Raw genomic sequence first — 71827 nt, forward strand, 5'->3', positions numbered from 1 at the left:
AAAAAAACTGCACAAGTTTACAGGAAACACATAAGGTAGGGCGTATGTACTTGTGTGTTTTTTTTAAATTACACGGTACAACATAATCGCTTATAATACGCACGCATATTCACCCCTATGAACACACGTATGCAAACTCTAACCCTATGAACACCTCCGAAAGATCGATCTCGAGATTCACAAAGTCACCACTGGCGCCTCGCTGTGGACAGAGACATCACCTACCACTGAAAGTATAACACCGTTAAATCCTGGAATAAATCTATGAAAATGCGAGCACCCGTGCTAAGTCGAGAACTTAAATTCAAGTGGATAGATTTCACCATAAGGAACCCAACCAACTGATCTATATTCCATTCGTATTTCGTATGTACTTGTGATTTTTTTTTGAGCCTAGGAGAACGGGTCAAGTTTCAACGATTGCACTAGTCCTGTAGTGCATGTAAGTGCTCATTGGGAAAAGTGGAATATGCAAACCAGTGTTCATAGCTAAAATAGTTTTCTAGGTAGAATCGTAGCCTTGGCTTATTACTACCTTGTTTTCTTGGCTTACGGCCTGTTTAGGACCACATTTGCTTCGACTATAAACAAGATATCAAGATAATCCTGCTATCATCGCCTAGGCCAAAAAGATCGAAGTTTACACTACGAGCGCAGAATCAGAAAAACACGACACGAGAGCCGCGGTCTCCTCTCTCTCTCTCTCTCTCTCTCTCTCTCTCTCTCTCTCTCTCTCTCTCTCTCTCTCTCTCTCTCTCTCTCTCTCTCTCTCTCTCTCACACACACACACACATATATATATATATATATATATACACACACACATTGATTCTTACAAAGAACCCAACCAAACACCGCCTTAGCTGGGCCCGGCCAGTCGCGAGCCCACAAAGTCTCTTCTTCCCTTTTATCCTCGACCTGCTTGACCCCTTTATAGGACCATAGCCACTAATTTATCTGATTCCATGGAGTTTCGATGCTCTTCCATACCTCGGCACCTCTACTTCTAGTGAAAACAAAACAAGACTCGGTGCTTTCCCATCTTGCAGCCTAATAAGATCCTCGTGGAAAGAATGGTGTTCATTAGCATAAATTTATGTTCATAAGCACATATTATACTGGTAACTTATCTTGAATTATCCGGTCCCCTTTGAATCTGACACGACAAAATTAAGATGTTGTTTGGTTCGGCAAAAGTCACGGGAACAAAAATGGAACCAGTAATTCGTTTGGTTCAGCAAAATGGATATACGGCCGCGCACAGTAATCAATAACACCGAGGGAGGAGAGGTAATGCACTTAGAGCAAGTATAATAACAGGCCGCAAGTTGACTAAATGCTGACGTAGAGAAGAGAGAAGAATCGAGTTGTAAGCCGACTTAGGTATAAGAACCAAGAATTTTTGTAAGAGGGACATATGGGTCAAATATTAATAGTGACTAGGTAGCGTGCCCGTGCGTTGCTATAGGATAACTAAATTTTTGTATTAAAAACACACGGATCGCATGATAAGATAACAATACTGTAAGACATTAAACTGACATTTAATCCAAAAAGCAAAGTTTATGAAATTAACAGTCACTAAGAGTGCGACACCGCAGGCTCACAAACTCTACTGTATAGATATTTCCATGATACGGCTAAAATAATGTTTTATATCGGTAAGAAGTCTCCGATATTACAAACTAAATGAAACAATCAAATATGTCAGCCAAACATTGCTCAATCCACATATTTTGAACTTGTTTGACCAATGAAAATGCACAAAATGACTATTATATTAAACTAAATTTATGTCCATCATCTATTCAAAGTGCGTGTCACGAGCGTGTAAATAATTTTAATATTATTTAGTTCTCTAAATCTATGAGACGCGACACAGTGTCCTTAGCAAATTCTTGAACTCGGCGACATCTGGCTTCATCAATAAGCAGACGATTGCGTAGCCCTATAAACAAATTAGTATAGTTCCCATGCTAACACCATGATTTTATTTCAGGGATGCACATAAAAATAACCAAACAACGATATTTTTTCATATAGTTTAAGTTGCACGCAATTGTATATGATCATGTATGGAAAACACTCATACAAAGGTACTCGCCACCCAACTTTTGAAAACTACATCATACAAAAGTACTATTTGTTGCTAATTGAGTCATTCATGCAACTATACTAATTGACTACAGTCTTGACCTCCTTGATTCTTACTTTCAATTTCTTCAATTTGAAGAAATAGCCCTTGAAACCACCAGGAAAATATTTAAGTAGCTTCTTACGTTCAAGTTCCCCATTGCTGACAAGCCATTATTTGTATTCTCCTCCACTTATTTTTTTCTCACTATATTCAGTAGCATCTTGAAGTTAATGTGAACATATTCAAAGATATTTGAAAGAGAAATTTACCATAGAACAGAAATTACAAATCATGAATGCTTCAAGACAATTACCTCAAAATTGTTTAAGCTAAGTGTCGGGTTCATAAACCCGGGGTCCCTCGCGGATCGGTTTCCTCGCAAAGGCTCGGCCCAAGCAGACAACACGCAACTCATGGGCCGGCCCAAGTATCAAAACAGTAGGCCAGAAAGACGATCCAATCACCGACCGGAAGGTCTGGCCGAGGAGGAGCAACGCCCGTTTTTCGACTCCGGCCCACCTCTCCGACCGGAGCGCTCACTTCGGTCTCCAGCGCCTCTAGATGGCCTCTCCGATCGGAAGGCCTGGCCGAAGCACCACTTCTAACTCCGACCCCACGTCTCCGACCGGGGTACGCAAAAAACCCGCTCACTGTTCTTCTCCGACTGGCGCAATCAGAGCCGACTGGGACCAACCGACCGGGGATGCCTACTCGAAAAGGACCAGGGAACGAACGGTGAAAGCAAGGCAGGGCGCACAAGTCCAACCACGATACCAGGGACCGTACCCTGTACGCCTGCAGAAATAGTACTATGCAACCTCCTTAACACACAATGTTGTAGGCGCCGACATTTTCCCTAGAGTATTGTGGGCGCCATTAAACTCCCATACGGAAAGGCTCCCCCCACATGCCTCTGGGCATCAACAATGTTGTGGGCGCCAGAATTTACCGTACCGAGTGAACATGGTGAAACTCCTCGCATGCCTCTAGGCATCAACAGTATTGTAGGTACCGACATCTACCATATCCGAACAAAACGATGGAACCTCCCACATGCAACCGACATCCAACAATGTTGTGGGCGCCTACCATCAACCAGTACCCGCCGGCGTGGGCAACAAGACTTAGAAGAATACATACTCTCTCCCTCTCACTTGTAAGGCCATCCCTTCATCTATAAAAGGGGATGTGCTCTCTCCCAACATTGAAGTCATTCCATTTTCACTAGATCGATCCAGTTCCCTTGTACACAACCATAGAACCGCCAGGTTCGATCCTCAATCACACGCTTGAACACTTAGCTCATAGCGAAGCTTCTGCCGCTCTCGGCCCTTCCGACCGGAGCCCGGTCGGACCTCTTGTACCCCCCATCTTTCTCCTTCCCGTTTGTAACCCCACTGCAAACTTCGAGCACCTGGGCTCAGGAATAAAGTCACCGACCGACTCAAACTAGACGTAGAGCACATTGCCTAAACCAGTATAAACCCTATGTCATTGAGTGCTAGGCCACCTCCGATCACAACATACGACAAAACTACAAATATTTACTTGTTGGTCACTTTCTGCACCGATAGTTGGCACCGTCCGTGTGGAAGACGTTGTACGTTCAATACTTTTTGGTCATCGGATGGCCCACTTTTTCGCCACCTTCGCCATGGCGGGCTCAGGCGATACGACTCGCTTCGGCTTGCTGGAGTTTCCCGCACTCCCACCGGTTGGGATACGGGTTCCACCAGTTTTTGAGCCATCCTAGGCCATCCTCTTTGGAAGCCTGAACTTCGTCGCCGACCGACTCAGCGTACTACACCTCCGCGAGGAGGCACTCGTTCCGGCACCTGTTAGAGGGGCGCCCCCATCGACTCCGGGACGCATGACTTCGACAACGCGGCATCCGCGCTTTATTCTGAGCAAACTCTCTGCTCAAACCCCGCTGTAAGTAACATACATGTTGTTATTTACCTGGTATTCTCTATCTTCCGCCAATCACCTGGAGGGACCCCGTTGTCCCTGCCGCGACCGTTGTACGACCAGTTCTCCTATGGTCTCGCGTCTCCCACGGACGCGGCTCCAAAGGATGCCGGCGCCGCCCCCTCTCATGTCTGAATTCGTGGGGATGGTGAGCTACTCTCCCACCTGTTTCCTCGACATCATGGATGACGATGTTGAGAGTGACGGCTCTAGCAGCGGCGATGTGGCGCCTAGCCAACGTCCATCCCAAGAGTGCGCTATGGCGGACGCTCTAGGATAGCCATCGGTGGTAACGAAGTCCTTACGGACTCACACCCCTCCGCACCCCCGTACAGAGACCACTGAGCTCACATGAGAGCATGGCGAGGAACTATGACAATAGTGGCTACACCGGCCACCGACTGCGCCAGCGCGCTCGGCGCACCACACTGCACCCCGTGTGCATAGACCAGCGAGCGGCGCCTGGGGTCGCGCCCGTCGGGTCCAGCGCAACACTATGGACAGGAGGAACGATCCCCCACACTTCGCTCAGGCCAATCAGAACATCGCCGTTGCATTAATGCTTCTGCTCGATCTGCCCGAGCCGAACGATCCTCAGGGATAGGCGACCCACCGCAACCTCCGGGCACTAGTGGAGACCGCCGCCATTCAACAAGTGGAGAGCTCCATATCATGACATCGAGTCACGGCCTCACTCCCCACTAGGGGAATGAGGACGCAGTAGACGAGTCGCTCCACCCGCTCATCGCTACAACCGCCGAGCGTGGCACAAGAGGCCGCATCGGCACCTTGTCTCGACTTGACGACCGCTCTGCACCGACCGTCCATATACACGCAGCTTGGGCCAAACCAAGACACACGTAGCGGTGACCAAAGTCCCAGCCCTGATGGTCCGGGACCACAGAACTTTGTTCAACGCCTCCAGCGAGCGCCGCTCGCGCTGCGCTCCAATGGAGACTGAGGCAAAGGCAAGGCCAAGGGCCAGGATCAGGACAAGGGCCCCTCCACATAGAAGGGGAAAAAGAACAGAAGAGATCGCCTTTGATCGGCCAACTCTGCGTTGGTCGCCACGGCTGATCACACGGGCAAGCAGCCCTAGCAGGACCCTTTAGGCCACTTCCACGAGCTCATGGATAGCCCGTACACCAACCACGCCTACCCCGTCAAACACCTCTACAAGGCCTGCGAGCTCCTCAAGCGCCTTCTACGACAGGCCGGTAGGCCAAAGAAAGAAAAAGGCGCAGAAGCAGCGACCAAGAAAGGGGGTGAAGCGGATAGGGATCTAGACGACAGAAGGTTGAAGTAATCCGACCGGATGACTACCGACTGGAGGACGACAACGATGACATTCTCACCAAACACTTGGAACAGCTATGTCGTTCTTTCTTCCCCTAAATTTCAGTCTTACCATTGTTTACTTAGCGTTTGCTCCTATAAAGAGCACCCCGACCCGAACACTTTTTGGCCTGGGTCGCTCGGGGGCTCCACGAGGATACACTATTACCTCTCTTTTTTGTTTACTGTCATATGGTGAAACTCCTTCTTACCCAAATAAAATGGTAGTTCGTTCCTTTAATTTGCCTTACGTAGCTTTGCTTCAAAACATTCCGACCGATCGCACCCCGCCTTTTCCTACGGTTACGAGCAGCTGAGCCTCACGGGCCACGCCCCGGGCTTCCAAGGTTGTAGCCTACGGGACGAACAGGCAAGTATGAGAAAGAAAGAATAAAAAACAAAATTATGCTAAGGGAAAAACTAAGGAACGAAAGGGACAAGCTTCCCCGAATGGAGTGACTCCATCACAAAAAATGTAACCAACTGTAGTCATTAAGTACATAAGAACCTTTACACGGGGGCTCCCCCACGAACTTAATCTTTTTACATCTACTAAACTTCTTATACTTCACAAACTATTGGGGTGGCTCGGCGGCATCTGCTGTCAGTACGATCGGCGAAGGCGCAGGCTGCTCACTGTTTGGTGGAACAACATTTGGCTCAGTCGAAACCGGGGCGATGTCCACCTTTGGTCTAGGCTCTATACCATCTACAGGCTGGGCAACGTCCTCCCGACGCACGCTTCTGGCCATGTCTTCATAGTGGACGTCCATCTCCCACTGCATAGAGACTTGCTCTGCCACCAACCTTGTGTGCGGCACCAAGCTCTCCCCGAGCGTTTGGATGTCCTCCGTGCTCAAGCCGTCAGCGTACCCACTGTAGATAGTGGCGAAGTCCAGGTTCGGGTGGTACGTCGCCACCGAGGTCAACACCCCCGACGCTCCGTAGAACAACCCACTTGTGATAAGATCCTGGACCGCATTCGGGACCTCCGCTAGCTGGACGGCGGGCGCGCTAGTGCTTGACACCAACCCGAAGACCTCCGAGATGACCAGCTGGGCAACGTTGTGGATCTGGTCAAGTTCCCCCTCAAGAGCACGTCACTCTTCATGGGACTTAGCCAGCTCCTCTGCATTTCGGCTGAAAGTCGCCTTGACCGTCTCCGTTTCCGCTCCAGTGACTTCACCTTTCCACTCAGTTCTGAAAGAAGGGCGACAAGATCAGAAATAGGCTGAAGGAAGAAACCAACATGATGAAAAGTAGAAAAGGTATGTACCGACATAGAAGTTCTCAAGGGTGGAGAATTCCTCCGCTTGCCGGGCCAGCTGCTCGTGCAGCCAGGCGCTCGCCTCCTCTGTCCTCATCACCTGGCCTCGAAGCACGAGCACTTCCTGGTCTTCCTCTGACCGGGCCTTCCGCTCTGACTCCAGGGCCTTCCGCGCCAACTCCAGGGCATTCCGCTCCAACACCAAGGCGCTCCACTCTGACTCAAGGGCCACCAAGGATTCTTGGAGCACCGCCTCGTTGACAGCCCGGAATGTCCGCAACCCCGCCTCGGTCTCCGTCTGGTGGGCCATCACCACCTGAAGCCCTCGCTCGGTGGTAGTCGCCCATTCTGTTGCACGTTGCCCCTCCACCCACGCCGTGGTCACCTTGGCCTCTCGGTCCTAGGACTCGCGGCGAGTGGCCTCTAGCTAACGTTCAAGCTCAGCCACCCGGGCATGCTCCATCCGGAGAAAGCGGGACTTGCGAGATGATATCTCCTTCAGACCCTATGAAAAACAAGCAAGATAAGGCAACCAACAAGAGATTGAGAGGCCAAGGACAAATACAGGAAACTCACCTCCGCGGTGAGCTGTAGGTCGACCTCGACTAACTGCTGGGCAGACTTAACCCGCTCCTAGGCGTCCCCAAGCTTCGCGGACAAGTTGGTGAGTTTGGACACCGTGGCGAGTCCTTTCCCCCCAAGGATATCCCAGAGCTGACATTCCTGGGAATCTTGAAGGATGAACCATGCCTTTGCTAGGTCCTAGGGTAGGGCCACTCTAGGTCACCCTTTGGTAGCCCACCGAAGGGCCCAGCCTCTGACTAAACCACCGGCAGCTCCCGTGATGACACCGACACCTCCACCATATCATCAGCCTTGTCGTCGGATGGGATATCCACCACCTTGGTTGCGCTTGCCGCCGCTAGGCGTTCTGACTCTATCCCGGTGTCATCTCCCCCAACACCTTCGACTCCGACCGCGAGGGTGAGCCGTGCAGCCCTCCACCCGGTGAGACAGGGATCTCGGTCTCCCTCTCCTCTTCCATCGCAATAGGTGGAGGAGGGGCCACGAGAGTTACCTCCGATGTGACCATTGTCGCCAGCACCGGGATCGCCGCCAATGCCGCTGCCACTGCTGCCACCGTACCAGCAACAGACCCTGGGGCACCACCCCTAGAAGGGAAGGGCTCGCCACCGCCACCCTATTCCCTCCGCCGCTCACCGCGACACGCTGCAGGATGGGCCTCCAAGTCTCCTTCATGGGAGTTGGGGTGATGCTCAACCCCATCATCACTCGGCCACTGACAAAAAGTGTAGGTAAGTCACTCCAAAAAGACTCGACAGCAAAAGATCGAAAAGAAATAGAAAAAAACATACCGGCAGGTAAGCGGCATGACCCTGAAGTCAAGACCCGACATCGATGGGCCTGCAGGGCGAGGACCGCTCCCAGGCTATGACCCGTGCCCCCTCACTTCAGCCGGGGGCGGAATCGCCCCAGCCGGCTCTTGCCCCGCCTATGCATCGCCACGACCCTCAGCTTGGGACTCCCTGACTGGAGCAGCTGGCGGGGCATCCTCCGGCTACGAGTCGCATGCTGGCGCCGGTCCCAGCGACGTGCGGGTGCCAGTCCGCTCCTCAGACCTCTTGGCTTGCTCAGCCACGTCCGTGGCAGGCGGGGACGAGACCAACGACGCCATCGAGGGGCGCGGTGAGCGTGTCCTCTTCGCCTCCCGTTCGCCGACGGCGTCCGCGCTCACCACACGCTTCCTCGGCATGGGAACAACCACGCACCTCTCTGCCTCCTGCTCATCACCAGCGGACATCGTCGTAGGGTCGCGACGCTCCATTGAGGTCACAACGACCTCCTGACTTTCCCCCTCCTCAGAGAAAACCATGTCATCCACATCCGTGGGATCCTCTGATGCAAGCTCCGACTCAACATCGCTCCTACGTTCCCCGACCTTCACATGCTGGGCGATCTCCTGCTCCTTCTGCTGCTTCCACCGAACCTCCTTGGTTCTCTTCTTCTTCCTGGCATCCGCTGCCTCCTTCTAGGCGACCTGCTGGGCCACGGCCTTCGGTCCCTTGGGAAGGTGTGGCCAGGACTTGTAAACTCCAAGCCTCTATGGAACGAGTGGATCGAAATAAAAAAAATAGGAAAGCAGAGGAAGAAGCACGGGCTAAATAGAAGGGAGCATACCAGTCTAGACATGATTGTAGAGTTGAAAGGTACGAGCTTCCCATTGACCTCTTTGGGCTTCAGCTACAGCACCCAGCAAAGGCGACTCCAGACCTCATCGTCTAGCAGCTCCTCCGGCGACGCACGGTCTGGGTCCGTCGGGCTACTGTACTTCCACATCGGCTATGACCTCTCCGCCAATGGTGCAACCCGGCGGCGGTAGAGGGTGTGGAACACCGGCACCCCATCAAGGCCACACCGCATGAGCTTTCGGAGCTCCTCCTCGATGACCCCCACCTTATGCTTCTCCTTACTAGCACAACCCCACGACCAACTATCTGCTTCTCCGGCCTCCCATCAGTGAATGCCTGGAACGGCGCCTCCATCGGATTTCTGATATAAAACCACTCCCCATGCCACCCCTGGTTGGAGTCGTAGGAGATGTACGCGGGATACGAGCCTCCCATGCTCGGTTTCCTCTGCAGGGCGAAATCCCCCACCAGCGTGACCTCGGGTGGATTCCCCGCCTTCAAAGCTCTCCCAGAGAACAGCCACCAGAAGAAGTCCACATGCAGCTCCATCTTGAGGAAAGCCTCGCTAACGGTGATGAAGCCGGCGATGTGCAGCACCCCTGTCGGATTAAGGTGCTGTAGCTCCAGACCCGACTCATTGAGGATCCCGCGTAGGAACCAGTGCGTGGGGTATCCTAACCCGCGCTCATGGAAGGTGAGAAAGGAAACCACCTCATCAGGCTGAGGTTGTGGGAACTCCTCCATCTCGGGAGCCCTCCAGCGCGCCACCTCCTTCGGCGGCAGGATTGCAAAAGGATTGCAAAACACCTAGGTCTGCGACCCTGAACCCGCCCCATCCGGCTACGCTTCGACTGCACTCCAAAATGCCTAGGTCTGCGACCCCAAACTCACCCCATCAGGATCCACGACTCCAACTCGCCCGATCCCACAGCGTGCACCGATGCTAGGTTCAGCGAGCTCCGTCTTAACCAATCCCTAAACTAACTAACTAACCACCTCGGCTGCATAGGCAGCGCCAAGGCCAGGATCCATGACACTGACTCGCTCGATCCCATGGCGGGCACCGATGCCAGGACCCACGAGCTCTGTCTCGTCTAATCCCTTGACTAACTGCCTCGCCCGATTCCATGGCATGCATTGACGCCAGGATCTACGAGCTCCGCCTCACCCGATCCCAGAAAGCTAACCGCCTCAGTTGCACAACGACGCCTTGGTTAACGACTTCATCTCGACTAAAAAATATGCACTCACACCCACTGGCAAACACCCCAGATGATTCTGCTCGAATCACTCGGGGGCTCAGGGGCTACACCCGTGGGTGCGCTCGCGCGCACCCGCTGACAAAACAAAAACCTCCCTCACTGACAACGCAAAAACCCCCAGATGGTTCTGCCCGAACCGCCCGAGGGCTCAGGGGCTCCTGTCGGGTTCATAAACCCAGGGTCCCTCATGGACCGGTTTCCTTGCAAAGGCTCGGCCCAAGCAGAAAGCACGCAACTCATGGGCCAGCCCAAGTATCAAAACAGCAGGCAAGAAAGGTGATCCAATCACCGACCAGAAGGTCTGGCCGTGGAGGAGCAACGTCCGTTTTCTGATTCCGGCCCACCTCTCCGATCGGAGCACTCACTTCAATCTCCGTACCGAGTGAACATGGTGAAACTCCTCGCATGCCTCTGGGCATCAACAGTATTGCAGGTACCGACATCTGCCATACCCGAACAAAATGACAGAACCTCCCACATGCAACCGACATCCAATAGTGTTGTGGGTACCTACCATCATCCTGTACCTGCCGGCGTGGGCAACAAAACTTAGAAGCATACATACTCTCTCCCTCTCACTTATAAGGCCATCCCCTTCATCTATAAAAAGGGATGTGCTCTCTCCCAACATTGAAGTCATTCCATTTTCACTAGATCGATCAAGTTCCCTAGTACACAACCACAGAACCGCCAGGTTCGATCCTCAGGCACACGCTTGAACACTTAGCTCATAGCGGAGCTTCTGCCACTCTCGGCCCTTCCAACCGGAGCCCGGCCGGATCTCTTGTACCCTCATCTTTCTCCTTCCCGTTTGTAACCCCACTGCAAACTTTGAGCACCTGGGCTCAGGAATAAAGTCACCGACCGACTCAAACTGGATGTAGGGCACGTTGCCTGAACTAGTATAAACCATGTGTCATTGAGTGCTAGGCCACCTCCGATCACAATGTACGGCAAAACTACAAATATTTACTTGTTGGTCACTTTCTGCACCGACACTAAGTGACACATCATAATATTAGTCCTTAAGGCTGATCCTAAGTTCTTGGAAGTCCTGGAAAGGAAATATTTATAAGAAAGAACTACATCCTGATATGAACAACAGAAGCTTTTAGAATGCAGGGGTGATCCTTACTGAGAATACAGAGGTCATAGTTTTAAGCTACACCAAAAATGCCAAACACCATATAAAGTAAAATATAAAGAGGCACACCTACAAATTTGTGAAGCTATTTGCAACTGAAGTACTTGAGATTCAGGGGAAAAAGGAGGCACACCTTCAGATTTGTGCAAACTGAATACAAGGATTCATCTGTGATAAATGTTCCACTAATGTTCACGTGCTGCAGGAATTAGCCCTTGAAACCTACAGGGAGGTTTGAGAAAACCACAATTTTTATGATGGAAACTAGCACCTTGGAAGTAGTAATTTGGATAGAATTGCCAGGCAACTTTTGTCTTGCACACGACAAAGGAAAAAGTTAAGAAAGTTATAATGGCAACTAACGCCTCAAAAGGACACGCCTGAACGCAATTGGCAAACTTGCATCGTTCTGAATATTTTGTCGTTCTGAAAGCAACAACCTAAAAGTCTATCTTATATAAATCATATATTCATAAAACATTTATAACGCCTTAGCCCAAATGCTAAAGTGATCTGCAAAGAAATAATGAGTTTGGAAATCTAACAACAGATGGAAACCACAACTAAATCAGTTTATTAAATGGAGCATGGCATTCCAGTACACAAGCATCGACCACCTATAGCAAAAGCACTCAGCACCAGTGTAACACCCCAGGTGTTTGCCACCAGTTAAGCAATGGGTTTGAGCTAAAACATGGTATATTAAGTGATGATGAAGATGTCAAGGTCGAACCTATAGAAACGAGCCCCAACCTAAACTTGGAGATTGCACCTTTGCTCGCCTATAGACCCCTTTTCAAGACATATGCTTGGGTGGTGTTATTGGAATATATTCGTATGTCTCACATCAATAACCACCTATATTGATCCATGGAAAAGTTTCGTGAAGTTTGGAATCAAGAAGTCACATGAAATGACGAGTTATGTCGTTGCTTGAATTATTTTATAAAGTGAAGGGAATTCTCGATCATCAACCAAATTTTGCAACCATGCCCAAATGACTCTAGATGAACTCTACAACAAAAGTCATGAAAGGTTCATGTTGGGCAAATGCCAAGAAAACGCTCCAATGGAGCAAAAAGGATAATTTAAGCTTCATAGTGATCCTACTTTGGTCAAACTAGAACAGTAGGTTCTATACTAGTTTTGAGGTTGGACCTTAAATGAAAGTTGTAGTCCATATCATGTAGAACAAACTTTGTTTTTGGACTAAGAGCTAGATCAGCTTGGAAGTAAGTCAAATCGAGGCTCGAACTTTGAATTGACAGCTGTTTTCAGTACTTAGAAAAATTTCTAAGTCTGGAATCCATTGTCATCACTGTTGGCATTCCGCGTTCTCCAAATTTTGCTAAGCAACTTTAGTTGATCCAAATGTAAAAGTTGGAGCTTACATGATGGGAAGAACATACAAGAAGATGGCACCAGTTGCATTTCATTTCGACCATCAATTTTGGATGTTTGCTTGTCGCTGTCAAATCACTGACACTATCAAGTTTAGTACTAATTATCTGCTAATCCAACAGCCTAATGGCCGAGCACCCTGAATCAAGTTTGTAGAGCATCAGAAGGAGAATAATTTTGCTTCAAGGCCCATAGCCCAATTCGGAGCAGAGATGGCCCAAAAACGGACCCCAAGTCGGGCACAGAGACGCACGCCACGTGTTCGTTGTTTTGTCTCCATGGCAGCCATGCAGCAGAGCGCGCACTCCATTGCCGCCGCGCGTCCCGCCTCCGCACCACGCGCTGCCCTGCCCCTGCGCCTCCAAATGCGAACGCCCAAGCTGCCCGAGCACTCACTCGCCTCCCCACTCTCCTTCCCTCGCTCTCTGGTGCTGCGCGCGCTCCGGAACGCGGCCGCCATGGTTGCCGCCGCGAGCTCGAGATTTGGCCGCCGTTGTTCCTTCGTCTCCAGCCTCCCTCCACCCAAATTGACTGCACCACCACCTCCCTCACCTCGCGCCGCAACTCCCGCACCCCTCGCCTGAAGCCACTCGTCGCCGTCGTGCCCCACAGCGCCGCCGCCGTCAGTCCATGCGCAGCCGAGCCGCATGCACACGTGGCCAGCCGTCCACGCTCCACCTCGGGCTGAGCCGAGGCCACCGGCATGTGCGCGCAGGCCCAGGTACCCTCCCCGCCACTTCGCCGCCGCCGGCGACGACCATGGCCACCGGAGCCACGAGCCGGCCGGCCACTCCCTGCTGCCGTCCTGAGGAAGAAGAAAGAGGACCCCGCGCATGAATAGGAGCTTTTCCAGGGGGTTAAGTGAACAGACAGTGACTCTGATGAATAGTGTAGTAAAGGATCCGTTCGTTCGGGTTTTGTTTGTGGAAACTTCAGGGTCCTCGATGCAAGATTTAGATTCCTTTTCTTTCTGATTTTTGCAGATTTGAATGCTCCACTTTGATAATTCATAGTAATTCGTACAAAAATCATAAAATAGAAAATGAGGACTTTTTGGAATCCTTGTGAAATTCTCTATGTACTAGATCAATAATATTACATGCTTTAGTTTAAAGGTTTAGCTGTAAAAATAGATTTAAGCAGTTAGGTTCTCAATGCTAGTCATGTCTTGTTCTTTTTATAACTGCAGTTATTTTACTCAAATAAATGTGAAATTTTTATGGATTGTTACTGATGTGATTAGTGATGTCTGGTAAAAATTTCAGTATTTTAGGCTTGATAGTTTAAGATCTATAAAAATAACAAATTGCCTGTATTGCCTTACCCTTATTCTGAATAGGCCTGCAAGATTAAATTAATTGGCCTAGTTAGGTTATGAATCATGACTTTGTGTTAATACATGAGTTGTAGTACTTTTATTAATCTTTTCAAAAAGCTAAATATCATGATTTTTGGTTAAGTAGATCTTGAGTTATACTTGCTTAAATATCAGTGGTTGTTTCTGCCCAAACTCTGACAGGGTTACCTTGTTGGTATTGTGGGGCCTTCTTAATAGTAGAATTTGCTTTAGGTGTTTACAACAAAGTTGTTTAGAATTTGATAAGATTTCTAAAAAGTCTAGAACCACATTTATTGGATATGTATAACTCCATTTATAGCTGTTTAAAGTGGCATGTCAGTTTCTGTCTATGTTTTGGACAGAGATGCAATTATTGGATTAATTGACCCTTCTAACTGTAGAATCATCTTAAGATGATAATAATAAAGTTGTAGATAACTCACCTAACTAGCTTGTGTTAAATTTTCATGGCATGTGGACAAGTAGTTTGTGAGTTATGACTGTTCTAAGTTGGTCTTCAGAAATTGTAGCTTTCTGGAATTGCTGGACCAGCTTTGATAAATGTGCCTGTTTAACCTGGTTAACTTTGGAATCATGCTGATAGGTTTAAATATGAATTGTAGACAATTTCATAAGATTTCCATAATGTCTTCTTTCAAGTCATTTGGATTTGTGTAACTCCAGTTATAGCTAAATCTTGTAGCTGCTGTTTGCATGTCCAGAAATTGGCAGATTCCAATTATAGTGTTTGCTTGTATATTGTTAAGTGTGACTTATGCCTTGAGTGATGACTGAGTTAGAGCACATGAGATCTTGGGAAAACTTGTGTCATGCTTGGTGTTGTCGTCTTCTTTGCCATCTTAGCATGATAGATTGTGTGATGGTTAAGTTAAGCATCACAAAGTACTTAAGTGTGAGTGTAAACTATGCTTGTCCTTGCTTGCTATTTTGTGATGCATCTCATGGTACTATTCTTCATATTCATACACTTGCATATTGCATCTCATCTAGGTGCGCTAGATGAACCACGTGAAGAATATGATGTTGGAGCCAAACCCGAAGACGGTGTATGGAGGATCTATCCCGAAGATGGAAGGACTAAGCAAGTGTTAGGACCTGTGATGTCACCAGGACGGTGCAAGCTAACTGAACTGACTTGTGGCGGATCCTAGGCAAGCCCCGGAGCATTATAAGTCTCCTAATTTATAAAAGCAATTCTTTCTATATATGAGTTATATATTGTTGCATTAAGTTGTAGGAGTTGATTGAAACCGTTGATGCATTTATTACTATCCTTGCCTACCTTATTACCTTTTTACCCTGTTAGGTCAGGATCGAATAACTGCTTAGCCTTGCTTAGACCGGTAGCGATTGGTGATATCCGGTCACCTACATTATAGGTGGTTACTGGAAGAATTTAGCTATGGAAAGAATGATATCCTAGAATTAACCATGTGTGATGGATAATTGGAGACCGGACGGAAAAAGTTGGAGGCAACCAGACAGGGTTCTGGGGTGCTGTTAGTTTCCGTCTGTGTCGATTAAGGACCGACCGTTGTTGGGCCTCGAGTCATGTTGAACGCATGCCTTACATTTAGCTGGCCGGATAAAGTACCTTCCGACCGCGAAGCTGGGAGATTTTTCGGGCCGAGTAGATTGCCCGCAACGCACTGTGCCGGAGCAGGTGTGGTAGGACACGGGGGCGGGATGATAAGGCCAAAGTGCAGTCGGTCGGCCCCCGGGTACATGTGGTTCCTGGCAAACTCGAGATACCTGGAAAGTTGACTCGGTGATCAATATCTCACTTTAGCGGGTGAGTGAGGTTTGTGTAAGGAATAAATCACCAGCTGGTTAGGAATCGATTTGAATCGCCATCGCTCCTGGATAGTGAGCACTTGACTCGAGTTACTGCATCGTAGTAATTATTATGGAACAATGATGGTTATCTGGATGGTATGGGATATGCTAAATCTAAATTGGTAACTGGATGTTATTGGTTAATCAAGTGATTGCTATAGTACAGGTGCTTACCTAGATGGATAGGCCATAATAAAGATGATGCAAAGTACTTAAAATGGTTTCTTCATGATAGCTTATGCTTTTCGCAAACAAGTCAGCTAGCCCAGTAAAGAAAGCCTTGCATGATCCTTGGTGTCATTTGTTTTGGTTTCCGACGGGTAAGTCTGGCTGAGTACATTCGAGTACTCAGGGTTTATCCCACCTTGTTGCAGGTGATGTTCTCGACCTGTTGATGATGGTGGCTAACCACCGGTGGGCTCGGTGATTCCATACTTACTTCTCATCTATATGCTTTTGTCGGATGATGTCACTATGCTAGCAATATATTTGGAACTTATATTAATGTAATCATTTGAAAGCTATGTTGTTTTCACTAAGCGGTTTTGAAACTCAAACTTGTACTATTATTGTTAAACCCTTTGTTAATATTATTTCCGCTGCAACCCGAGGTATGTGATGTGTATTTGCTTAATCACGTGATCTTGGTTGTGATGTTGATTTACCGAGGTCTTTCGGGACACTCGGCGGACTACCGGGTTTATATGAGTGAAAGTATGGGTGTGTCAACGTGTTAGCGGGGACAACCGTACTTGATCTTGTATAAATTGGGCGGTTCTGTCACAGCTGGTATCAGAGCGAGATTAAGCATAATACTGTCAGGTACATAGTTTTAAAAGCTAAGTTTTGGTTTTAAAAGGTCTATTTTAACTAAAACTTCAGCTACAAGCAAATTTGTCAAAACTTATTCGCAAAACTATGCTAGCGACATCTTCCTTTATGTCCAGTTAAGGACTATTAGGTGGCTATCTAAGTACTAACTTTGGGGGAATGTACTTTATTGAAAATTTTACTTTCGTCGTCCATACGGCGTGCTATTGTATGGATGCCATTCGTTTGAATGGTAATGTATGGATCAATTGCCTCTACGCCCAGGTAAGTGTGAGTTGTGAGAGTATGACCGTCCAACTGTCGGTCTAGGGGAGAGTTAGCTGTGGTTACTGGAATATTTACATGTTACACACATGTATATATGAAGGTACTTAATTGTGGGTATATCTGTTGGGTAGCTATGGATATCGCAGTATATACATCTGGGGATGTATATATGGAGAGTATCTTAGTTTACTGTTTGCATTGTGCGCTTATTTATCTCTTGTGGGGATGGGCTGCAATGAATTTGCCTGCAGGTACGCTAACCACGAATGCGTAGATTGAATGTAGCTGACGACTAGCTATATATCGAGAGAGTACGTGTTATGCCACCGACATAGAACGTGATTGCCACCTTAGGCTGGCAATTTCGTGAGGACGAATAGGACGAGCATGCATCATGATTGTGCTTGTGCATAAATATGCTTTCCTTCCTTTGTTCTAAGTAACTTGTGATCGATGTATTGCACTATCTTCCTTGTGTGGAGTTAAACAAGAATGCCTTGTTCCATGTTGCTTGAATAGGAAGTGCTTGAGAAAAGTGTGTGCTTAGCCTTGCTAGAAATAATTGTGGTTACATGCTTAACCTATAATGTCCTCTAGTTTAGCCAAGTGGTGGGTATGTATGCTTGTTATCTAATTAGTGCCATAGTTATCACCCCTTTTGTCCTCGGTAAGCATACAAGTGTTGAAGAGCGCTATCCTAGAACCACGTCCAAGTTTTGGTAATCACTTGGTGGACACAAGACGTATATGGAAATTTGGCAAGAAGTCCCCTGCTCAGTTGTCTTTGGCAATTAAGCTATGCTCTCTTGCGTTGTGTTTTGATTTTCGGATCCCCTGCTTGTTGACTCCTAACCTTGTGACTACCTTTGTTTGCTATCCCTCCTTCGCATAGTGCTTGCTCCTATGCAACCCAATTTGTGCCATGTGAGATTTCTTGTAGGTTATATGTTCAGTAATGGTGCCACGATTAGCGATCCATGGTGCCACGACGAAACCGAGAGCCTCCTGTGGGCGCGCACACAAGGTTGTGCTGCTCGGCACGCGCTGGTATCGAGGTTCCTAGTCATGATCCATTGCCGAACTGCACCTATATGTTATTCTCACTTGAGCTCTTCCTTGGTTATCTCTCCTCATCATGTCCAGAGATCTATATGTCGAACTAGATGTAATAGGACTCCCTTTTTAAGTCATCCAACGGTTAACCTTTGAAGAACAGGTCACTAACAGGAACATAAACAGACTGCAAGAGGTGGTAGATAAGTGACTCTACTCGACGTGACTGTCCCTGTAATGACATCGATCATCTAGTGAGCAACTTATGTCATTTTCATTGGATCAAAAAGGTGCACCACACTTAAGGTTGAACAAGTTATCAGTCGGATAATGAATGGACCAGGAGATTATGTGCTGTAATAGATCACCTGGTATATATGAGATTCCTGTCCAAATTCTCAATCTTTAGGTGCATAAGGATGATGTAGATGAATCGACCTTCTTGGTGTGACCCCTTTTCTGCTGACTTCAATGGCGACCATCTGTAGGCTTCGACCAAAATTTTTATTATCAAGAGTGAAGATTTAGAACCTTTTTAGTGTTGAGGGACAACTGATTTGTTACCAGTAGGAAAGTTAGTCTTCCGATAGGTAACAACTATTTGGTAACTATGAAGGCTAGATCTCACAGAACAATGTTGATCAAGGAAACAGCAAACCTGGCCCCGCAATGCAAGTGCTACTTCTTCTCTAAATGTGCTATCCAGTCAATTCCATCTTGGACGATCACGTAGATAGTACAAGACGTGGTATCGGCTAGGTAGGAGCTAGTGAAAGCACGTCCCTGATTTTAGTTAGCATCTTTATGCCCTAAGGTGCCAATTACACATGTGTCCGGACTCTATTGGATGAAGTGCCGAAGGATATATAGGAATGGTTCCTTGTCAATGTAGAAATGCCTTACTTGTGGAATAATGTTTTGTGCCATGAGAAAACAGCCACAAGTCTAATGCTTGTGCATCGTCAAGTTGGTATCTAGATCAACGGCGGAAATTGTTCCCAGAGAAGCATGTAGGGAAAACTCTCGCCTCCATCCTTAGCTAGGGAAAAGCTGTCGCTGCTATCCAAAGAGATCGAGAGTATAGAACACACACCACAACGTATGAAGCAAAGAAAGAGAAGAACGAGAAATCTGTCTACATTTTAAGGTACAGAACCGAACATCTTCAAGCCGGCGGTTAGTGACTCAAACGAAGTTGGATTGACCCCAAACTTGGTGATCTCATTCCTTGCTTAGGACCCTCCAATGTCTTAAGTTGGTTTGAGTATTGGTTGAGTAAAACATCGGATTTAAGAGATATCTTGTCGACTCGGTTTGCTGCCATGTCAGAACACGATAGTTTTGGTAGATGAATTGTTTGGATGGTCAAACTATGTCCGTTTGAGTTGAATTTTGGTGAGTATTTAGAAGACTCATGGATCTGTATGCCTACCAAAATTTAGGCATAATGGAGCTGTAGATTGTGAGTTATGAACAACAAACAAAAAGGTATAGAACCTGCAATTTCGCTGTGACTGCGATCATCATTTGCATTAGACGGTGGTGTTTGTAATTCATGCCAAGGAATTACAACTTGTAGGTATATTGCTGATTAGACAACCCTCCATACCCTAGAGAAGACTCCTTGCACCCATGTTTGTGCCGTACCTTTATCCTCTCGTATCGATAATAGTTGAGCAGTCAAGATATTCTACAAGTCAAATTGTGCCCTTGCAATTCGAAGGCAACTGGAAAGGTGTCAAACCGCAGAATTTCAGATTATGGTTTTTGAGATATTGATTGGCCTTAGAATGAAAGTCTCGACGACAAATGTAGTATGAAAGTTGGTTCTGCTACGAGGCAAGTCAACCCAACTTGCTGTGCAACTGCACCACGAAGGCAAATTGTGCTCAACCTGCTTGGTAGTGAACTAGTCCCTAGTTTTGTGATTACTTGCAACTTGTGTTGTCCTCCAAGCCTCGCTAACATCCTTCTACGTCAATGGTTCTCTAATGCTGACATGCCTTTGGTACCTTATGTGTGTTTTTACCCAAGAGGTTGCATCAGATTCAACCTAGATCACTGTTGCAACTTGGATACGAAGGCTCCCTAAGGAATGATCATCGAGAACGTTGAGCCGACAGAGTCAGCTACTATGTTTACCACTCACTCAGCAGACTCAGACCATACAATATTGTTATTAAAGAAAGAGCACTGCGCACATGGAACATTATGTAGCTTTTCATCAGTTGACATCTGAGTGATTGCACCGCTACAACCAGTTTGGATATTGGTTAACTAGCTTCTCATACCCTCAAAGGATGTTTACCCCATCTATGATCACATCCTTTATGAGAAGTTGTGCTCAAGCCACTTTAATAGAGAACTGCTTTTCAAACCTTGGGAACAAATATAGCATCGTTACAAGGAATATCCATCAACCGACTACGGTCTAGTGCAAAGTCCATAAGGTCTGTGCTATATCCACTTGGGAAGTAGATGCTGCAAGTATTTAGTCTACGTTTGTATAGCTCTTCGTACATCAAGGACGAAGTACGTAGGACATTGCTATCTTGGATTCCTCCCAAAGTAACAATATTTCATGAAGGCCAACGAAGGAAATTCTTCAGACAAAACTTACTACAAAGGACAAGTATCAGAAAGTGTCTTGACCAAATTAGCCTCTCTTATGCTTGAAGCTATGTAGCCTAAAGCTCTGGCTGATATTGGAAACTGGTAGCCTGTCTCTCTTCCACAAAAGTCTTTCGTCCTGAATCTCGGGACGCGATTCTTTTAAGGAGGGAGGGCTGTAACACCCCAGGTGTTTGCCACCAGTTAAGCAATGGGTTTGAGCTAAAACATGGTATATTAAGTGATGATGAAGATGTCAAGGTCGAACCTATAGAAACGAGCCCCAACCTAAACTTGGAGATTGCACCTTTGCTCGCCTATAGACCCCTTTTCAAGACATATGCTTGGGTGGTGTTATTGGAATATCTTCGTATGTCTCACATCAATAACCACCTATATTGATCCATGGAAAAGTTTCGTGAAGTTTGGAATCAAGAAGTCACATGAAATGACGAGTTATGTCGTTGCTTGAATTATTTTATAAAGTGAAGGGAATTCTCGATCATCAACCAAATTTTGCAACCATGCCCAAATGACTCTAGATGAACTCTACAACAAAAGTCATGAAAGGTTCATGTTGGGCAAATGCCAAGAAAACGCTCCAATGGAGCAAAAAGGATAATTTAAGCTTCATAGTGATCCTACTTTGGTCAAACTAGAACAGTAGGTTCTATACTAGTTTTGAGGTTGGACCTTAAATGAAAGTTGTAGTCCATATCATGTAGAACAAACTTTGTTTTTGGACTAAGAGCTAGATCAGCTTGGAAGTAAGTCAAATCGAGGCTCGAACTTTGAATTGACAGCTGTTTTCAGTACTTAGAAAAATTTCTAAGTCTGGAATCCATTGTCGTCACTGTTGGCATTCCGCGTTCTCCAAATTTTGCTAAGCAACTTCAGTTGATCCAAATGTAAAAGTTGGAGCTTACATGATGGGGAAGAACATACAAGAAGATGGCACCAGTTGCATTTCATTTCGACCATCAATTTTGGATGTTTGCTTGTCGCTGTCAAATCACTGACACTATCAAGTTTAGTACTAATTATCTGCTAATCCAACAGCCTAATGGCCGAGCACCCTGAATCAAGTTTGTAGAGCATCAGAAGGAGAATAATTTTGCTTCAAGGCCCATAGCCCAATTCGGAGCAGAGATGGCCCAAAAACGGACCCCAAGTCGGGCACAGAGACGCACGCCACGTGTTCGTTGTTTTGTCTCCATGGCAGCCATGCAGCAGAGCGCGCACTCCATTGCCGCCGCGCGTCCCGCCTCCGCGCCACGCGCTGCCCTGCCCCTGCGCCTCCAAATGCGAACGCCCAAGCTGCCCGAGCACTCACTCGCCTCCCCACTCTCCTTTCCTCGCTCTCTGGTGCTGCGCGCGCTCCGGAACGCGGCCGCCATGGTTGCCGCCGCGAGCTCGAGATTTGGCCACCGTTGTTCCTTCGTCTCCAGCCTCCCTCCACCCAAATTGACTGCACCACCACCTCCCTCACCTCGCGCCGCAACTCCCGCACCCCTCGCCTGAAGCCACTCGTCGCCGTCGTGCCCCACAGCGCCGCCGCCGTCAGTCCATGCGCAGCCGAGCCGCATGCACACGTGGCCAGCTGTCCACGCTCCACCTCGGGCTGAGCCGAGGCCACCGGCGTGTGCGCGTAGGCCCAGGTACCCTCCCCGCCACTTCGCCGCCGCCGGCGACGACCATGGCCACCGGAGCCACGAGCCGGCCGGCCACTCCCAGCTGCCGTCCTGAGGAAGAAGAAAGAGGACCCCGCGCATGAATAGGAGCTTTTCCAGGGGGTTAAGTGAACAGACAGTGACTCTGATGAATAGTGTAGTAAAGGATCCGTTCGTTCGGGTTTTGTTTGTGGAAACTTCAGGGTCCTCGATGCAAGATTTAGATTCCTTTTCTTTCTGATTTTTGCAGATTTGAGTGCTCCACTTTGATAATTCATAGTAATTCGTACAAAAATCATAAAATAGAAAATGAGGACTTTTTGGAATCCTTGTGAAATTCTCTATGTACTAGATCAATAATATTACATGCTTTAGTTTAAAGGTTTAGCTGTAAAAATAGATTTAAGCAGTTAGGTTCTCAATGCTAGTCATGTCTTGTTCTTTTTATAACTGCAGTTATTTTACTCAAATAAATGTGAAATGTTTATGGAGTGTTACTGATGTGATTAGTGATGTCTGGTAAAAATTTCAGTATTTTAGGCTTGATAGTTTAAGATCTATAAAAATAACAAATTGCCTGTATTGCCTTACCCTTATTCTGAATAGGCCTGCAAGATTAAATTAATTGGCCTAGTTAGGTTATGAATCATGACTTTGTGTTAATACATGAGTTGTAGTACTTTTATTAAGCTTTTCAAAAATCTAAATATCATGATTTTTGGTTAAGTAGATCTTGAGTTATACTTGCTTAAATATCAGTGGTTGTTTCTGCCCAAACTCTGACAGGGTTACCTTGTTGGTATTGTGGGGCCTTCTTAATAGTAGAATTTGCTTTAGGTGTTTACAACAAAGTTGTTTAGAATTTGATAAGCTTTCTAAAAAGTCAAGAACCACATTTATTGGATATGTATAACTTCATTTATAGCTGTTTAAAGTGGCATGTCAGTTTCTGTCTATGTTTTGGACAGAGATGCAATTATTGGATTAATTGACCCTTCTAACTGTAGAATCATCTTAAGATGATAATAAGAAAGTTGTAGATAACTCACCTAAATAGCTTGTGTTAAATTTTCATGGCATGTGGACAAGTAGTTTGTGAGTTATGACTGTTCTAAGTTGGTCTTCAGAAATTGTAGCTTTCTGGAATTGCTGGACCAGCTTTGATAAATGTGCCTGTTTAACCTGGTTAACTTTGGAATCATGCTGATAGGTTTAAATATGAATTGTAGACAATTTCATAAGATTTCCATAATGTCTTCTTTCAAGTCATTTGGATTTGTGTAACTCCAGTTATAGCTAAATCTTGTAGCTGCTGTTTGCATGTCCAGAAATTGGCAGATTCCAATTATAGTGTTTGCTTGTATATTGTTAAGTGTGACTTATGCCTTGAGTGATGACTGAGTTAGAGCACATGAGATCTTGGGAAAACTTGTGTCATGCTTGGTGTTATCGTCTTCTTTGCCATCTTAGCATGATAGATTGTGTGATGGTTAAGTTAAGCATCGCAAAGTACTTAAGTGTGAGTGTAAACTATGCTTGTCCTTGCTTGCTATTTTGTGATGCATCTCATGGTACTATTCTTCATATTCATACACTTGCATATTGCATCTCATCTAGGTGCGCTAGATGAACCACGTGAAGAATATGATGTTGGAGCCAAACCCGAAGACGGTGTATGGAGGATCTATCCCGAAGATGGAAGGACTAAGCAAGTGTTAGGAGCTGTGATGTCACCAGGACGGTGCAAGCTAACTGAACTGACTTGTGGCGGATCCCAGGCAAGCCCCGGAGCATTATAAGTCTCCTAATTTATAAAAGCAATTCTTTCTATATATGAGTTATATATTGTTGCATTAAGTTGTAGGAGTTGATTGAAACCGTTGATGCATTTATTACTATCCTTGCCTACCTTATTACCTTTTTACCCTGTTAGGTCAGGATCGAATAACTGCTTAGCCTTGCTTAGACCGGTAGCGATCGGTGATATCCGGTCACCTACATTATAGGTGGTTACTGGAAGAATTTAGCTATGGAAAGAATGATATCCTGGAATTAACCATGTGTGATGGATAATTGGAGACCGGACGGAAAAAGTTGGAGGCAACCAAACAGGGTTCTGGGGTGCTGTTAGTTTCCGTCTGTGTCGATTAAGGACCGACCGTTGTTGGGCCTCGAGTCATGTTGAACGCATGCCTTACATTTAGCTGGCCGGATAAAGTACCTTCCGACCGCGAAGCTGGGAGATTTTTCGGGCCGAGTAGATTACCCGCAACGCACTGTGCCGGAGCAGGTGTGGTAGGACACGGGGGCGGGATGATAAGGCCAAAGTGCAGTCGGTCGGCCCCCGGGTACATGTGGTTCCTGGCAAACTCGAGATACCTGGAAAGTTGACTCGGTGATCAATATCTCACTTTAGCGAGTGAGTGAGGTTTGTGTAAGGAATAAATCACCAGCTGGTTAGGAATCGATTCGAATCGCCATCGCTCCTGGATAGTGAGCACTTGACTCGAGTTACTGCATCGTAGTAATTATTATGGAACAATGATGGTTATCTGGATGGTATGGGATATGCTAAATCTAAATTGGTAACTGGATGTTATTGGTTAATCAAGTGATTGCTATAGTACAGGTGCTTACCTAGATGGATAGGCCATAATAAAGATGATGCAAAGTACTTAAAATGGTTTCTTCATGATAGCTTATGCTTTTCGCAAACAAGTCAGCTAGCCCACTAAAGAAAGCCTTGCATGATCCTTGGTGTCATTTGTTTTGGTTTCCGACGGGTAAGTCTGGCTGAGTACATTCGAGTACTCAGGGTTTATCCCACCTTGTTGCAGGTGATGTTCTCGACCTGTTGATGATGGTGGCTAACCACCGGTGGGCTCGGTGATTCCATACTTACTTCTCATCTATATGCTTTTGTCGGATGATGTCACTATGCTAGCAATATATTTGGAACTTATATTAATGTAATCATTTGAAAGCTATGTTGTTTTCACTAAGCGGTTTTGAAACTCAAACTTGTACTATTATTGTTAAACCCTTTGTTAATATTATTTCCGCTGCAACCCGAGGTATGTGATGTGTATTTGCTTAATCACGCGATCTTGGTTGTGATGTTGATTTACCGAGGTCTTTCGGGACACTCGGCGGACTACCGGGTTTATATGAGTGAAAGTATGGGTGTGTCAACGTGTTAGCGGGGACAACCGTACTTGATCTTGTATAAATTGGGCGGTTCTGTCACAACCAGGTAGCTGACATTAATCCTAAATTTCCAGTCACCAATCCATCAAAAACAGACAATTGAACAGATGACAAGCAAATGAAAAATGGCATGCTTACCTCATTGATGACATTATTTACAGAAATTTGAATAGCTCCACTAGTTGCTGCAGCAACACATTGCAACTCTTATTGACATGACCGGCGCAAAAAAATAGGCGTTTTAAAAAGTGCATATTCAAAAATCATCTCAGGCAGGCACTGGAAGTAAATGAACTGCTGCTACTGCTACTACTGTTTCATTATAGTTTCATAGATCAATGAATGATTCAAAGACCAAATAAGTAAATGGGAATGCAGGGAAGGTAATAGGCGACTAACCTAGAACCAAGTAAACCACTGAATCAGGTTGCTTGCGCTCACTTTTATTTAAGAGTATTCAAATGAGAGGTCATAATAAATATGAGATTAAAAGCATCTTTACAGATCATTGGCATTAAGATCCAATTTAGTATTGTTGATCACTCATCACTTGCTCTATATCATTTACAAATACAAATGAAAGCCGCTTGTTGACCAATGAACAGCAAGGCACTATTCTACCTATAGCAAAGTAAAAGACCATAAAGTCAATGAAACGATGAACTGTGAACTTAGTTTTAATTTGATAACAAAATACTAACAATGCCCATAATTTTTTGTAAGTACCATTGGTCATGTCCTCTCTATCCTATAGCATATGCATTATGTCCTATTTGCGCAATCGTTGACCCAAAAACACAAATAAAATGAGCATAAGTATTCATTATGTCCTATTTGAGCAATCTGTTGACCCAAAAACACAAATGAAACAAGCATAAGTATGTGTGTTTTTAGAATAAAGGGTGGCTCTGTCCTCACTAACCTCATTAGCTTTTGGTTGATTTAGGAGTCTATATTCTCTCATATGCCCTCTGCCAGTCCTCTTGACCCTTCTTCAGTGGATGTGTTTCGTTATCCTGAAAAGCCAAATGTGGTCTGCACCCTAATCATTAAGAACACATACAGAGTAGTGAATACAGTATACAACAATTTTGTAAAGTTTATACAGATGAAAAGAAAATATAAATTAGGACTCTAGTAAACTGAATTAGAAACATTCTTATTTCCCATGAGTTTCACATTATTGAGGGGATGATGGGTGAGGAGAAGGGGGTGGCGTGCAGTATAGGTACTATAGGAACCGGTGGAAACTCTTTCCTGCTGTTGTGGATCACAATCTCATTTGGGTATCTGCAACGATAAATCAATTTTAAATATGAATGAGTTCGAAGCAATAGGAGGAGGGCAGAATCATTTAAGGGAACCATCACACTTGAGTAAACGTGTGCCAGATGCAGGAACATGTTGTAAGAAAATTTATCCATGATGCGGCAAGAAACGGAACTCCGCCATTGTTCGCAACCAATTAGACCCGATTAGAAATCAAGAACTAATTGAAAATAAAAAGGGATGAGTGCGTACAGGGTTGGATCGGAGGAAGGGAGCAGTGCGTACAGGCAGGAGCAGAGCTGGATGATGCACGTGTGGTGGCTGCGTCACCGCTCCCATGGCGCTAGGGCTCCCCGTCTCGCTCGGTCGACGCCTGACTCCACCGGCTGCCGAACACGTGCATCCTGCCCCCATCGCTCTGCTCCTCCTCGTCCTCCTCCGGATCCACTGAGGGCCATGCGCCCATGCCGAGCTCCTGCTCCCCGCCCAGGCCATCACCTCACCCGGTCGTTGTGGGATAAGGGGCACGAATGGGGCGGCGTTGGAGGAGGGGCGTGAGCGGGTTGCGTCACGGCGAGTTGCGGGCAGGTGCGGTGGCGCCGCGGCCAGCTGCGGGTGGGCGATGATGGGGAGGCGGGCAGAGGAATCACGAGATCGAGGCTGAATCACAGGAGTGGTTTCCTTTTGTGCGGCGTGGACATGGTCGCGCGGTAGGGGATCGTAGGGGAAGGCAGACCGAGGGAGCGACGGGCGCGGAATTGCAGGCGTGGGCAGACAGATGAACCAAAATAAATGTCGCATCAAAAAATGTCCACGCTTTATTCTTTTTATAGCTGGTCCCCCGCGCTTCGCCGCGGGATGGATTTTGTCTGGCTGGCACAAACAAGGATCCTTCTTAAGAGTACAGAGTAGGTTGGCATGTAACACATAGGTATGGTCATAAAAAAAATAAGAACACATACATATAGCCAAGGACGTTGTGATGAAAGACAGAAACAGCTGCATTCTTCAAGCACGACACCTCTATAATTAGAAGACCTTCGAAATCATTGGGCCAAACCACAGTAGGCTGCGTCTCTGTTGACATAAATGGACATCATTAGTAATCCTAACCGGAAAACTCTGTGGCATACTGTACTGTACATGATCATGGATACTGAAAGCATGTCATTAGTGGCATACACTGAACAGCTTCATGATCATTTTTGAAATTTGGGTAAGAAAATTCATTACTTGATCTCAGAGAGGAAGATGGTATGGGCACCTGAAACGTACAATGTTGACCATGCCTGCATTCCTTTGACTAATTAGATGCTGTATCACTGTAAATTACGAAAGAAGATAAAATTATAATCGAGGAGCATAATGACATTAACTGAGGTATGCACTACAGGCCTAAAGGTAGGTTCAATTGATGATCAAAGTCCCTACCTCCTCCTTGTCGATCTTGAAGTATCAAACAAATTTATACAGCGTCTGGTCTTCCTTTTATTTATTGAACTGCATCCGAAACACCATCAGCATCTTGCGTCATTCCTTCAGTTGTTCCTGAAATTAAGCATTCAAAATATATATATAAGAACCTAATCTAAGCATATCAACAGAAACAGGCACTATGAGGCAAAAAAAGCCTAACAATAACTGAGGTATTTTTTTGCATCTTTTCATCTCAGGTCTGGTTGTGAATGGCTAATTGGAAAAGAAAAACACAAAAATTCCCAAGTGCACTGAATTGCTGGTTGCAGATATGATGAATCTTCACAACACCCAAACTGGAGAATGCATGGATAGTCATGATAGCATATACTAAACCTGACAGTGCAGCTATCTAAAATTGATATGAATCGTCGCAGCAACCAAACTAGAGAATCGATGAATACCCATGATGGCATACACCAAACCTGACAATGCAGCTATATAAAATGATAACGTTGTAGCTATACATTTAATTGGAAAAAAGAAAGAAAGAGGTTTGAGCTGCAAGAACAAAGCATGATATTGAAAGTTACTGCTTACACAATCATGAAGCTAGTGAACTCTCTTTGAAGATGATGCAAAGCTAGTAAGAAAAAATAGGAGCTTATACCGTGGCTGGTCTGTAGATGGTTGTAAAAGTGTATGGAGTAACTTACCTTCTTGGTTCCTACGACATAGCAAATGCAGTAGTCATATGTTTTCACTAATGCCTAATAATCGAAGTTCTCACTGTAGTTCCGACTGAAATGAAAGGAAACAGTTAGATCCATTTCAAATAAACTAAAAAATCCTCGGATTCACTAATGCCTAATAATCGAAGCTATCACTGTAGTTCCTACAGATCGATTTTTATTCACTAAATCAAACCAAAAGCTTTACACCTACTAATTTCCGCCCCTACAAATCCTGAGAGAGCAGCATTACACCTACTAATTTCCACCACTACTATCCAGATCTGAGATTGAGAGAGAGCAGCAGTACCTCGCGTCCATAGGAAGGGCTCCAACAACGTGCGGCCATGAAACCCAAGATGCGCCAGCGTCGTGGAGGTAGCTTCGCCCTGCTTGCTGAGTGGATGTTGCAAGCTACCGGCGTCGTGGACTCGCAGAGAAGGTGGCCAGCGACGTGGACTCGCGTAGAGGCGGCTGGCGGCGCGGACGCGCGGGAGGCGGCCGGCAGCGCGGAGACGTAGGTGGCGGCGGCAGGGCGGGCGGCCTGGTGGCGGGGCGGACGTCCGGGCCCGAGCAGCCGGCGGAGACGAGGCACGGCGACGGGCGCGGCAACGGGTGTTCGGCGGTGTTTGAGCAAGGGCAGGGCAAGGTGCCGGTGCAGGCGCAAGGGTGCAGCGGCCGCAGGAAGGCAGGCGCGGGTGAAGATTATTGTGCATCGTGGGCGAGCGGTAGGCTGCGGTAATTCCTTTTCATCCGGGACTACGGTGATTGCGCGGTGATTGAAGGAAAGTTTCACGGTCCCACTTGGCGGCGCGGAAAGTTTCACGGGATAGCGTCAGGATCGCAAGGGAGGCAGACGGACGAACCAACCAATATCGCACCAAAAGATGTCCACGTTTTGTTTTTTAGTTGTAGGAGAAGATCTAACTATTATATGGGTCGGTTGAGAGAAGTCTGCAAAAAAACTTACAACAGGCTGCTGGCTATATTATTAGCCTTGCTCTTAGGCCAAATCCGTTAACGTGACAACCAATTCTGGCTCAGCTCAACCAAATTAAATGCAACGCTATCTGGTAGCAGCGTAAACGGATAACGGGGCAAAACACACCAACCCAATAGCACATAAATGGATTTGGATACGGAGAAGACATTATCCGCTCTGATCTTACTCTCTGCTGAAAAGGTGACATGGTATTGGCTATAGAGAGTTGAGATGCACTGTGATTATTATTTTACAACACAATTTTCAACTGCCAAATTTAATTATCAGTTTGTGGACTATCAACAATGTATACATGCTCGGAATGAAAGCGTTCTTCCCTTTGACGTTTAACCCGAACTATTTTCTGTTGGACCAATCTTGAACAGTCTGCCATGCACATCTTTTATACGAATGAAAGAAAGTCAAAATTGACAATTAGTGGCAAACTCAACTTAAAGAACTGGTATAGACCTATTTGTCAGCTAACCCCAATTATGATATGCCGGTCAACGAAAAAACAAAGGCGCATAAAATCTGTTCCTCCTGGTCCTAAAGCATAAGGCATTTTTCTTTGTGCCCGACTGCCCGTCCATGTGATTGTCAACCTGTTTCAATCAGAATGAGCATAGCCAAGCTGCCCTGTTGACAATAAAGAATGAATAGGCCCTTTGGTATTCTTACATACAGTTATTTATATGATAACATATCTAAAGAAATCCGTACACTAATCATTTATCATCCGATCCAACAAGTCTTTGCTGACAAATCCCCAAATCAGACACATATTTTTTTGTCTTATATAATTAAGGGCCTGTTTGGTTCTTTAGTCTATGGACTAAAGTTTTAGTCCACCTTTAGTCCATGTACTAAAGTACTGTTTGGTTACTTGAACTAATATGGACTAAAAGTAATAAATGCTGTGATAGGATGACTCATTTACCCCTACATTGCTGTCCCAGGCGATCTGAAGGTCCCGGCGCCAAGACCACGCTACTGGCGCCAAAACAGTGGAGAAAAGCTTACTGGTGCCAAAACAATGGAGAAAAGCAAAAACATGGAGTCACGGATGCGCCAAGACCCTGGTGTCCCAGGCGATCTGTCCTGGCGCCAAGACCACACTTCTGTTTTCATACACATCTTCATACGCATTGGAAAATATGTTCATACAAAATTTCATACACATTCAAACACTCATACAAACGGAGAAAATTGTCCATACAACAGTAGCACACAACAAATATAACATCACCATTAAATAGTAGACATCTATGATCTATTGAACAACCCATCGGCTATCCAATCGCGGAATTTATTCATGGTTTGATCTTCATCTCCATGACGTGTATTAGATACTTGAGAAGACGATGCTTCCGATAGTGGAACAAAGTTCTCATCACTATCAACCAAATCAAAGTCCGCATCCCCCAAATAACTATCTCTAATGAAATTGTGTAGTGCCATGCACGCAATAATTATTTGACTTTGCTTTGGCATAGGATAACTAGGTAGGTCAAGCAATATCCTCCACTTCATCTTTAAAAGTCCAAATGACCGCTCAATGACATTACGAAGTGAAGAATGTGCATAATTAAATCATTCTTTTTTACCTCTTGGCATTGGTCCTTGTCTAAACTCCGGGATATGGTACTTAGTTCCCTTGTACGGTGCAAGATAACCCAGTCGGTTTGGGTAACCCGAGTCAACAAGGTAGAATTTTCCTACACATTAAAGTCAGATGGTTTAAGCAAGTCACATGCCAAGTATTGCAATAATGAGACAACATAGAAAAGAAAAAGTCAATACCTTCAGGTGGATGCGGAAATTTGTCTCCAAACTTGTCAATGGCATCTTTGAATACCCTCAGATCATGTACTAATCCAGGTCATCCCGCCACGACAAAAGTAAACCTCATATCAAAGTCGCATAAAGCCATCACATTTTGACTTGTATATCCATGCCGTCCCGTATGTTGTACTACCTTGCTAGTTGGTACTACAACAGGGATATGTGTCCCGTCTATTGCTCCAATGCAACTGTCAAAGAACGGTGTGAAGCGAGGGGATTGCAATCTAGGATGGACTGTTCTAAACTGTGGGTCCTTTGGCTTAATGATATCAACTGCTAGCTTGGTCACACTATGTAGAACTTTATCAAACTTCCTACACACTGTCTCCAGTGACCTTGTGAAATGATCTTCAGCTTGTCGAACGGACTGGGGGCACCACTTATCCATAAAAACAGCCCTAAAGCCTCCATAGATGACATTCTCCTAGTGGACTTCAATCCATATGACCCAACTAGCAAACTATGGAGCCCCATAAAAATACCTTGACTCATCCTAAACATATTGAAGCAAGTTGTCCTATTTCCTAGTGTCTTCATAACCCAATCAAAACCACTCTCTGTAGCTACTCTATAAGCCGCTTTGTTCATGTAAGTGTCAAAATGGTACATACCCATCACGGCAGCAGCTATGGTTACGATTTTCCTCCTCTTCTTCCGAGACTCCAATATGTATGCTTGTACTCTTCGATCATAATCATCTCTATCATCTTCTTCCCATTGATCATCATCAGACTCATCTTCTTCTTCCTACAAGATGGAATAGGAACATGTCAGTGTTCTCTTGCGGCTAGAACCACAAAGCAAGAATAGTACCATTTCGGCTAGACCACATATCACCATAGAACAGTACCATTACGGCTAGAACCACATATCACCATAAAAAAGAAGCATAACCATTTCAAACAGTACCACAAAGCAGCATTTAACCAGTAACAAGTCTTAACACAGTAACATCACCATCAAACAAGTCTTAGCATTAAAGGTCTTAAAACATGTTCTGAATAATAAGGTCTTAAAACTAGTCCTAAGCGTGACAAAAATACTCAGCATCACATTTATCTTGCATACAAAAGTTGTGGCTAGCATTCACAAAAATACTCAAAATAGCTAGCATTCAGAAGCATGACAAAAATACTCAGCATTAACATTCATCTACAGGGAACAGGTCGAAGTTGTGGCTTACCCCCTGGGAGTCTTCATCTTCATCCTCACCGGTGCCAATTTCCTGTGGATGGTCGAAGTTGTGGCCGCCACCGCATCCATCAACTCTACCTCCCCCACGGGTCCCCCTCTACCTCTGTGGCTACCAACAGCTCCACCGCGTCCTTGTACTCTGCCTCCGCGCGGATCCGGCGGACCTCGCCCGACAATCTCCACGAGCTCCGCCATGACCAAGCCCTCTGCCTGCTGGGGCATGAGGAGGAAGGGGATAGTTCACTCCATCATCCCCGGCCTGGAGGAACTCCTGGTATGAGTCCAGGTTGGGGAATGCGTCGGCCTACGAGTTCAAGTCGAGGTTTTCCATGTGCCGGCGGGGAACGAAGAGGCTGTGAGCTAGCTGCGAGGTGAAGGGCCCAAATCATATTCATCGTCGGCGTCCTGGGAGGGGAGGAAGCTTCGGGTACCTTGCGATGAAGAACCTTGAGAGAAAAATTCACGGTAGTTGTCCATGGTGTTGGGGAGGGCCGGGATGAGGTCGATCCGGCGTGGGGAGGTAAGAAGGCCGTGGATCCGGCGTTGGGAGGGGCTTGGGCGGCGGATCAGGCAGGGGGAAGAAGGATGCGGTGGGGGGCGGCCGGACCTAGATCCTGTACTTGCGTCGGGAGCAGGGGTAGGGAGGAGCGGCGAGAAAAGCGGGGAAACGGGAGGGGGAGCGGCCGGCGAGAGCGGGGAAGGTACCGGCGGGCGAGAGCTGCCGCCGGCGACGAGGGGACGGACGGGCGCGGTGGGAAAAGCACCGCTGCGGAAGGTGGCGGCGCAGGGACCAGAGATGGGGAGGAGCGGCGAGGAAAAGGGTGGGGTAGGGGAGTTGGCGCGGGGTTGGGGGTGGGGAACGAGCGCAGTAATGACAGGGGCAGGGGAGTGAAAGAGATTTTTAGTCCACTTTTAGTTCAGTTTTTTGAACTAAAGGACTAAAGTACTTTAGTCCACTTTTAGTCCAAGTATTTGGCTGTTTAGTCCGACTAAAGTACAGATTTTAGTCCAAAATGTTTTAGTCCATAGGAGCCAAACACCCCATAACTATACTTTTGGCACAAACACAAGAAACGATGGAGACAACGGCTTTCAAAAATCAAATTTGATTTTTGGAGGTTGGTAACCTTTTGTTTAGTATAAATGTCCACGCCACAAACTGGACGTTGAATTATTCGTTTGGCTTAGCAAATTTATAACCTGGTTCCAATCCATCACAATCTCGAGCCGCCTTTTATTATTCAAAACTTGTAGTCACTTTTAGAAACTTGAGCTGCCTTTCGAAATTTTAGAAGCTATATACTCCGAAAGATTAGACGGAAGACCTAACTTGTGATTACAATGTATATAGCTCTGATGAGCACTTCGTCTGTTGCTAAAGAATACTTGTATTAGCCGTACATACAAACACATGTGCAGAAGCTTGAACCCGATCTCGAGGTTATTTATTTATTTTTTATTTCGATTAACTTGTGAACCATTGTGCAAATAACATGGCTACAATAAGCGAAAAGTGACAATTCACGTACACTGGTTAGCTAACTTGTGTACGGTTACATTTCTCTCGTTATGTCATTTTAGCTCATTTATCTCTGTTTGTACTATGGATGGATGCTTTTGTTCTCACTTTTCTCTTAGAAAGAAAGAACACAACGGCCCTTTATTTGATCGATAATGAATTCACATGGGCGTCCATGTGGACGGACGTGTCTCCCCCACTCGCTATCGAGTCTTCGCTTCCTCTCGTCCGCAACCTGCCGAAAAAATAAAATTCTCCACACCGCTGCCCGGTCGCGCGCCCCCCTCCACCGCATTGCCTGCTCACGTGTGGCCGTGCTCGCCGCGGCCACACTCAACTGCGTGGCCTGCTCACCGTGGCCGCCTCCACCGATCTGGCTAGTCGCGTCTGCCTCCACCGAGCCGGTGAGGGGGGTGAGCTTCGTGTGAAGTCACCCCGTTGGCGAGTTGCCCTTGCCGCTGCCGCACGACGAGCTCCATGCGTCGCCATCGACCTCCGCACCGTCGTCGAGCTCCACAACAACAAGTCTCCATTCGTCCAAGCAATAAGATGACATTGTGTTGAAATCCCATTGAAGGGGACCGTGACGCCTAAGAGGGGGGAGGGGTGAATTAGGCAACTTAAAAATCTAACTCTAAACTATGGCCTCTTTTTCTAACCCTAGCAAAACCTATGCAAAAGATAAACTATCTAAATGTGCAAACTATGGTTTTGCTAGTGTGTTGTTATCTCTACCGTAAAAGGAGTAATACAATCAGTATAAACGCGGAAGCTAAAGAGCAAGGTAGAGATATGCAAACTTCCGTCGACGACTCCGGTATTTTTACCAAGGTATCGAGAAGCGCGCAAGCTTCTCCTCTAGTCCTTGTTGGAGCCCCTCGCAAGGAATCCCTCGCAAGGACCAAGCTCCCGGTCGGGTAACTCCGTGGATAGCCTCGGGCCTTCCCCACGCCAAGTGGGTCTCCGACGTGCCTTCCGGCAAGCCTCCCCCGGATGCTCCCCGCCGTCTTCACTATCAAGCTTCCGGCCGAAACGCCGCGGGCCTTGTTCCCTCCGATACATAGTGGCGGCCACACCACAAACTCGGTTTGTGTGATCTCGCAAGACTACAAGCTCCTCCGATGTACAACAATGGCGCGCGCAAGCACCGAGTGGCAAGAGGTATGCAAACCCCACTAAACACTAGGCCTAAACCTAGAGCAAGCGCATAAGCTGGTCTAAACAACCTAAGCACTTTGCAAAGCACCTACGCTAATCACCTAATAAAACACTAAGCACTATGCAAGTGGAGATCACTAAAATGGTGTATCAACACCCTTGATATGTTTCCTTAGCTCCACCCTACTCAAATGGCCGATTGGGGTTGTATTTATAAGCCCCATTGAGAAAGTAGCCGTTGGGGACGAAGTCCCGCTTTTCTGCTACTGACCGGACGCTGGAGTCGTCCTGATCGGACGCATCCGGTCGTCCCGACCGTTGGAGCCATGAACAACTGATCGAACGCTGCCAGCGTCCGGTCACTTGCCACCGGACGCGTCCGGTCGCAAGTTCGCTGCTCTAGAACCTCTTTGTACTCAATCGGACGCTGCTGTTCTGCGTTCGGTCGGTTTGCCGCCAGCGTTCGGTCACTTGCTGAGTGTGTTGTCGGACTGATGAACAGTGCCATCGGTGCGTCTGGTCGATTCACTTGTTCAGCGTCCGGTCGCTGCTGCTGACGCCTGCTGTTGTCGAGCCACTGATCGGAGCGTCCGGTCACTTTCTTCCAGCGTCTGGTCCAGCGTCTGGTCACTTCTATGAGCTCGTTTCTTCGCGATCTTGCGTGCGGCTTGGTTCATTTCTTTATGCTTGGACTTTGCTTGATATCTTGGGTCTTCTCTTGTGCTCCTAAGGTCTTGCCTGATGTGTTGATCATCGGATCATCACGTCGCCTCCGTCTAAGTCACGTCTTGCACCCTATTGAACTACAAAACAAACACTTGCAAATTCATTAGTCCAATTTGATTGTGTTGGTCATCAAACATCAAAATCTAAAGTAAATGGGCTTAGGGTCCATTTTCCTTACACCCATGTTGCAAGCGTATGCTTTAAGTGTTTCATATGTTTCATTCGGATGTTGCAAGTGTTTCATCTTGATGTTACAAAAGTAGATCGAGATGTTACACATATTGCAGTGGTTATACACGTATGTTTCAAGTGTATGTTCCGAATGTTTCATCTGTTTTTCCAGACATATGTTTGCAAGTGTTTCATTTAGACGTTGCATATGTTTTTGCAAGTGTTTCAGACGCATATTCCAAGTGTTTCATCTATTTTCGTACGTATGTTGTAAATGTTTCATCTGGATGTTTCAAAAGTAGATCTGGTGTTGCAGCAAGTGTTTCGTATGCATGTTTCAAGTGTTCCATATGCCTTCAGATGTATATTGCAAGTGTTGCATCTGGATGTTTCAAAATAGATTGGATGTTGTATCTCTCTCCTCGTTTTTCTATTGCTTCGTATCGTTGTCTCTTCCTCCTCCAACACTGGCTGGGCATCTGCCGCCTCCTTTCCCTCTTTCTTGATGCTGGTGACGCTCGGGCCGAAACGGTCCCCACGTGGACGCACGAAACGGCACGGGAGGCGGTAGTCGTTCCGTTATTTGATTAACAAAACACTTGGCTTCCCCGTTGCCTAGCGGTTGCTTGTTGGTTCTGGCTTGTTAGAGGCAATTTGCCTACGCAATCGTCCAATCATATGTCCCGTTGCATTCAAACTATAGGGTTGGCCTAACCTTTAGGCTAGGATTGAAGTTCGCTCGACACATCGCACGAGGAAAAACAGAAACAAGCTACGTACGTATGCCACCAGGGAAGAGAGAGAAAAGAATTCGCCAATCACGATGAAATACTTTGGTCTTGTTAATAAGCAACAACCAGCTAGAAAGAGCTTGTATAAATTTAAATACAGACGGAACCAAAAGCCGTGCTGATCATCGACGAGAATACCAAGATCTTTGCCGAAACCCACGGCGCGCCAACCCTTCTTTCCCTGCTGCCTAATCGTGCTTCACCCTTCCAGGTAGTAGAACGATGCTGCCGTTTACCAGAAGAGAACCCCAGCTATTCTAGCTGAGAGCAGAGGAGGAGAGGCGGTCACAGCCCGGGTGGATGGGTTTGTGGTGCCCTCGCGAGAGGAGACGTGGTCGGACCCGCGATGGAGCCGTGCACCGCCGGGGATCCAAGGCGCGTGCGGACACGGCGCTCCTGTGATCGTCCACACGACCACGCTGGCTGTTACTGGACTTCCTGTTCGCTTAGGTTTATTTGACTTACAAGTCAGTATTTTTTTCAGCTAAAAAATAATATTTTTCTCTCGTCCTAAATCAACCGATAGCCGGACGAGCGTCCCCGGGCATGGTCGCCGACCTGGCTTCGCTTCGCGTGCCGCCAGCCCGTACGTGGTGGAGTAGTTTTGAGTTTTGACTCGGGTGGACGGTCGAGTGCGGTCTAACCGTTCGTTTATTTTTTTTTTCCAGCGGTGAAACAGCTGCTGACCAAGGCGGATGGCAGGCAAAGAGACCCCTTGTTTTTGTGGGGTCAAAGACTGACTCAAGGTAAAAGTAAAAGAAAAACGAGTTGGAGAGAGGTGAGGTACGACACGCCGTGCCAAAGCGAGTACAGGTCGGGGGCGTGCGTGCAGAAAACGAACTGTGGAATCTGGAATGCGACCGCCGCCGCAAGAAAGATTAGAAAAAGAAGCAGGAATCTGAGCAATCAAGGCGTTGCGGCTGTTCCAAGGAGAAAAGGAGAGAAAAAAGAGGGGAAGAAGATGCGATGGAAAGAAGGATGCTGCCACCTACACGGACTTATACGTAACTGCTTAATACTACTACAGTCCCGGTCCAACAACCGTTCAAGCTCGCCTTTGATCGAGAATTCCCGTTGCCAAGTGCTAAGCCAATGTCGCCGTTCGCTGAAAAAACAAACCGAAACATTATTTCGACTGATTGTTGTGAAAGAAAAATATTATTCCGGCTAAAAAAATAAACTGAAAAATATAGATTATGAGAGAAGCGAACAGGGCATGGTGTCTTCAGAGAAGCACGCGTGTGTCCTGACCGCGCTGGATTTCACTTGAAGCAAGACTCTTCTTCTTGATGATAAATTACGAAACTCCGGCGTCGCAAGACATGAGCTTAGTATTCACCGAACATTTGGAGGTGCAAGCGTCATGCGGTCATGCTACTGTATAGTCCTATTGGTTAAGCGTGGCTACCTAGAACTCATACGTCGACACAGACCAGCATGCGTCTATCTGCATTGGCCCATGTACGCGTCAAACTGATGATACCAATACCATCAAGGGACAACAGCAGTCAGTCACCGGCCATCGCATAAACTATCAATTTCAAAAACAAAAAAAAAGGTTGGATCCTGGACGAGGCAAAGCTACAGCGCATCGCAAGCTAGTTTACAGCACGAGAAACACGAGGTGAAGTCAAAATCCGAAATGGAGACTCTTGAACTGGAGCATAACTGCACACAATGATCCGAAGGGCAACGTCAAACCGAAATTGAATAGATCAGCGCCCGCCTGGCCCCTGTGATTATCCGCGTCCACGTGATGGCGACCCGAACAAACAGCATTTTAAATTCCAACAATTAAATTTCGGCTGCGAGTTTCTTTCAATTCCGTCTACTATGATGAATTAATTAATTGAAGGAACTGGATTAATCTGTTTTACTTGGCAGAATATTGATGGAAATCAGACACGTACTGCTACCTGAGATAGATGCGGTTAATTGGGTTGACATCATCATGCCATGCCAGACGGCAGCGGCAGCGGAGAAAAGTTCATGTAAAATGTGCGTGGCTGACCGTCAACGTCAAGCCATGCGGAGTAAACAACGCGAGCCGCCGCGTCAAAACGCAACGGCAGCGCACGCCCTTCCGCTGAGACCCCGTTCCCGTTCATGTGGGCTTTGGCTTGCCGTTCCCGTTCCCGTTCCCGTTCCCCCATAAACTCCACCTCCCCCGCATTACTGCGCTCCCTCCCAGCTCCGCCTCCGCTTGCTCCTCCTGCCCCTGCCCCTGCTCCGGCTGGGACGAGCCTCTCCCCTCCCTCCTCGTCGCGTCACACATAGCCGTGCCTCCTCCTCGCCGCGGCGCCGCACCGCTCAGCAGCCCACACTGCCCCGATCCCGCCGGAGTGCCTGCGGCGCCCGCACACGCGCGCCCTTGCCTGCGCCGACCGACCGCCGGCGAGGGGTGTGGGCGCTTGGTCGACGTGACCTCCGCAGGCGCGCTTGGTCTCTTCGTCGTCCGGCTGGTTTTTCGCCAGCCTTGCTGCCCGCGAGTGGCGTCGTGTCGGCGGCCCGTGCTGGCGGCGGTGCGGGAACAAGGCGAGGGCGGCGCGCCTTGTCGCCGTGCGGACTGACATGACTTGAGTCTTGAGGTGCGTGCGGTTGCTGACTAACCTGCTGGAAATAACATGGGTGATAAAAGGGAATGGGAGTGGGGGCAAATTCAGGAGATGATACTTACTACCAGAATTTATCAACCAAATCAAGAAGCTGAGGTCCCTGTTCTAATTTTGTGAAAAACTGGCATGTGCCAAATCTGGCTCCGTAACTGTTCACTCATCGCCCTCTTCGTCGCCGGTGTACGCGGTGCCGAATCGGCGTCCGGTATCCGTCCCACCGTAGCACGCCAACCACCCCGAGCGCTCTACTCTCGTTGTGGTTGCTGATGCTACCGGCGCCTCCCCTCCTTTAATTGGCATGTCATGGAGTGGAATGGGAGATTCATTCAGACTTGGATAGGTTTATTTCCTTGTTAAGGATCCCAACTTGCTCGGAGGAATTTTCCTGGAGTGGGGTTTTGTTTAGGAGATCTTCTGTGCGCTGTGAGCAACCGGATCCATATCGTCCTTATTCTTCATTTGTACTATTAGATTGCTTGCTTCACAGTGGAGTATCCATCCATCCACGGTTCTGGTTTAGTTCTGTTTTAGTTTCTCTTCTGCCGTGCGTGTAAGATCGTCTCAGTTGATGTTGACGCCATTTATATTCCTAAACATAGGATAATTCGCAGTTTTTACTGAATCCTCATGCTCCATGCCAAGGCCGCCCCAGGTTTTCCTTTGTCGGCTATGAAGGTTACCCGGGTATTATGCTTTAGTCGTACCGAAATGGAATACAACTACTTAATTGCCAATAAGCCAAATTAGGCTGATAAAGTAACGGAGTGGAAAAGGAAAAGGTCCAGAATTGGGCGGTGAAGATATTATTGACACCCTTATTTTGTTAATATAAACTATTAGATGCACATTCTGAGACCATGTAATACCATTCTTGTTTAAATCAGGTAACTTCATTAGCTTGGATTACAGAATAGTAACTAGCACAATATATAATTAACATGTAGTGACACAGATCATACTCTCAGACCTAGTATGCAATGAGAAGGGGGATGGGATAAGGACCAACCTGGAACAGCTTTTTTTCGTTTAGCTACAGTGCTACTGCTACACCAGACTCAACCCCACATAGATATGTTATCTGTTACCCAAACTTATAAATTTATTTGTTTCTAATAGGTATCCTTTTTTTTATGTTTCTAGAGAAATCTTATTGTAGTTTCTGTCTACGTTTCTTTGGAGGCTTTGGGAGAGGAAGGTAGTTGAGAGTTCTCTATGAATCACAATATATTTCCTAGCCCATCCCCTTTTGTCAGCTATTGGTTGAGAGTTTTGCTTTTGGTTCAAAGAGAGAGTTGATAATTGTGTATCAATTACTGATATAGTGTTGTTTGATCAGGCTTTCCCCTCAACTGTAATCATGAGAATTGAGAATTGATTAAGCTGATTGATACGTGTAATATCTTACAAATTTCAGTGATTTGTTTAGGTAAACACTTTGCTTCATTGCAATTCCTTGTGACATGTTTGTCTTTTTTTATGTGTTGCAGATTTAGGATGTGTACAGAGGGGCTGTATTCTTGTGTATAGGTTCTCTTTCTATTGATCAACTGTTGCTGATTCTGACGGAATGTTGGAGGGTCAATCTTGCCTGATATCAAGGTCGCTGCCGAGTTCCTGTGAGCAGGAATCCAGACTAGCTTACATGACTTACCACCTACTCGAGATCACGAGGAGTAAGCGCCCGCCTGGGACCCTGTCTATTGAGCACGACGTTGCTGCAGTGGCAGCATTGACTAAACGGACCAAGTCCGCTGAGGACCAAAACGGTGAGGCACTGGATTGTCAAGGAAGTAATGATCAGGGCGACTCAGATTCAAGCACCCTGATAAGTTCCATTGGCCGGGACAACTCAATCAACTGCCTTGCTCGTTGTTCTCGTTCTGATTATGGTTCTATCGCATCACTGAACCGGAGCTTTCGATCACTTGTCCGCAGTGGTGAACTGTACAAGGAACGTCGACAGCTGGGGATTTCAGAACACTGGGTCTACTTCTCTTGCAATGTGCAGGAGTGGGAGGCGTATGACCCCTACCGTTCACGGTGGATGACGCTTCCAAGGATGCCCCATAATGAATGTTTCATGTGCTCTGACAAGGAGTCACTTGCTGTGGGCACTGAACTTCTGGTGTTTGGAAAGGAGATTCATTCACATATTATTCTGAGCTATAGCATTCTGACAAATTCATGGTCGCGGGGTGTTGAAATGAATGCCCCTAGATGTTTGTTTGGATCAGCTAGTTTTGTAGAGAAAGCAATTATAGCTGGAGGCATGGATGCTGATGGAAGGGTGCTTCGTTCTGTTGAGCTGTATAACTCAGAAACTAAGAGATGGATAACACTTCCAAGCATGAATAAAGCTAGGCGAATGTGTTCTGGTGTCTTTATGGATGGCAAGTTTTATGTAATTGGTGGAATGGCCAGTAACACGGAAGTGCTTACTTGTGGAGAAGAGTATGATTTAGATAAAGGTACCTGGCGGGTGATAGAGAACATGTCTGAGGGGCTCAATGGTGCAAGTGGTGCTCCTCCACTTGTCGCTGTTGTTGAAAATGAGTTATATGCAGCGCAATACGCCGGAAAGTTGGTAAGAAAGTATAATAAAATGGATAACTCATGGACAACATTGGGGGAGTTACCAGAGCGGCCAGAAGCTGTGAATGGCTGGGGTATTGCATTCCGGGGCTGTGGAGAGCGGCTTTTGGTTATCGGTGGACCAAGAGTGTTGGGTGGTGGGATGATTGAGCTCCATTCTTGGATTCCAAGTGAGGGGCCATTGCAATGGAACATGATCGGAAGCAAACCTTCAGGTAACTTTGTTTATAACTGTGCTGTCATGGTGTGCTGATATGTGCACCCTCAAACATACTGTCGACACGAAAGATTGTGATATTGGTTTTATCAAATGGCATAAAGCACTGATTCCACCTGATGGGTAATCTCTGCATTCTTTTTGACATTTCAGATTTTACTCAAGGTTCAATAGAGTAGTCAGTTCCATGTACTCGTTAATAGTTACCCATTGGTTTGTGTTTTCAGCACATTTTATTTGCAGTTGATGATTTGTACCTTGCTCCATATACTCTGTTGAAATGAGTTCTCTGAGATGGATGCATATAGGTGATAAATTGTAATTGTGGTAACCCTGCATCTATATGATTGTATCACTGTGCCAACGCTGTAGTTCCATTGTGCAAATGTGTATTTCCAAGAATTGCATGAAAAATTGTTTATCTGTACATTTCCCAGCATAATTTTGAGCACCGACCTCTCCTTGTTTGTAGTCTGCCTTTAAATCCTTTGAAACAGTTGGTGCTAAAGCCCTTCCACTTTCCTTTCAGTAGTAGGGATCCTACGCTAACTTTGTTTCTTAGCCTATGAGATATTATTATCAAGTGTTTGGCAGGTGCCCACTTTATTATATCCAAGATGGCGACAACTGCGGAGCTAATCAGTATATCGTTGTCTGGTTCGTGCTTTGTATCGTGGAGATTGAGAGGCCATGTTTTCTTTGTCGAGTTGTGCCTATGATTAGCTTCATGGGTTTGTTTGGACCCCCATCAGTTTGCAGCATATCTATGAAAATCTGTTGGCTGTGCTGTGCCTTTTAATTTTTTTTGTGCTCTTTCAGTTGTGACTGGGTGCTTGTCGGGTTGTCTTTTGTGCATCCGTTGGTAATAAGATTATTGGCTAGAATTTCTAAGGCATCATCCTAGAAGATTAGGAAAAAAGATAATTCAAACCTAAAATGGGCACTCTATCCATGCACGATCCAAGTGAATCTACTTCTACTACTACTAAAAGAATAGACCTCATTTGGTCTGTTCTAATTATTGTGGTGTCTCTAGTCAATCATCATTTCTGTTCATCGAGCAGTTTTCTGCTTTAGCAGTAGCACTCAGGATTCTCGTCCTCGCATTCGATTTCTTGGTATTCCGGTGTTGTTGCTGTTGCATCATGACCTCTGTATGATCGATCATTGGGCAACAACTCCTGGCGTCCTGCTTTCGTTGACGAGAGCTCAAATCATCATCCCCAGGCCGCAGGCCTGTCGCTGTGCAGCTTCCGTTTCTATCGATCCACTCAGTCAGATTCAGGGAAATGGAAGCCAGTGAGATTGATGACATGAATCACGGAGAGAGTTTTTCCCCTCGCTTTTATTTTACAGTCCTCGCTAAAGATGGCAACGGGCCCCGATACCCGACGATGGGTATTTGATCTATTAGGGGACGGGATGGGATCATATCTTTACCCGCGGACATCTAAATGGGCAAGAATCTATCCCCGACGGGTATAGCGGGTACGGGAACGTTTCCTGTTTATCCGTCCCCGTTACTCGTTGGGGAACCCGACTATTTGAGCTGTCATGCGAGTATTATGCCTAAAGAAGCTCAACATAGGTATTTTGGTCCAAATCTGAACAATCATATATATAATTTGTGTGTTCTAAGAACCCTAGTTCAATTTTTTCTCACCATCTCCGCCAGCAGCACAAGCACGCCTGCCTCACGAGCGCTCGTGCCCCTCGCTTCCTCAGTTCGGTCTCTCTGCCACCTTTGCTCGTCCCCCTCGCAACTCGCTCCTTCTCCTGGTTATCTCCGAGACTCCGACATTTATACTCGGGTGAAGAAGAAATGTCTCCGATTGTAAAGCTGCGACCCCAAGTGTCCTTATTTATCGGGTATGCAGTACCCGTCGGGTATCTGTTACCCGACCGATACCCGACGGGTACGGGGATGGACAAGAATCTGTACCCGAGACAGTTAATGAGGATGGAGACGGGATTAATTCTCCATAGCGGGGAAGAGAACGCTCCGACGATACCGGCGGGTATATCCCCATTGCCATCCTTAGTCCTTGCCGAGTCGTGCGGTACAGTGCTGCAGCGCCCGTGGGCTGGGAGGCTGTTGCTGCCTCGTCGTCTCCTCTGCAGGCTGCACTGGCAGTCTGGCACTGGGCACTGCCCTGCCCACTTCTTCCGGCTTGGTCCCGTTGCGAGCGCGAGTGGAGCCTGGAGCGCACCACAATGGTACGATGGCAGGCAGCGACGTACGCCTGGTTTAGTTGACGAATTTTTTTAAAAGGTACTGTAGCATTTTCGTTGTTATTTAGTAATTAGTGTTCAATCATAATCTAATTAGGCTTAAAAGATTCGTCTCGTGAATTTCGTCTAAACTGTTTAATTAGTTTTATTTTTTATTTATATTTAATGCTTCATGCATGCGTCCAAAGATTCGATGTGACGAAGAATCTTGAAAAATTTTGCAAAATTTTGGGAACTAAGGCCCCGTTTAGATGCGAAATTTTTTGGCGTTTGGCTACTGTAGCACTTCCGTTTGTATTTGGCAAAAATTGTCCAATTATGGACTATTTAGGCTTAAAAGATTCGTCTCGTCAATTATGGGCAAACTGTATAATTAGTTATTCTTTTTAGCTACATTTAATACTCCATGCATGTACCGTAAGATTTGATGTGACAAACAATCGTATCCTGCGGACGTCGGAAAGATACACCCGTCATCTCCTTGCCTGCACCTGCACTTGCACTGTATACGGTTATCCGCGGGCGTACGCTTCGCAGGCGAGGCACGGGCTGGCAGGCTACAGGCCAACTGGCGTGTACTACTGTACAACTCTTCTGGCAGTGGCTGCGCCTGCGCACCGGGAACCGTCGACGAGCTCATGCACTCGAGTGACTGTCGTGCGGTCGTGCGGTAGTCGACTAGACGCAGTGACGTACTGGCATGTGGCGACAGCCGACAGGCGAGTCAGCAGCAGCAGTGTTTCCGCGAAATGTGAGCGAGAGGGATTTTTTTTTAATTTTAACCTTTTTTTCGAAACTAATTTTAAATCTAGCACGTCCGTTTTTTTTAAAAACTAACACTTTTGGCCGCGCCTATTTCCCTGGCGCGGCCAAATGCCTGTGTCGCGTCATGCATGGTGGCGCGGCAGCGGGCTGACGTGGCGGCGACCAGGAGCGATGACCGCTGACGGGGCAGGGCCTGCTGCGCCACCCATCTTGGCGCGGCAGTGCCGCGCCAGGGATCATGGTGCGTCTGGGCCAAATAAAACCCCACGGCCGAGCTCCCGGCAGCACGCACCCCTGCCCGCCCGCCCGCGCCGCCAGCTAGCAGACGCGCCCCGCCGCCGGCCATCGCCCGCCTCCAGCGCCCGCGCCTGCCCGCGCCCACGCCGCGCCCGCCTCCAACGCCCTCGCCGGCCACTCCCGGCCACTCGGGCGGCCCTCGCCCTCGCAGCACCCGCGCCGGCCGCGCCACGAACCTCGGCGCGTCGAGGCCGCCCACTCATAAGGTACCTCCCTTTCGGTTTAATGTTATTATGATTATTATTGTTTTAGCATTATTAGTTTGTGATATACGTATGTAGTTTTTAGTTTTTAGGTTAGGATTTTGGGTTTAGGGATTGATTAGGTATTTGTTATTTAGTTTGTAGTTATTGATTTAGTTAGGGATTGTAGCGATGCGGTTGTCACTGGTAGATCCGGTTATTATTTAGTTTATAGTTAGTTATTTAGTTAGGGATTGTAGCTTGCCGGTCGAGGGATCGTATTCCATTCGAACGTTTCGATTGTAGGTTCATCCCGCCGTGGCCGTAACGCTGAGCGGTTGGCTTTGCCGTACTACGATCTCTAGCCTCTATCCACGTCCCTAGCACATGACCATCGGACTTTACCTCTTTTGTGCGCTTGTTTATCCTATCCTTTGCCGATTTATTTTGGGTTAGAGTGAATATTTTACTTTGCAATGTTATATAATGTTAATTTGAATTTTGTTAATTTGAGTACTCTTGTCGGTGTTTCGTACAAGCACCGGCAAGTAAATTTATAGTAATGCGCGTTAGGCTCGGATGGTGCGCTAAAGGACACAAGATTTATACTGGTTCGGGCGGAACGTCCTTACGTCCAGTTTGCTGCTGCTTGTGTTATTAGCACCGTGAACGATCTGTAGTAAGGGGTACAAACTATGGAGAGAGGGACTGGTCCCAAGTCTCTGATGGAAGGGTTGAAAGGTGGTCAAGAGCTTCGTAGCCGCTTGACTGTGCGTATGAGTGCGTTCTCTTGTTTTGTCTTATTTTTCGGGGCCCCCTTTGATGGAGGAAGCGCATCCCCTTTTATAGATGAAGGGGCTGGCTTTACAAGGGTGAGGGCTCTAGGACGCGTACTCTACTTAGTCTTGTGGCTCACGTCTACCCGGTCAGGTCCTTCAGTGCGAAGAAAGATAAGTGCTTACAATGTTGTCGATGTCTCTGTAGGATGTCAGGTTAGTTTACAGAATGCTGCCCTACGCAGGGTATGGGCTGTAGTACAGTGATTTTGACTTATGAGCCTCCCCTAGCCTTGCTCCGCACGCCTTTTGGTTCCCATGAGTCCTCGTTGGAGGAACGCAGGGTCGGGGGTCGATGTAGCGCCGTGGCTAAGGCCTTCTGACTAGGTGGGCCTGAGGGGTCGGGAAGCGGGAGCCGCTCCCTCGGGTCCACAGCGTGGTAACGGAATATCCGTCGTTCGTGAAGATAGCAAATCCTTTCCTAGAGCGTAGTGGTTGTCGTATATCTTCGTCGGGTTCCGTGTCCCAGAGTTGAAGGCGGCGCCTACAACTCTACAGGGCGAGATGCACGCACCTGTAATGCCTTTTAGGTTCTGCGGCGCCCGGAAGGGTCTAAAGCATCAGTCCCGTCGTTCCCTGGCAGTCTTTTCCTGCCAGGGCGCAGGGTATGGTCCTTGGAGCCATGGTTGACCCGAACGTCTTGTCTCGTCCTGTACCCATTATTATGAGGTACAGATATCGACCAGGGCGAGGCTCGTTTTTGGCCGTCGGGTGAGACGGAGACCAATCCCTATCTCTTGGGCGAGACTAACCCCATCCCTCCGGGATCGGACGAGGCAGAATCCATCCCTCAGCCCTCGGGAGAGACCGAGCCCGCCCTATAGGCGTCGGGCGAGACGAAGATTAGCCTTGAGCCTTTGGGCGAGGCAGGGTTATCCCGCAAAGGCGTCGGGTGAGGCTGACCCTGTCCCTCCGGGGTCGGGCGAGACGGAGTTTATCCCTCGACCCTCGGGCGAGACCGAGCCCGTCCCAAAGGTGTCGGGCGAGGCGGAACCGAACTCCCATCACTTGAACAAGGGATGACATGGCGCCCTTATGTGTCCAGAGGTTTTTCACGTTCGGTGGTTATCGGCTCCACCTTCTGGGGTACCCTGGTATTAGGTCCCCGACAGTAGCCCCCGAGCCTCTAGGTGATTCGAGTAGAACCGCCTGGAGGGTGTTTTTGATTTCGTCGATGTTAATTTGCCAGAGGGTGCGCGCGAGCGCACCCGATGGGTGTAGCCCCCGAGCCCCCGGGTGATTCGAGTAGAGTCGCCCGGGGGGTTATATCGGCCCCTTCGCGGGTAAGGCTGAAGGACTTAGTTTTTTATCAACTGGATGTTTTTCCGAGTGGGTCGTGGCGTCCCATTCGCTGGGAATTGATTCGGGGCTGTCCTAACTGGTGCTTCTGCCCTTGATTGCGGACCGTTCGTGGATCCCCTAGGTGGGCCGGCCGGCGAGTTTTTGGGCCCTAGGTGGGCCAAAGAGAAAAGAACAGGCCTTTGTGGCTTGCGTTTCCCCGGTGGGTAGAGAGTCCGGATTCGCTTGGGGAAGGCGAACCGTCCGCTGAGATTTTTGGGGTGAGAGGATAGGGACTGCGGGCGCGTGTCCCATGATGTGACGCGGTGGCATGTGTGGCAGGCCCGGAGATCGAGGCAGACGGTTGCCCTTCTCGCGTCCGTCGCCCCTTATAAAACCGCGGGGTTCGCCCCCAGGGTTCCGTATTTCGCTCCCCTTCCTTTGCGTTCTGAAACATCCACCGCCAATCTTCCCAGCCTCTCGCGCCTGTATCGCCACCGTCGACCGGCCTGCGTTCATGTTCCAGCCACCGTCAAGCTCGCGCCTGCCCTTCCCCCCTACTGCTTTAATGGAGTTGTGGGGCAGATCAAGCATCACCTCCCAGCGTCTGGAGGGCCTCGTCCGCCGTGGCCTTCTCCGCCCACTGTCCGCCGTCCAGGAGTGGTTGCTTCCTGGCGATGAGGGTGAGCCGGTGCCGCCTGAAGGGTATGTCGTCTCTTTTGCCATCTTCCATGAGCGGGGATTCGGGGTACCCGCTCATAGATTCCTTCGGGGGCTATTAGATTACTATGAGGTAGAGCTGCAGCATCTAACTCCCAATGGAATTCAGCATATGGCAGCGTTTGTTGCCCTGTGCGAGGGTTTCTTGGGGATCGATCCCCATTTTGATCTGTGGCGGTATTTCTTTAACATTAGTCTGTCAAAGAGGAAGATTGGGGGAAAGGATGTGAATGCGCCGATGGGATGTGCCAGTATTCATCTGCGCCATACCCGGTCGAAGGGTTACCCATACATGCGTCTGGCGACATCCAACAAGGGATGGCACTCGCAGTGGTTTTATGTTAGGGATGATGCGAGTGCCACCCTACCAAAGTATACTAGGCGTCTTATTGTGGACGTTCCGGAGTCGTGGGGCTGGGGCGTCCAGTCCAAAGACAAGAACACATCACCGACCTTCTTTCTGCCCTCCAAGCCCTGAAGGGCCGGGGTGTAAAGGGGACAGGGATCATCGGTGCCTACCATGCTAGGAGGGTGGCACCCCTGATGGCGCGTGTGCTTCCCCTGCATCGGATGATGCCCGGGATATCGTACGAGGGGACGGTGCTTGTTGATGAGGCGCTCCCTTACTCAGAAGTGGCACAGCGCATCAAGGAGGTGACAGAGCCGACGAAGGATTCTACGGGCAGAGTCCTTGACATTGTGTATCCGGTGCCCGGACACCCCCCAATGCGGCCGGAGCCTGGGTTCTTTGAATTCGTAAGCCCTCCTCTCCCATGCTCTTTTCTTTTTTCTTTGTTCTTTTTTCTCTTAACACTTGCTTTATGACGTTGGGACCAGCCGAGGGTGTTGGTCTTTAAGGACAGCCCGGTTCCACTGCCGAAGGACAAGGTCGTGGCGGCGGCGAATCGACTCGCGGCCAAGCGGGACAAGAAAGCAAGGGAAGAGATGAAAAAGGCGAAACGACTGAAGCAGTAGGCACGGGATCGGGGAGAGGACGTGAGTAGTGAGGATGACGATGATGAGGATGATGATGATGACGACGACGAGGTAGCCGTCGGCGTGGATTGGGGTGTCCTGGAGGACGAGGACACGCTGACGAGTGGCCACCCATCCGTGCAGGGGCCCTTCCCTTTCCACGCAGAGGGAAGTAGATCGATGAGGTCAGTGGAGGCCGGCGAGTCCGCCGCTTCGCACGGCGTGCCGGCCGAGGACCGGTGGATAGGGGAGGGTGGGCCTACCGCCGCCATCCCCAAGGCAACGATGGAGGGGAGCAGCTCCGGTGCTGCGCCCTGGGAGACGATGGAGGGGGACAGCTCCGGTGCCGCGCCCGACGAGACGATGGAGGGGAGCGACTCCAGCGCTGCGCCCGACGAGATGAACCCCCCTGCCCCGGAGCAGGGGGCAGGCATGAAACGGTCCTGTCCGGACGAGTCGGGGCAGGGATCTGGGGATCCGTCCCCAAAACGCTTCCGCCGGCCGAGGACGTCAACGTAAGCTGTTGATTCCTCTGTTTTCATCCTTTTTCCATTTTTATTTTGACTTAACGGTTATTACCTTTGTGTAGGTTCTTGCGGATGGGTCACCCCCTAGGGCTGGCGCCCAAGAAGAGTCTCGCCCTTCAAGCGGGACAGACGGCGTCGCCTGGAGTCACCCCTGTTTCGGGCAGGAGTGGTGCCGATGTCGGAGCCGCGTTGGCCGAACCGACGGCGTCCATGGTGGCTCCCACGCCCGCGGAGGTTACTGAGCGAGCGGTCTCTTCCGTGGTGGGCGTGGAACAGCCGGCCGAGGACCGCATACCGCCGGTGAAGGTGATCATGACTACGCCAAGCCAGGATCAGCCGGGCATGGTCGTGGTGGCACCCGAGGGCGTGGTGCAATCTGCGCCGCCAGGCGCCCATGTGGATCCACCTGTGGCGCCCGAAGCGGCCCAGACGAAGGAGGGTCCAGCCGGAGGGTCCTCAAGTGTGGCAGTGGTGCCGCACAGGGTCAGGAGGGAGCCGCCACCGGCCCCTTTGTCAGGAGGAAGCCGCTCCCCTGAGCGGGGGGAGCCGCCGCTCCAGTGGATGGCCGCTCAAGACCCGACGTCGGCTCTTTTCTCGCTCGATGATCATTCCGAGAGCATGGAGCGGGAGGGTCTTGACATCGGGATCTCGACCATGCTGAACGCCCTGGACCAGGCCAGAGGAGCCCTCCGTGAGATCGTTATCCCTACCACTCAGGTATTCTCTGGGCTTTCTTCTTTCTTCGTATGTTTTTGTGTTTTCGCATTTCTGATATCAGTCTTCTTCCTCCTCAGGTTCTTGTTGCTCGTAGCCGGAATAAATCCCAATTCCTCCGTGAGCAGAAGGCGGAGTGGGATCGCCTCTCCGAGGAGGTCCGGCTGCGAGCAGACATGGCCGCCCAGCTTGCTACCGTTCAGGAGCGGGAGGCCCAGGCGCGTTAGGATGCGGAAGAGGCACACGGGATGTTCGAGGACCTGTCGGCAAGGTCTAAGCTGGATGGAGAGGAGATTGCCAGACTCCAAAAAGAGCGAGACGAGCTGCTGCAGAGGAATGCCGTGGCCAATGAGAAGGCCGGCGAAGTCCTGAAGGAGCTGGAGATGGAGCGGGACCTCCGGTGGAAGGCCAAGAGTAGGGCCGCAGCCCTCTAGCAGAAGGTGGATGAGGACGTCGAGGTGGTCCGCTCTCTCCGGGCAGAGCTTGGTGACGCGGTGAAAGGAAGGTTGAGTGCTGAGAACGTCTCCGCCAAGCTGGAGAAAGAGGCTGCCTATACGCGAAGGGCCCTTCAGGTTGAGAGCGATGAGCATGATCTTCTACAAGCTGCGGTCGGGGTGGTCCTTAACGCCCTGAATGTGACAGAGCCGGTGGAGACCAGCCCGCTTGTGGTTCGTGTCGGAGGTATCATGGCTCGGGTGGGCCAACTTAAGGAGAGTGCCTTTCACGCCGGGATTACCCAGGCCTTCACCGTCGCCCACGCCCATTACGAGAAGGAAATAAACCTGAAGGTGATGAGCGAAGGCTTTCCGTCCACCTACGAGGATGAAGAGCTGGAGGAAATGGAGAAGATGGTCGCTCCCCTTGCGAAGAACCTGGCAGACAGTCTGAAAGAGATGGTTCTCCCTCCGCGGGAGTAATTAATCGAACAATTTTGAGAACAACTTATATGTAATATGTGGACAAGTGTCAGTATTTTTCGAGTCTGGACGCCTTTCGTGCTTTTGCGTCTTAATTTCGTTTTGTTTGATTTTTTGCGATTTGATTTTTTACGATCTTACCAATATGTTCCCCTGAATTATGCCGCTGATTATAATGCGAGGAGATTGTTCCGAAGGAAGGAAAGGAGGTAGCCGTACCTTAACAGCCCCCGAGTAAGGTCCGACCCCCGCACTTGCTGGGGTCGGGTGTTACTGGAGATCGGAATCGTGGTTTTGGTGACAATGGATGTCATCGCAATATTCCCCGCCCTGTCTTCCAACAGAAATCCCAACTGGGGACTCTATGGGCTCGGCAAGGTGGGGCCTTCGAACCTGTGTCCCTGTATTGTTTGACCCGAGCCCCCGAGCCTTGTTAGGGTCTGATAGGGGTCGGCCGTTATTTGCGTGTTACCCCATCCTCGGTTTTCACAATCGGAGGGGCTGAGTGAACGACACTTGCCTCGACGGCTTGAGTACCACGCTCAATGAGCTCGCTAATGGGTACGTTTGTGCGGAATCTGGGTCCATCATTTGCTGATGGGGTCGGCAGAGCCCTCTGGTGGCACTCCACAACTTCTTAACCCACCTCCCGACAGATGCCTGAGTCGTTCGATAAGCTCAGGGGGCCCGATGGCCTCTCCTCGATGGAGATTCTGTGGGTTTGGCTCGAGGTTAGAATCGAACGAGAGAAGGTCGAGACGTCCCGGTTCGCTTCTGAGCGGGGTTGGGCAGGGCCGCTGGGGCTTGTCTCGGTTATCTCTCCCTGGCTCTGTTCGGCGTGAGGTGGCCTTGAGCCCTTCGCGGGCCGACCTTCGAACCTCAGCCTATGGTTGCCTATATCGAATGAGGCGACAGCCGTTTCGTGGTGCGACACGAATCGTTGGGATGCAATGTTTTGCATATGCAATGTTTTGAATGCAAAATTTAATCGAAATAGAGGCGTGGTCGGTAACGTTACCTTGGTGGTATGAGTGGCGGAAAAGCTGCTACCAGATGGGTTCGGGCCCTAACGTTTGTGACGAGGTTGGAATAACCTGCATAAGAATTGCTATTCTTTGTTTTCGTGTCTGGGTGACGATCCGAGCCGTTCGATTTAACTTGGGCAACCTGACAGCTTCTCCTTTGGGGGAGATTCTGTAGGCGGACCCCTCTGATCCCTTCTTTGAGAAGGCAGACGTCGAATCTAGAGACGTGGGGGGCGTTGAGTATGATTTTTTTGGTGAACAGAAACACCGTAGCTATCGGGGCATAGGGTTTGCTAGTTCATCTAGTTTTACTCAAAGCTTCGTGCCTGTATGTCGCGCTTTTAGTTTCAAACGTACGGAGGGGTCGGGTTAGGGGGATGTCTAGACTGGTTGTCATCCTCGGCATCCCCGGAAGCTCGTGAATTAATTTTAATGCATAAAGTAAGAAAGCTGAGATGCTTATCTTCTTTTGGACGTTCGTTCGTCGTGTCTTCTGGGCCGAATGGCCGGCCCAGGAGATGTGAAAGGTCCTGTCGTCGGGTCATCCGTGGTCCTGCATGGGGAGGCGAAAAAGTTGTCTGCCTATGTGGGTGCCTTAATCGCCGCGTCCGGAGCGGGTCAGTGGCGGGCCATACCTAGGCAGTGTTCAGTTTGACCAAAGAGGGACGCCTCGTCGATCGGGGTTTGTCCCGTCAGTTCCGGCGCGTCCCCTCAGATATCAATCAGCATTGATTGCGTATTTAAAAAAGGGGAAGGGAGAGAGTTTTTCGTCCAACCTTTCGCCTTTCCTTAGTTACAGCGCTTCCTCTTTAAATAGGGAGGGGGAGAGGAGTTCTCATCCCACCTCCTCTTCTGCCTCCGAGCCGCTATCTCTCCTTCTTCTTCCTTTCCGCCGAACGTGTCCACGCGTCGCGGCAGTTCCTGAGTGAGGAAGAGTAATGCCAGAGAGAGATAGAGAACTTACAAACTTGCTCGTGAGTCTGGTGCGTGATGTTGAGCCGGAGGTTATCCAACATAGATGAGATGGTGCGCGTGGCCCTTGCTGAGGAGTCGCTGCTGCTGAAGGAAAAAAGGCGTCGGTGGGCGTCGTACGTCGTTGACTGCGCCGTCGTTCGCTGTGCTCCTCCCTTGGCGGGAGGCGTTTCCTGCCCGTACGCCATTGTCAGGGTTATGGTTGGGGATGACGGCATAGTTCCCAGACGCCATGGTGGTGGCGTCGCTGCCGGGGTTGCGGCTGACGACGATGGCGTAGTCCCTGGACGCTCCGGCGGAGGCGTCGTAGATGGTGGCGCCTTTGAGGATCCAGCGAAGATGTCGCCGATGGAGAGCGTGGCACGGCGACCGCAGTAGACGAGCTAGCCCGTGTACACGCCCCGGACGTCACCGATGGAGAGCGTGGCGCGGCGACCGTAGTAGCACTTGTGGTAGAGCTGAGCCGAGACTGTAATGAAATAACGTTGTGGGGAAGCCCCCGAGTAAATAGTCCTCTGAGTATATTGTTCCTTTTTGTAATGACATCGCTTTGTAAGTGGTGAATTTGTGCAAAAAATGAACAAAATTACATCCTTTGCTTATGGCAAGCCATTTTTTTATCTTTCTCCCTTCTGTAGGAACAATTTTAGCGCTTTCCAACTCTTCTCATGGTCTAAGTCATAGGAAGCTAGGAACGTGGGCGAACTAATTCTGATTGAACTGGTGAGCAAAGAGGTTGCAGCCGCTGGGGCGTGGGTGTCTCGCAGTCCTACCAGTTGTATTCAGAATTGGTTCCCAAGATCTTAGCCCTCGAGACTCGTTTATGAGGTGAATGGAAAACTTAGAGAATGTTTGTAAGTATAACACATGAATTTTTTGCGAGCGTAATACTTGTATTACACATGACATATGTTACGATCACATGCCAGCCCCCGAGTGAGGTCTGACCCCTCGCAATTTGCAGGGGTCGGAAATCACTAAGGATCGGGGTTCTGTTAAGACAAAAACTGATAAGGAAAAGTGTAAGCTTATTTTAAGGATAGAAACGACATAGCTGCTCAATGTTCCAGGCGTTGGTGAAGACCTCGCCTTTGATGGTTTTCAACCGGTAGGTGCCTGGGCGAAGTATTTCCGCGACGATGTAGGGCCCTTCCCAGGGCGGGGAGAGTTTGTGGCGATCCTTGTTGCTCTGCACAAGACGGAGGACGAGGTCTCCGACATTGAAGGCTCGACCCCGCACCCGTTGGCTGTGGTACCGCCGTAACACTGCTGGTACTTAGCTGAACGGAGGAGGGTGATGTCGCGGGCCTCATCCAGCTAGTCCATGGCGTCTTGGTGAGATGCCTCGGCTCCCTGTTCGTCATATGCTCTGATTCTTGGTGCTCCATAGTCGAGGTCCGTCGGGAGAACGGCCTCGGAACCGTAGATCATGAAGAAGGGTGTGTAGCCGGTGGCCCGGCTAGGAGTCGTTCTTAAGCTCCAGAGCATAGCCGGGAGCTCAGTGAGCCAACGTGCGCCGAATTTGTTCAACCGGTTGAAAATTCTGGGTTTGAGGCCTTGAAGAAGCATGCCGTTTGTGCGCTCGACCTGCCCGTTCATCTAGGGGTGCGCGATGGCTGCCCAATCAATTCGGATGTGTCGTTCATCATAGAAGCGAACGAATTTCCTACCAGTGAACTACATGCCGTTGTCGGTGATGATGGAGTTCGGTACTCCAAAGCGATGGGTGATGTCGAGAAAGAATAGCACAGCTTGCTCGGATTTGATTGTGGATATTGGCCGAGCTTCAATCCATTTTGTGAACTTGTCTATGGTGACAAGCAGGTGGGTAAAGCCCCCGGGCGCCTTTTTAAGTGGCCCAACCAGGTCAAGCCCCCAGACCGCGAAGGGCCACGTGATGGGGATCATCTGGAGAGCCTGGGCCGGGAGGTGTGTTTGCCGAGCGTAGTATTGGCACCATTCGCAGGTGCGTACAATTTGCTCGGCATCGGCTACTGTGGTGGGCCAATAGAAACCCTGTCGGAATGCATTCCCAACCAAGGTTCTTGGTGCGGCATGGTGACCGCATGCTCCACCGTGGATGTCGCTCAGTAGAAGTTTTCCCTGTTCGCCAGGGATACAAAGTTGTAGAATTCCGATGTGACTTCGTTTGTAGAGTTCACCCTCTACAAGAACAAAGGATTTGGCGCGTCGTGCGAGCCGTCGGGCTTCTGTCTTGTCGGTCGGTAGTATGTCATGGAGGAGATAGTCGAGGTAAAGCATTCTCTAGTCATTGGGAGGATCAGACTCCATTGCTGGGTCCTCTTCAAGCTCCATGACCTCAGGGTCGGGAGGAACAGTCGGCGGATTGGCCTCGAGGGTCGGACTAGAAGGGCCATTGTCGGCTTGTTCTGTCCCCGCATAACGTACCAAGGGTTTGTGCTGATCGCTGGCAAAGACGCCTGTTGGGACTAGCTCTCGGCTGGATGCTGCTTTTGTGAGTGTGTCGGCCGCTTCGTTGAGGCGCCTGGGGATATGATTGAGTTCGAGGCCGTCGAATTTATCCTCCAGACGTCGGACCTCTTGACAGTACGCCTCCATCTTGGTATCGTGGCAGCATGACTCCATGACCTGGTTGATGACCAGCTGAGAGTCGCCCCTGACGTCGAGGCGTCGGATGCCCAGCTTGATGGCGATTTGTAAGCCGTTGATGAGCGCTTCGTATTCTGCAGTATTGTTTGATGAGGGGAAATGAAACCGAACCATGTACCTCATGTGGACCCCGAGGGGGGATACAAAGACTAATCCTGCTCTGGCGCCTTTCTTCATCAGCGATCCGTCAAAGTACATTATCCAGTATTCTTGATCAATGGCTGCCGGTGGCATCTGGACCTCGGTCCATTCCGCGATGAAGTCAGCTAGTGCCTGAGATTTGATCGCCGTTCGGGGGACATAAGAAATGCCCTGATCCATCAGTTCGAGTGCCCACTTTGCGGTTCTTCCCGTAGCGTCATGGCTATGAACGACCTCGCTGAGAGGGAATGATGTCACCACTGTCACGGGGTGTGACTCGAAGTAGTGACGTAGCTTCCTTTTAGTGATGAGGATGGTGTAGAGGAGTTTCTGGATCTGGGAGTAGCAGGTTTTGGAGTCGGATAGCACCTCGCTGATGAAATATACAGGGCGCTGCACCTTGAAGGCGTGCCCCTCTTCCTCTCGCTCTACTATTAAGGCGGAGCTAACCACTTGGGTGGTGGCCGATATATATAGTAGGAGAGATTCTCCGTCGCATGGAGGAACTAGGACCGGCGGCTTAGTTAAAAATCGTTTAACCATGTCAAGCGCCTCCTGAGCCTCGGCTGTCCACTCGAAGCGGTTAGTTTTCTTCAGGAGTCGATAAAGGGGGAGTCCTCATTCGCCGAGGCGTGAAATGAATCGGCTGAGGGCGGCAAGGCACCCTGTGACCCACTGAACCCCCTTTATGTTTTGGATCGGGCCCATCCTCATGATGGCTGATATCTTCTCTGGGTTGGCTTCGATGCCACGCTCGGACACGATGAAGCCGAGCAGCATGCCCCTCGAGACCCCGAAAACACATTTTTCGGGATTGAGTTTGATGCCGTTCGCCCGGAGTTTCGCAAAGGTGCGTTCAAGGTCGGCGACAAGGTGGTCAGCCCGCTTGGATTTGACTACGATGTCGTCGACATAGGCCTCAACGGTTCGCCCGATGAGGTCTCCGAAGCAACTAAGCATACATTGCTGGTACGTTGCCCCAGCGTTCTTCAGACCGAACGGCATTGAAATGTAGCAAAATGATCCGAAGGGCGTGATAAAAGATATCGCGAGCTGGTCGGACTCTTTCATCGCGATTTGATGGTAGCCTGAGTATGCGTCAAGGAAGCAGAGGGTTTCGCACCCCGAGGTGGAATCGACTATTTGGTCTATTCGTGGCAAAGGAAATGGATCCTTTGGACACGCTTTGTTGAGGCCAGTATAATCAACACACATTCTCCATTTCCCGCTCTTTTTTCGGATAAGAACAGGATTTGCTAACCACTCTGGGTGGTATACCTCCTTAATGAATCCTGCGGCCAGTAGTTTGGCTATCTCCTCGCCGATAGCCCTGTGTTTCTCCTCGTCGAAGCGGCGCAAGCGTTGTTTCACTGGCTTGGAGCCCGGGAGGATCTGGAGGGTATGCTTGGCGACCTCCCTCGGGATGCCCGGCATATCCGAGGGTTTCCACGCAAAGATGTCCTTGTTGGCGCAGAGGAAGTCGACGAGCGCGCTTTCCTATGCGGAGGAGAGCGCGGTCCTGATACGGACTTTTTTGCCCTCGGAGCTACTGGGATCCAAGAGGACGTCCCTGGAGCCTTCTGCCGATTCGAACGATCCGGACGGCTTCTTTGCGTCGGGTGTCCCTTCAATGACCTCCTCCCTGAGGGTGGCAAGTTCTTCGGACGCGATGACTATGGATGCGTGTCCGCAGCATTCGACCTCACACTCGTAAGCGCGCTGGAAGGAGGTGCCGATGGTGATGACCCCACGTGGGCCTAGCATCTTCAGCTTCAGGTACGTGTAATTGGGTACGGCCATGAACTTCGCGTAACATGGTCGCCCCAGAATGGCGTGGAAAGTCCCCGGGAACCCCACTACATCGAAGGTGAGGGTCTCAGTCCGGTAATTGGATCGATCCCCAAAAGTGACGGGCAGGTCAATCTGCCCCAGTGGCACGGCTTGCCTTCCAGGCACGACGCCATGGAAAGGTGCTCGGATGGGACGGAGGTGCGTTCGGTCGACGCCCATTTCGTCGAGCGTCTTGGCATACATGATGTTGAGACCGCTGCCCCCATCCATCAATACCTTGGTGAGCCGCTTTGGACCGACGATCGGGTCGACGACAAGCGGATACCTTCCTAGGTGTGGGATGGCATCCGGATGGTCGGTCCGGTCGAAGGTTATGGCGGATTCCAGCCACCGGAGAAAAGCTGGCGTGGCCGGTCCAGCGGTATAGACCTCTCGACGTGCGACCTTTTGGCGGCGCCTGGAGTCGTAGGCCGCTGATCCTCCGAAGATCATGAGGGCACCGGTCGGCGTTGGGAAGGCATCGTCCTTCTCCTCAGTGTCGTCAGTGGTGGGAACAGGCTCCTTCCCCTGCTCCCCCTTGTTCAGGCCCCCGGCCAAGTATTTGCGTATAAGGCCGCATTCCTTGTATAGGTGCTTGGCCGGGAAGGCGTGGTTTGGGCATGGCCCCTAGAGCATTTTCTCGAAGTGGTTCGGAGTGCCCTCCGCGGGCTTCCAGCCACCTTTGCGGTCGGCAACGGCCACGAGTGAGTTGTCGCGCCGTTGCTTCTTATTTTTCCCTTTGGTGGGACGGTTGGAGGCGCCTTCACTGGCGTCCTCGTCCCGCCTTGTCTTTCCGTCGGAGCGATCAAAGATGGCTCCGACCGCCTCCTCTCCAGAGGCATGACTGGTGGCGATGTCCAGAAGTTCCTTGGTAGTTCATGGGCCCCTGCATCCTAGCTTGTGGACCAGGGATTCGTAGGTCGTCCCGGACAGAAAGGCTCCTATCACGTCGGCGTCGGCGACATTCAGGAGCTCGTTGCACTGTCGGGAGAAGCGCCGAATGTACCCACGGAGGGTTTCATCGGCCTTCTGACGGCAGTTCTTGAGGTCCCATGGGTTTTCAGGGTGTTTGTACGTGCCCTAGAAATTACCCACGAAGATCTCAGTCAGATCCGCCCAACTCTGAATAGCATTGGACGGTAGGTGCTCCAGCCATGCTCGTGCCGAGTCGGCCAAGAACAGCGGGAGATTGCGGATAATGAAGTTATCATCACTCGCACCACCGGCCTGACATGCAAGCCGATAGTCTTCGAGCCAAAGCCTGGGATTTGTTTCGCCAGAATATTTAGGAATGTTCGTAGGCGGTCGATACCTTAGGGGGAACGCAGCGTTGAGGATGTGCCGGCCAAAGGCCTGAGGGCCTGGTAGGACGGGGCTCGGGCTTTGGTCCTCGTTGCTGTCGTAGCGCCCGCCACGTCGGGGATGATAGCCGCGACGCGCTGCTTCTCCATCATCGTCGTGGGCACGTCTCCGGGCATCAATGATGCTGCGTACGTCGCGGCCACGGCCGAGGCGTTGATGTACTGGGACGGCGGAGGGATGCCCGCCGGCTGGCGGTGTTTGGTGTATGGAGGCGTCCTTGGTGGGACGCACTGAGGGCGCGTGCTGGCTGGTGTTGGGTTCGCGTCGTCGAGACAACGAACTTTCCGCCTGCTGCGCTGCTGCACGCTCGAGCAATGTGCGAATCTCCCGATAAGCGCGTCGATCCTCGGACGTCGCAGCCTCCGGAAGGCCATGCAGCAAGGCGGTTGCTGCGGCGATGTTCTGGCTGGCTCGGGCAAAGTGAGGAAAGGCCCCATCGTCGGTGAGGATCCTTTGATGTACGGTGCGGGCTGTGGCGCGCGCGCGCCCCCTGTCTTTGCGGCGTTCAATCTCGCGATTGATGTCCGCATATTCCCGGATGAGCCCTTGCCCGGCGTTGTCGATCTCTTGCTGTCGGGCCCTCAACTGCTCTATCCTTAGGTAGGATGGGGCTGTCATCTCTTCTCCGGATCCGCTGTCAGGGTTGTTTGTAGGGGTGACCCCTTCCCTAGAGGCGCTTTCAACGTGACCTTCGGGGGTCTGTGTCATGAAGCACTCCCGAGAAGGGTGGTGGCTCCCCCTACTGGAATCCGAGCTGGAGAGCAATACTGGCTCCTCGTTAAGGAGTTCGTAGAGGGTCTCCGTATCCTGCTCAATCGCCCCCACGAACTCGATGTCCGTGGGTGATTGAACCAAACGTAGCGCTAGAAGGCGGCCAGCGGTCGCCGCAGTGTTGCAGAGACCAAGCGGAAACGTTGTCGGAGCGCTCTGTACGGACCCTTCCGGACACAGGGTGTCGTTGTGAGAGGCCTCCTTGGGTGACGGGACTCCCCGAGAGTTGCCCGGCGGGGCCTCAAGCCTGAGACGGCTGAGGTTCATGGAAGGGGGAGATGGGGTGGCTGAGTGAGTCAGCGCCAGTTCTCCTCCTAGCGTGACGATGAAATCTAGGTTGCCGAAACGCACGTGTGCTCCCAGGACCCAGGTGATTACGTGGGTGGCCATCCGAGGCCTGATTTGGAACGCGCAAACCCCTACCTGGCGCGCCAACTGTCGGTGTTTCGTACAAGCACCGACAAGTAAATTTATAGTAATGCGCGTTAGGCTCGGATGGTGCGCTAAAGGACACAAGTTTTATACTGGTTCGGACGGAACGTCCCTACGTCCAGTTTGCTGCTGCTTGTGTTATTAGCACCGTGAACGGTCTGTAGTAAGGGGTACAAACTATCGAGAGAGGGACTGGTCCCAAGTCTCTGATGGAAGGGTTGAAAGGTGGTCAAGAGCTTCGTAGCCGCTTGACTGTGCGTATGAGTGCGTTCTCTTGTTTTGTCTTATTTTTCAGGGTCCCTTTGATGGAGGAAGCGCATCCCCTTTTATAGATGAAGGGGCTGGCTTTACAAGGGTGAGGGCTCTAGGACGCGTACTCTACTTAGTCTTGTGGTTCACGTCTACCCGGTCAGGTCCTTCAGTGCGAAGGAAGATAAGTGCTTACAATGTTGTCGATGTCTCTATAGGATGTCAGGTTAGTTTACAGAATGCTGCCCTACACAGGGTATGGGCTGTAGTACAGTGGTTTTGACTTATGAGCCTCCCCTAGCCTTGCTCCGCACGCCTTTTGGTTCCCATGAGTCCTCGTTGGAGGAACGCGGGGTCGGGGGTCGATGTAGCGCCGTGGCTAAGGCCTTCTGACTAGGTGGGCCTGAGGGGTCGGTAAGCGGGAGCCGCTCCCTCAGGTCCACAGCGTGGTGATAGAATATCCGTCGTTCGTGGAGATAGCAAATCCTTTCCTGGAGCGTAGCAGTTGTCGTATATCTTCGTCGGGTTCCGTGTCCCAGAGCTGAAGGCGGCGCCTACAACTCTACAGGGCGAGATGCACGCACTTGTAATGCCTTTTGGGTTCTGCGGCGCCCAGAAGGGTCTAAAGCATCAGTCCCGTCGTTCCCTGGCAGTCTTTTCCTGCCAGGGCGCAGGGTATGGTCCTTGGAGCCATGGTTGACCCAAACGTCTTGTCTCGTCCTGTACCCATTATTATGAGGTACAGATATCGACCAGGGCGAGGCTCGTTTTTGGCCGTCGGGTGAGACGGAGACCGATCCCTATCTCTTGGGCGAGACTAACCCCATCCCTCCGGGATCGGGCGAGGCGGAATCCATCCCTCAGCCCTCGGGCGAGACCGAGCCCGCCCTATAGGCGTCGGGCGAGACGAAGATTAGCCTTGAGCCTTTGGGCGAGGCAGGGTTATCCCGCAAAGGCGTCGGGTGAGGCTGAACCCGTCCCTCCGGGGTCGGGCGAGACGGAGTTTATCCCTCGACCCTCGGGCGAGACCGAGCCCGTCCCAAAGGTGTCGGGCGAGGCGGAACCAAACTCCCATCACTTGAACAAGGGATGACATGGCGCCCTTATGTGTCTAGAGGTTTACACGTTCGGTGGTTATCGGCTCCACCTTTTGAGGTACCCTGGTATTAGGTCCCCGACAACTCTAACGCTTTGTTTATCAATTTATAACAGGATGGCCCATCCCACGCAGCACCCGCTATACCTCATTCTTGAGGTGGAGTACGACGACCAGCACCGAGCACACATCTTGAGTGACAACGACGCAGAGGTGGCCTTGCCTCATTTGAGGCCCCGCACGCACGCCAGGGTGCACCAGTGGGACGAGCGTTACGCGCCGTACATACGGCGTGCCGGCTTCCTCGAGCTTGTCCGTGTTGTCAACCACGGTCTTCCGCCCCTTGACCCAGCACTACTTACCACAGCTGTAGACAGGTGCGAGTGCATTCTTTGTACGTAAACTTTCTTGTAACAAATTTGAGGCAACTAACAGTCGTTCTATTCTTATAACAGGTGGCGGCCTGAGACCCACATGTTTCACCTACCTGTGGCGAGATGACCTTGACGTTGCAGGACGTGAAGGCTATTTTAGGCCTTCGGTTGGGGGGACTTCCAGTGATAGGGATAGTTGACAACGATCACTGGAGGGAGCTGGTGGCTCAGTTTACTGGCTTTGTTCCACCGAACGACGAGGCTTCCAAAAAAAATAAGTGAGAAATTCAATCCTATTTAATATTTGCATGGCTTTCCTGCAGCCATCGGGTCTTATTTTCTCTGGTAAATTTCAGGAAAACTTCTGGTGTTTCGTCGTCCTGGATCACAGAGCGCTTTGGGTACTTGGACCCACAGGCTGAGGAGGCTCAGATCGACAGGTTCGCTCAAGTGTGGCTCTAGCACTTTTTTGGTGCTTTCCTCTTTCCAGACGCCTCAGGCAACACCATCAGCTGGATCTTCCTTGACATACTACGCCAGCCGTGGGAGAACATAGCGGCGTACAGCTTGGGCAGCGCTGTCCTGGCTTGGACGTATCGACAGCTATGCGTTGCCTGCCGTCGCACCTCAGGGTATGCGAACATTGGGGGTTGCTCGTACCTACTCCAGGTTTGGTGTTGGGAACGATGGCCCGTTGAGAGGCCCCTTAATATGGGTTTACCGGTAAGTACTTGGGTTCATTATATTCTTTGATATGATTACATATGATGAGTTTATTAATGGCTAATTCATTATCGTGTTCAATGCAGCAATGGAACGGGCAGGATACACTCTCTATAGCTCTGTTTATCTGGACGGAATTAGAGTTAGTTAGAGGGAATGCGAGGCGCAAGTACAGGGAGTATACGGATGGTCTCGACGTCCTGACACAGCACCAGGTTATGCTCTCTTTACTATCAAACATGTGTCTTGTTCGATCTACACTATATCACATCCTAACTCAATTACGAAATGTTCAGGTGCATTGGTGTCCTTGGGATGCTCCGGAGCTCCAGTACTATCTCAGTCCTGTCACTAGGGACGAGTCAGAGGAGTATCGCTGCAACGTCCCTCTTATTTTCTTCCACGTGGTCGAGATTCACTTGCCCGTCAAGGTCTGCAGACAGTTTACAAGAATGACAGGCTGCCCACCACCGCTTTACTCCAACCAAGGATTGCACGGGTGCGATATCGATTAATAACAGAGCTACAATCTAGAGGTGTGTGTGGTACAACTAACATCATTTTGTTGCAGGTATGACCGCAGGAAGAGGTACAAGACCAAGGATTGGCACGTGACACACAGCGCGCACATCCACTTGTGGGAGACCAGGGAACGGCAGCCGGTCCATGCGGGTCCTCCACATGACCAGCACATCTTCGATGAGTACCTGCGCTGGCTTCACAGGTCTACGAGGACACATATCAAGCCCCCGTACACTGAGGAGGCGATTGACGAGGACTCGGAGGAAGATATGATCGAAGATGTGTACGACGTTGCCACTAGGGATGACACACAGCTACAGAGAGCCTCGCTTCAAAGATACGTGGTAAGATACTTGAATGTTACAATTTGTTATCCTTTCGGTATTAAGTATGTGTACTAAAACTGTCCAACCGCGTTTCTGTACCCAGGTGACACAATTGTCAAGGCTGTCCAACGAAGCAGCATTCTGGCTTCACGAGTCTAGAGGGCAGGGGCCAGGCGTTCTCGCGGCTTTTGTGGAGGTAAACATAAACTTGTCCGTTTCGAAAATGTTTCTTTAGTGTATATGCGTTTGGATAATGAACTAACTTTAACGTCTATTTATGCAGAAGGTGAAGAAGAGCTGCAGGAAGCTAGCTCAAAAGTTGAGCTGCATGGACACTCCTTATGAGAAACCGCCCTTCCCAGCGCAGTCGGGTGGTACGTCTTCAGTCTCTTTGAGGACGCTAGCCGGCTCTTCTCAGCCGGTGACAGGTGCCACTTCCGCAGTGCGTACACCACCACATTATAGCGCTGGGAAGGACCCTGCAATCAAGGACGACGACGACGACGACGAGTGGGAAGATTGGCCGCAGGATGAGATCGGTATGTCTCAGCTAGGTGGTGCCCCGCTTGGCACCCAAGGAGCATCACATGTACTAACAAAGATAGTTTCTTTAAATACGTAGGCTACATGAACTAACGATCACAAAGAATTCTAAGTAATCGTGCATATCACATACTTGCAGGGTACGAGCCATACGTACCGGCGACGCGACCGCACCGACGTTGGCTACACTCCCAATGTGTTGCCAACAAATCCGAAGAGACAGAGGCGTCTGAGGAATCCTTACACTCCTGGGTCTTAGTTTGTTAGGTCGAACTATTATTGGGGTCCGAAACTTGCAGTCTTATTTGGTTATGTTATATCGAACTTAAGTCAAGCTTATGTGGCAGCTTGTCAACTTATGTTATTTGCTTCCTATTCGTTTCAATGCGTCGCGACATCACTGCTTGCGAGATTAAGTAGCAACTAGTTCAAAAAAACAGCTTTCAAAAAATATTCATTTCAATCCGATCCAATTTTTCGTAATCGATTAGTTAACATGGTGTTTAACCGTATTATGAAAGACGAAAATAATATCAATTTCTCTATTCGGCCTCGAAAAAATTTAACAAAATATAGAAACAAATTCAATATTCATTTTACGTCAAACGATACTTACAACAACTCCCACCATCGGCGCGACGCGTTCCAATTAAACCGTCCATGGTACCGCCGGGTTGGCGGTAGGCGCGGCGAACAGGCTTGCTGCTCGGGCTAGCAGGGCTGCCTGCGGGGTTTTATTTGGCCCAGACGTGCCATGACCCCTGGCGCGGCACTGCCACGCCAAGATGGGTGGCGCGGCAGGCCCTGCCCCGTCAGCGGTCATCGCTCCTGGTCGCCGCCACGTCAGCCCGCTGCCGCGCCACCATGCATGGCGCGGCATAGGCATTTGGCCGCACCAGGGCAATAGGCGCGGCCAAAAGTGTTAGTTAAAAAAAACGAACGTGTTAGATTAAAAAAAAGGTTAAAATTAAAAAAAAAATCGCGAGAGGCATATGGAGGCCGTGGCGCACGGTGACCCGCGCCATTTCCCGTGCGCCGCCCTGCCGTGCCCGAGCTCTGCGTTCGTACAGGGGCTTTGCCCCTGCTGCCTGGTCCTCCGGCTGTCTCTGCCCCTGCCGCGCCCTGCGCCCGTACGTCCTAACGCCGGCCCCCATGTGGCCTCCTCGTCGGATGCGTCCGTCTCCTTCCTCCGGCTGCCGCGCCGATGGATGCAAAGCGACCGCAAGCCAGCCTGACGCGGTCCCTGCCTGCGCGGCCAGTCCCCAGCGGGCGTCGAACGGCTCCGAGTGGACTCGGCTCTTCTCGGGGGGCTCCGCGCCATCGTTTCGGCTGATCCGGAGCAGGACCACGGCCCGCGCGGTTGCGTTTGCCATTTGGGCAGTAATGTGTCAATGTGTGTGCGTGACTGATGCGCGCCTGCACGGCGGCGGGCTGCGGCAGCTTACTCCCTCCGTTCAGAAAAAAACGCAATTGAACCTGGACACGCGGGAGTACGTTCGCTACACGGCTACAGCTACGAGCCTTTTCGGGATGCTTGGGGCGGCGCGGGCAGCGGCAGCCTGGCAGCGCGTGGGCACGCGCAGAGGTCGCAGGCTCCCATCCTCATTGCCCCCTGCCGCAACCGCAAAGCCAGCGAGGTGGTTTTCGGGGTTGTTCCTTTTCCCATGCTGCTCCTGCCTCCTGCAGTCATGCTCCTCTCCTCCTCTCCTTGGTGATCCTTGGTTTGTCCTTTCCTGCGTCGGTCATTCAGTATATTTCTACTGCAAGTTCCAACGATTCATGCGACCGTAATTATGTTTCCACAGAACAGAGTATACGAGCCTATTCTAAGTTCTTTCTGTTTTAGGGGCAGTTTGTTAACAGCTCAAATTAATAATTATTGCAGTCGGGTCTCTCTAGCTCCAACAACTCATGGGCTTGAGTGTATCGAAGCTTTTTTTTAGGTGAGTCATCTTGTTTACATTTATTTAGACTAAAAATAGAGAGTCTATCCGCTTTATTTTAGCCAAGAATGCCTAGATTTGATGAAGCAATTGGACGTAGATCTCAGTCACACAGGGCACTTCTGAATTACTCCTATATTATTTTGGGATGGACAAAGTATTCCTATTATTTGGGACGGAAGCTCATCAGCTCTACCGTATCGATCCTTTTTCTTTTCTTTTATATTTTATTCGACTCAAATGAATTCTAAAACAGCATACACTGAGACAGGCCATGGGTCTCACTCTCTCCGATGCTAGCAGCCTAGCATATAATTTCATGGGCCTATACTGTAAACCACTCTTCTTGTCAAGCAACATTCAGCCCATAGTTTGCAAAAAAGGCCATATGTATTGTTTTTCTTAGAGGAGCCCATATATTGCACCGGGTCCAAACCCTCACAAAGATATGGAAGAAAGGCCCCTTTTGCCTCGAAAACTAACGATACAGTCCATGTTTCCTCTTCTAACTCTAAAACCAGATAAACTATCTCTCTCAACTCTCAAAATCATCTGAAATTTCTCCTTGTCCGATTAGAAGTGGGTTCCAAGGTTCGTCATTTCCATTTTTTTTTAAAAAATCAATACATACCTGATAAAGTTTTTAATCCATAAAAAATTTACATAGCCCTTGTTTAGTTCCACTCCAAATTCCCAAAAAGTGCTACAGTACCTGTCACATCGAATGTTTGCGGCCCGTGCATAGAGCATTAAATGTAGACGAAAAAAAACCAATTGCACAGTTTGGTGGGAAATTGCGAGACGAACGTTTTGAGCCTACTTAGTCCATGTTTGAACACTAATTGCCAAATAAAAACGAAGGTGCTACAGTAGCCCCAAATTCCAACTTCCAGGAACTAAACAAGGGCATAAGCTCCTAAAAATTCTGAGAAAAATCCTAAAGATATATCCAGGTAGGACAAACCCCAAAAAATATTTAGAGTTCATGAAACATATAACTCAAATCCTCTATGGATATATTCAACATGAATGCAATCATCATTAATGTATGTTCCATTCATGCTAGTCGCATATCAAATTTTTGTTGTGGAAAGTATTTAAAAGGATGTAAACATTCATTGTAATGTTTTGGGAATTTAAAACAATTGACATTTTTCTCGGATTTTGAGAGATAAATATATTTTCAGAAGCTTCTGGATATATTTCATGATATCTAAATATTTTATTTGGGTTCCTTGTATCCCAATCTATCTTTAGGAATTTTCTAGAAATTTTTAGAGTCTATAGAAAGTGGTTTAAAAATCTTATTAGATGGTTACCAGATTTTTTATTTCAAAAAGATAAAAACACATTGAAAACCATTTGTAACTGGGGCAGGAGATAATTTAAACGGTTTTGATAATTAAGAGAAGACATTCTATCCAGTTTTGAAGTTTCTGGATAAAAACTAGACTCCGGCAATAATTCAAGTGGGCAAAAAAAAAAAAAAAAAAAATCCACAAAAACATACGCACTACTGACCACCCACAATCCGGCCCATACGGAACTTCAAGCCCTGAGGCAATGGCCCAACCTGTCAAGTGTCAAACTCCCATGAACCGTTACCCGCTAAAAAATGAACGTCCGCGATTAGAGCTGGTACAAAGTGAAAAATTGCAGGTCGTCTTCTTCCCCGGCTCTGCTGTTTCCCCATCTACCTTCCTCCCCCGGATCCAGACCCTAAGCCGTGGTGTGATCCGTTCCGCTATGGAAGCAGCAGCTCAATCCCATCCACTCCCGCTTCTCCAAGACATCGACCCGGGGGTCCGCCGTTTCCTCGACGCCCGATTCCGCTCGGCGGCGGACCTCGCCACGGCCTCCGACGTCGAGGCCGAGATCCGCGGGCACTGTGCGGGGCTAGAGGCCTCCATTTCCAACCTGTACGTACGCCTTCAGGAAGCTGCCGCAGCGTACTCGTCTTGCTGCGAGGTCGCTGGTTCGGCCCTCCGTGGCGTCCGCGGCGGGCTTGGTGCCCTCAAAGCATCCGGGTCAACAGGTATGCCGAACACACACGAGGTTCTCAAATTAAGAGCTTACTACGTATATTACTTCAGTAGCTTCGTGATTCCTGCCTTTTTTAGGGGCTGGAGAAGAGGTGGAGGTGAGAAAGGAGCAGATGCAGTTCGAGCAACTCCCTGCTCTGGCCTCCGAGGTGGCGAGAGTGGAGATGGTCAGAGAGTACGCCGGTGAGTATAAAATTTCTGCTAATCACATTCCTTCTATGCTAGATATTTTGAATGACTATCTCAGCACTGCCAATTTTCCAAGTTTGTATTGATTTAGGCATAAGAGTTCGTGCTATGAACTTGTGGTGCATAAGACCCTAGTATGCGTTCCATCCAATGTCTGTTTGGTTAAGGTTCAACTACAGATTGAACCATTACATTAGGCACATAGGAGGAAACTGTTGTGCATGATATTGAAACTGACGGATGTTTAATTATGAAATTCTGATATGATGTGCCAGTGTGGAGCTGGAATTACTTTTAGCAGTGCACCCTATGACTTCTGATGCTATGTGAAATGGGGGTCGCTTGTGGGAGCAGGTCGGCTTTGGTGATTGAAGCTGCTGTTTGGTTTGGTTAATAATTAGGTTTGGTTGGTGTAGATCTAGCCTGATACAGCTGGGATGGATGATGATATCTGTCCTGGTGCTACCCAATTAATTGACATGAGATCTGGTTGCTCTCAAATGGGTGCTTCATTTTGATCACATGGATGTATGTGTTTGCCTTTGTTCTTTCAATTAATTGGTAGTGATGGGGGACATTGCATTATGGTGTCCACTGAGAAACAGATTTCATGATTCACAAGTCGCAGCTACCTACTAGTCCTTAGCTAGTTCTTGTGTACACAACTGCAGTAGTTGAGTTTTCAGTAATAGTAACAATATTGAATTGATGAGTCTTCTGCAATAATAATTCTGAAACAATAATATTTATTCTGTTATTATCGCAACCTCTCACATATTCAACCTTACCCTTATTATGTATCTGGTTATTTCATATATTTTTGCTATGGTTGGGACATTGGCATTGGATATTCTGGTGTAGTAATGTTCGTGGTAGTTGGACAGCGTAAATCTATATTTAAATCTAATATTAAAGTATGGAAATTTCTCCCTCCCATCCCTCGGTCTGTCTGTCCCTCACTCTTACCCCTCTTGGTCCATCAGTCTACCCCGTTCATCCGTCCTCACTATCACCCCTCCGAGGCCCAGCAGAGGTAGATTGTATCACCCTGACTGCCGAAGCCCGTGTGCGCCGCGACTCTGTGGGCTTGGGCATGTGGCTCGCCTTCCACTTTTCTTAACCTCATAACAGATGTAGACAAGAGCCACCTATTTAAGGTGACTTAATCTGCAGTCAAATTTCCATACTGGATTAATCCTTTATTGCATCTAGCACTTATTATGGGCCTTGGAATTTATTTGATTTGATTGAAATAAGGTTAGGCCAAGGCTCCAAGCCCAATTAAATCCATCAAAGATATAGCTAGGTCATTATAATTGGCATGGGCAGGTCCAGATGACCACGCCACAAGTTTTACGCCCCGTTGCAACGCACGGGCATGTGTGCTAGTTGACATTTAAATTGAAAACTTTAAAAGAGTTAATAGAATATTGAAAAAACATATCAAGACGAACGCTGTACTGGCATTTTCCAAATTGAAGAGGGCAAAGTTGAATAGGTGGGATTAGGAATAACCTAAACTAGCTTAAATGTGACAATGGAGGGTGCAGACAAAAACCTTAACCATAACTGCCCAATTTTATAATTCATTAAAAGTTCTAATGCATTAAAATTGGACAGTCATATACTCTGCCTTAGTGTAAACTTTCTGTCAAGGCAGGCATTTTTGTAAGATAGATATGACAACCAAACCAGTGCTAGGAAATAAAAGGGTTATCACAATGCATTACTCAATTCTTTGTTGTTATCTAGAGTTTAGTATATTGTTTTGACCATTCCCAGATGTGTGGTCTAGTCCACTTGCGTGCTGAGATAATGCACAACATATTTGCCGCTTGCCAGTCCAATGACATTGCAGACTTGTAGTACCTACTGTGCATTTTTTTTCTTATAATGAAATTTTCCACATTGTGGCAAACTGGCAGTTCATACTTCATACTTCATAGTCATGTCCAGAGTTTATCAGTGTTATCTTTTTGCTAAAAATATGTTGTGTTTTGACAACTGATATTGAAATAATCAAATAATAAACAAATTGGATTCTATCCCTGTAATAGTGGCTAGGTAAAAATGTTGGCTTGCCAAGCCTATCACAACCCTCGCCCTTTATCTGCGCTCTGCGCTTTGTACTGGTTTATCGCAACCCTCGGCCTGTAGGAGGAGTTTGTTGACGATCGGTGTTGCAATAAATCTTATATCATTTTGTGTTGCCATGCAATAAATATAAGATTTGTAAGTTGTTTGGCCATGTTTTATCATCTTATTTACATCATGTTAATTCTAAACAAACAACCCGAAGTTGCTGATGGTCTCTTTTTCTTATATTCCTTATTTTATGCTAGCTCGAATCAAGTGTTCTCTACTTTTGTTGGAGACCTGAAAGAAGATGCACATTATAGGTTACATCATTGGATGAAAATGATGATTGG

At 48.8% G+C, this 71827-nt stretch overlaps 2 protein-coding genes and 1 pseudogene across 4 annotated transcripts in view; 2 read left to right on the forward strand and 1 right to left on the reverse strand.

Moving 5' to 3' along the window:
• Positions 1 to 31428: 31428 nt before the first annotated feature.
• LOC136470582 (uncharacterized) lies at positions 31429 to 39933 on the reverse strand (annotated as a pseudogene).
• LOC136474814 (F-box/kelch-repeat protein At1g74510-like) lies at positions 39438 to 43622 on the forward strand. 2 transcript variants are annotated; one of them, XM_066472379.1, is made up of 3 exons: positions 39438 to 39948; positions 41463 to 42782; positions 43379 to 43622. In XM_066472379.1, exons 2-3 carry the CDS (start codon positions 41543 to 41545, stop codon positions 43501 to 43503), a joined length of 1365 nt encoding a protein of 454 aa, XP_066328476.1. In that variant the 5' UTR covers positions 39438 to 39948; positions 41463 to 41542; the 3' UTR covers positions 43504 to 43622. The 2 variants fall into 2 exon arrangements, with proteins under 2 accessions (XP_066328476.1, XP_066328477.1); XM_066472380.1 differs by lacking the exon at positions 43379 to 43622 and adding an exon at positions 42938 to 43048 and having other exon boundaries at positions 39439 to 39948.
• A 25198-nt stretch (positions 43623 to 68820) lies between these two features.
• Positions 68821 to 71827, forward strand: part of LOC136474815 (RINT1-like protein MAG2) — a 5549-nt gene continuing 2542 nt past the window's right edge. The window contains exons 1-2 of one of the 2 annotated variants that reach the window (XM_066472383.1): positions 68821 to 69202; positions 69288 to 69392. In XM_066472383.1, the coding sequence (XP_066328480.1) occupies positions 68914 to 69202; positions 69288 to 69392 (394 nt within the window). In that variant the 5' untranslated portion in view covers positions 68821 to 68913. Of the gene's footprint in view, positions 69393 to 71827 lie in introns of both variants that reach the window. The other variant, XM_066472382.1, reaches the window with a different exon arrangement.

The sequence above is a fragment of the Miscanthus floridulus genome, chromosome 8 (assembly GCF_019320115.1).
Source record: "Miscanthus floridulus cultivar M001 chromosome 8, ASM1932011v1, whole genome shotgun sequence".
Lineage (NCBI taxonomy): Eukaryota > Viridiplantae > Streptophyta > Magnoliopsida > Poales > Poaceae > Miscanthus > Miscanthus floridulus.

Bases quoted from the DNA above. Each gene is read 5' to 3' on its own strand.
- LOC136474814 (XM_066472379.1), top strand. From the start codon at position 41,543: ATGTTGGAGGGTCAATCTTGCCTGATATCAAGGTCGCTGCCGAGTTCC. The intron at 42,783-43,378 runs GTAACTTTGTTT...AGTGTTTGGCAG, and splicing joins GATCGGAAGCAAACCTTCAG to GTGCCCACTTTATTATATCC.